General features: G+C 44.6%; 4 protein-coding genes across 8 annotated transcripts in view; 3 read left to right on the top strand and 1 right to left on the bottom strand.

Annotated features, from left to right (window-relative positions):
• Positions 1–13,729: 13,729 nt before the first annotated feature.
• LOC310787667 (cyclin-dependent kinase 5 activator 1-like) lies at positions 13,730–18,006 on the bottom strand (the record flags this gene model as incomplete). 5 transcript variants are annotated; one of them, XM_083649150.1, is made up of 3 exons in its annotated part: positions 13,730–14,221; positions 16,005–16,193; positions 17,719–18,006. In XM_083649150.1, the coding sequence occupies 3 exons, from the start codon at positions 18,004–18,006 to the stop codon at positions 13,730–13,732; spliced, it is 969 nt and encodes a 322-aa protein (XP_083505276.1). The 5 variants fall into 5 exon arrangements, with proteins under 5 accessions (XP_083505276.1, XP_083505273.1, XP_083505274.1 ...); XM_083649147.1 differs by having other exon boundaries at positions 16,005–16,229; positions 17,725–18,006; XM_083649148.1 differs by having other exon boundaries at positions 16,005–16,223; positions 17,725–18,006.
• Positions 18,007–23,002: 4,996 nt separating this feature from the next.
• rpain (RPA interacting protein) lies at positions 23,003–31,832 on the top strand. The gene is made up of 7 exons (XM_083648539.1): positions 23,003–23,137; positions 24,263–24,448; positions 24,702–24,774; positions 26,410–26,527; positions 27,596–27,659; positions 29,529–29,669; positions 31,407–31,832. The coding sequence occupies exons 1-7, from the start codon at positions 23,075–23,077 to the stop codon at positions 31,434–31,436; spliced, it is 675 nt and encodes a 224-aa protein (XP_083504665.1). The 5' UTR covers positions 23,003–23,074; the 3' UTR covers positions 31,437–31,832.
• Positions 31,833–34,522: 2,690 nt separating this feature from the next.
• On the top strand, positions 34,523–58,976 carry LOC310787523 (26S proteasome non-ATPase regulatory subunit 11A). Its single transcript, XM_083648965.1, has 13 exons — positions 34,523–34,631; positions 35,383–35,484; positions 41,731–41,927; positions 43,074–43,131; positions 44,684–44,878; positions 45,591–45,735; positions 49,210–49,270; positions 50,935–50,997; positions 51,201–51,326; positions 52,127–52,162; positions 52,566–52,617; positions 56,843–56,985; positions 58,292–58,976. Exons 1-12 carry the CDS (start codon positions 34,541–34,543, stop codon positions 56,983–56,985), a joined length of 1,269 nt encoding a protein of 422 aa, XP_083505091.1. The 5' UTR covers positions 34,523–34,540; the 3' UTR covers positions 58,292–58,976.
• An 8,527-nt stretch (positions 58,977–67,503) lies between these two features.
• LOC310787306 (homeobox protein Dlx3b-like) overlaps positions 67,504–71,850 on the top strand; it is a 14,768-nt gene continuing 10,421 nt past the window's right edge. The window contains exon 1 of the mRNA XM_083648691.1: positions 67,504–67,972. Coding sequence (XP_083504817.1) covers positions 67,630–67,972 — 343 coding nt within the window. The 5' untranslated portion in view covers positions 67,504–67,629. The remainder of the gene's footprint in view (positions 67,973–71,850) is intronic.

The following is a 71,850-nucleotide window of genomic DNA, read 5'->3' as shown; positions in this document are numbered from 1 at the left end:
AAGCAGGGTAGGCTAAGCCTAAACCTAGAGGAGATAAAAGGCAACTGCATCCTTCTGGTTAGCATCAGCCGATGTTAACTATCCTGTAGGTCCCTCCACCGTCCCCACACTGTCTCACTACTACGGGGTATATGGTGTGGATGCTAGCAGACAGGTTGAGACTGGACCTGCAGCTGACATCATCCCTGCTGGGCATTGACAGGTTGGACACAGCCTGGCAGCAGCCATGCACCACTCTGCTGCTCTCCTCTCACCGCAGCATCATCACAGCCTGGCAGCAGCCATGCACCACTCTGCTGCTCTCCTCTCACCGCAGCATCATCACAGCCTGGCAGCAGCCATGCACCACTCTGCTGCTCTCCTCTCACCGCAGCACCACTCTGCTGCTCTCCTCTCACCGCAGCACCACTCTGCTGCTCTCCTCTCACCGCAGCACCACTCTGCTGCTCTCCTCTCACCGCAGCATCATCAGCGTGTTGCACCCAAAACGTGTGACCAACCTCACATTTCTGACAAACGCCTACTGTAGTGTAGGCCTACTGTAGGCAGGAACAAGCACCCTCTCTGCGTCTGCGCTCACACATTTTGGTGCTGACAGATTTGGTGTGTTGACCCGTCAGATTCTGTGACCCGCCCTTACTCTAAAAACAGGCTCACCAAATAGGCTAGGGCAAAAAAAACAAAAAACACACTGCAGATAGGCTCGATCTAAAAGCAGCAACATTGAGCCACAGTGTTTTCACCAATACAGCCAAACGGTAGTCTAGTCTGTCGTCATCATCATCATCATACTTGTTGTGATGTCTTTCACACGGGTGTCCACCACCCCAGCTTCATTAAATGCACCATAGCTCATGAAAAGCTTCCAAAAGCCTCGTTTTACGCAGCCACGTACGATCGGCTCAAGGACAAGCAGAGTGCCCGGGATTAACTCCGTTCTGCCGGCTTAATGCGGTGCTTCGCACTCTTTGGGGAGCTGAATGGTGGAGCTAATATGATGTCATGCTGGTGGTACATTATTTCTGGCACATGCCGCGGTTGTAGCGGCTGTAAACACCGTGTGGAAATGAACAGTCGCAGTGACATTCAGGCGCGGACGGTTACCGGATCACTGCTAGCGGAGTGAATGCAGATATACGGGACATCAGTGTTGTCAGATAACGCGAGAAAGCAGGTCTGAAGAAGAGCTGGCTGCTTGTTTCTCTCGCGGGATATCTGGCAATGGTCGTCCCACTCCCACGTAATTCGCCTCGGTACTCCTCCCCCCTCCTCCCACTCTTTGCTATACGGGGAATTAACGCGGACAAACGGGGATATTTGTGGAAATGTTCGGATAAATAAAACATAATATGTCTCTTACCCGGGCCGCCATCTTGGCTGTTGCGGTAGTGATGCAGCTCGGTGATGGGGACAGTGAGGAGGACGGAGAGCCGAGCAGAAGATGATGGCTTATAAGCCGCGGTGCTTCTCTCTGTGATTGGCCGATTCAAGCGCGTGCTTTGCTCACGCACGTGCTGGAGGAAGATCACTCTTCTTCTTCCTCATCCATCCTCTGTGCCGTGCGGCACGTGGCAGAGGCATCGATGAATATCTATGAGATAAAAGCAGGTGAAATACCGCTTTGAATGCAGGCAGTGTTTCTATGTCAGTGCTCCATATGTCTATGCTCCCTGAACATACGCGCCTTCAAATAACCGAACACATCAAATATAATAGGCAGAAAGAACAGTAAAACAAGATAAATCAATTAAAATGGCAAACCGGTAAGCAAAAGAGAATACAGGGGTCAGCCATAGATAGCCAAGCAGCATTTTGGTAAACAAACCGCGTCATTGGGTGGCAACGGCAATGGAACCCTATGGAGCACATGCAAGTGGCGCAAGGCTTCAATGTTGGACTCTAGCCAGTTCTGTTTACATTTTAAAAACTGCGACAGTTCACACAACTTCAACACGACATGCATATATTATACATCAAACTCTTGAGCTACTTCTGCTCTCACTCAGAATGTCAAAATATAAGCGATGTGATGTATAGTTTTTGAGATATTAACGTTTGTTTGGCACAACTCATACTATTAACTGCCACGGGGTTCCGCATTTCTGGGTGTCAAGTGACGTCACGCTGATTCGTCCTATAGCCTATAAGCACCCACATAACATAGCCTATAATAAAATAGGCAGTAAAGAACATACAAACAACAGTTAAAATCCCCCCACAAATAAAGTAAACCTAATTTCATCTCAAAAGCTTCACTTCTCTGATTCAGAATAACCTGTGTGTGTGTGTGTGTGTGTGTGTGTGTGTGTGTGTGTGTGTGTGTGTGTGTGTGTGTGTGTGTGTGTGTGTGTGTGTGTGCGTGCGTGTGTGTGTGTGTGTGTGTGTGCGCGCGCGCGCGTGTGTGTCTGTGTGTCCAAATACTGTGAGTCTGTGACGGTGCTGCCGCTGAAGCACTTTCAGCACCCTGGACAGCGACACAGAGACTAACCTCAGAGGAGGAAAACAGCATAGATCCCTTGGCCTTTTCATAGTCAAATGATGCTATTATGGTGATGCTATGATGCCTCCCCCCCCCCCCCATACACACACACACACACACACACACACACACACACACACACACACACACACACACACACACACACACACACACACACACTTTGGTACCTCTCTCCTTATTTGGTAAATACTCAGCCTACATTTGATTTTTTTTAACTGTTAACTTCTTGTAGTAAATGAAATAGGTGAGTCTTAGCAATTCATCAATTTGCAGGGACCCCCCCCCCCCCCTCCCCAGGTCCCCACGTTTTTTTTGTTTTTTGTTTTACCATGCACCTGAACGCAACATGCAAGATACCCACTGAATAAGTTTCCAAATGTTCATGTCATTCTGGCCAATACACTTCTGTTATCGTCTGTCCAGAAAAAAAGTCACTTAAGCAACATCATCAGCCTTTCAGCCAACACAGTGGCAGAGCGGATTACTGAGCTGTCAAGTGACATTTATGATCAGTTCTAATTCTAGCTGGAGTTCCAAGGGACAGTTGAAAATTAACACTGCCTAATTTAGTAATGTGCATTGTCCCTAAAAAAAAATAAAAAAAAATCCCTCAAATAAACACATAAATTGTTAATGTAAAAAATAGATTGTCCCTCAAATAAATGAATACATTGTTAATGTTGAGAATTCGAACGGTTGCATTTTTCTTTACATGAAGTGGCCCCCTTGTGACAAGACTGGACACTCAGCGGCCCCCAGGTAATTTGAGTTTGAGACCCCTGGTGTAGATACACTGTAAAATGTTGCTCAGGAGGTAGAGCAGATCGTCCACGAACCAGATGGTCTGTGGTTCGATCCCCGGCTCCTCCAGTCCGCAGGTACTGTGCTGTGGCTCCCTACTGCCTAGTACGTCTCCAGTGATGGCTTCAATGCAGAGAGGATACATTCCATTGTAGGCTACTTGTAGAATGACAATGAAGGACGCTTGTTTTCTTCTAAAAAAGAAAGCATTGATATCGTCGTCTCCACAAGACAGCTTGAAGAAAGCAGGACTTGAACAGGTACCAGCTGGTGCTACAAACCTGCAGTAAGAGAGCAATCAAACTCTGCAGGGGCTTTGACATCTGGTTCTGTGTATTTACATCTGGTTCTGTGTATTTACATCTGGTTCTGTGTATTTGAAATGGCAGTTCTGAGACGCCAGAGAGTCACCGGTTTGGATGGGGTCCCAGTTTGAGCTGCCAACTGGGTGGATGCTGGTTAACAGCATGAAAAACTATCATGCAGATGAATAGAAAACATCAGGCAGCATCATAAATCTACACCATACATTCATAAATAAATACATACAGTAATAAATCAAACTGAAATATAAATAATTCATATCATCATCATCATCATCATCATCATATAAAATTGAATAAGTGGGCTCTGTCTGTCTGCGATTTTGGTCCCACATTGTGAGATTTGTGATGATTTTGGTCAGTAATGATGTAATTACATCATCGGTGATGTCACTCGAGAACTCGATGATGTCATCAGTGATGGTCACTCGAGAAATTGTGATGTCACTGATGATGTCACACCATGACCGAATGTAAATCTACAAATAAACTGGAAGTGTGAGGATGACATCATTCTGAGGGAAGGGGGTGGAGAAGGTTTTATGCAATGTGCGGACTCTACTTTTCTCTCACTACTGCGTCATTCACTGACATCATCAGTGATGCCAAGTTGAGCAATTGTGCGCTGAGTGATGTCACTGGAGCACTCCATGATGTGATCAGTGATGGTCACTCGAGCAATTGTGATGTCATCAGTGAGTGATGTCATCAGTGATGCGAAGTTGGCAAATTGTGCGCTGCGCATGCCAATAGAGCAGGCGAGCGTATGCTGTGCGGGCTCGCGTATGCGAGCCCGCACAGCGGGCAAGCTGCAGGGTGGACGAGACCGCATAGCGTGCTGGATTTCTGGTATTTTGCTTTGAAAAGTAGCCTATAGTTGACTCAAAGTCTTCGGTTCATTACAATGTGAATATTATCTAGCTGGGTTGATGCTGATATTGATATGAAAACATCTAAACAGTTTATTTAACACAAAACAAAAACAAACAAAAACAAAAACAAATTTCAGGGAGACAGGAGTTTTTCCATTAATTTCCACTTTAAACCATGCACAACATAAATTAAAATATCTTAATCTGTGAATCAAATAAGACCTAGTTACTTTTTATGATGTTATTTTAATCGATAAGTGGAGACATTACATTTCAAGTAGACATTGAAGGCTTCGTAGTGCAGAGAGATTGGCTGGAATGAAAGTGTGTAGACTTGCCCGATAGCCTGACATGCTTTAAACCTCTAGAGACAGTACTTACTCTGCCCACAGGAGGGCAGCAAAGAGTTGCTCGGTTCTACAACAGTCTTGCAGGCATAATGCTGGATTTGGAGCAGACATAGAGACACTGTGGTGCTTTGGGGTTGGGGAGCTTCGTCAGATTAAACGAAACGGCTCCCGACAAGGAGGGAATCCAATCATGGCTTCCCGACTCTTCGGCAGCAGGGAGGGTGTTGACGGATGCTGTGCAGTCATCTCATGGCAGAGTGGTGCTGAAAGTGTGATGCTGTTTGCGCGAGAGAGGCGGAGGCACACGAGAGCTTCAGAGAGTAACAAAACCAGAAGCACACCAGTCATTGATATTCAGTGTTGGGCGAGTTACTTTCAAAATGTCATAATACTACATATTAGTTACTTCCATTTGAAAGTAATACGTTTACAATATTACTGTCTGTGTAGAGTCTGTGTAGTCTGAGTAGAGTAACTTGTTACCTACTACATTACTTTTGCATTACTTTCACCAAAATAACTGCAGTAGCAGAATGACATCGGCACCCTGGAACCATCCCGAAAAATAATTTAAACCATCTTGAAGTCAGTGTAAACCGCCCAAAATGTATCCTTTTCCTTCGTTATTGGCATCTATAGTGGTTATTTGCATACATTTAATTGGGAAATGGTTGTATCTTTATTTAAATGTGTGCTTTGATTTAAAAAATAATAATAAAAAGAGTGACTTACGTTACTTGACAAATTAACTGGTATAACTACTGAAATCCTATTGGTAACAAGTTATATTACTGAGTTACTGCTAAAAGTAATATATTACATGTATTATATTACTTTTGTAATGAGTTACTCCCAACACTGTAGATATTAGATCATGAGAATAGTGACTCTCAATCTTTGTTTCTCTAATTCGAATCGAGAGAATATTTTTATTGTTAGTTATAGCCTATAGGTTTGTCCTGGATTGCACAATCTGGGAACCCATGGGTTAAGTCGAAAGTCTGTGTCGAGAGATTATGGATTCCACGACTATATATTGTGTAGAGAGAAAAGCGTGTAGTGTATCAGTGGGCCAGATTTGATGTCTCTGCGCCAACGTGGACACCTCAGTTAAGGTTCCCAGTAAGTGTTCTGGACTGAATGACTGACTGACTCACCCAAAATGCCTCCGCTTGCTGCTGCCGTGGTAAAAACAACAAAGAAAACATGCTTGCAAAGATTTTTTTATATAAAGTGAGTGTAACAGTTGGTCAAATTCTTCTTCATTACATCATTACTCTAGTTAGTAACACTAGGAGCCTTGACTTTTGTTCAACAAGGTTTCTTGTTTACACAATTTGATTCACACATGAAAAGGAAGGAAAACTGTAATAATGTCATCATCATCATCATCATAATCATAGGTTTCATAATTATGTTACACGAGAGTTTTTGTCTTGTGTTGCAAGATCAAATATGGCACATAGTTATGAGTCGATCCAAGACGAGAGCAATAGTTCTCCCTCTATAATTCCAGAAAGCGGTTCAGTTTCATTCCGAAGATGAGTGTCCTTGCCTCGCTCCCTCTCTTCGCTTCCTTCCTTCTCGTTATTGTTCAGTCCACAGCTGAAAGGACTGGAGTGGACGGAAAGGCAACTTTGATCCTCAGTTCTTTTGCTTCACGCAGAGAAATACATTGTTAAGACTTCTTCCTTTGTATGTATCTGTCAAAAAGCAGTTATGGACTGCTTTAGTAAGTGACATGATGGCATCCACATCGTATTAAACATTGAATAATCAAAATATCAAAAGTTTGAGTGAGTGAGTGTGTGTGTGTGTGTGTGTGTGTGTGTGTGTGTGTGTGTGTGTGTGTGCGTGCGTGCCTGCGTGCGTGTGTGTGTGTGCGCACGTGTACTCATGGAAATCCCAAGAGACTGTGTCAAATCTGAATAGCAGAATTACATAATGTTGAGTAGAAGAATACACGGCCTGCAATTTCATACTGTAACTGTTTTTGAATGAGCAACAGCTCATTCAAAAATATATACTATAATTCCGGGAGCGTCTGTGTGTGTGCGTGTGCGTGCATGTGTGTGTGTGTGTGTGTGTGCGTGCGTGTGTGTGTGAGTGTGTGTGTGTGCGTGTGCGTGCATGTGTGTGTGTGTGCGTGTGCGTGTGCGTGCATGTGTGTGTGTGAGTGTGTGCGTGTGCGTGCATGTGTGTGTGTGAGTGTGTGGGTGTCTTGTCTGTTTCTCAGAACCATTTGATGGACTTTGAACTTGGTGGGTGCGCTGCTGGGGACCCGATGGAGTAAGCTTGCGAGGCAACCGGATTTGCGCGAGATCACGATCCCATGACAAATGCATCTAGCCACGCTGCAATCTGTTGGTTTGAATCCAAACCACCAGTGGTTTGCACCAATCAGCATCCAGAGGCAGCTGTGGGAGGGCTTTAGTGAAGAGCGAGCCCGTGATGTGATAGACAGGTGGTTCATCCAATCACCTGCCAGATGTTTTTTGAAAGTGTCTGCCCTTTGAAACGGTTTCCTGAGCGAGTTGTGATGTGTGTGTGTTTTATGTGAAACAAACCATCTGGCAGCGTCAGCTTACGGAGTGCACACTGCCAAATTCCGAATTCGCGATTCGACCAATCAGAACATGGTTTTTCCATCGAAAGGAAAAAACCGGCACAACTGAACATGCTCAGAAGAACACAGTTTTCGCGCCGAAGTCACGTGTGCACGCCTGAACACAAGTGAGATCACGCATGAACACGGTGCTGACACACCTCACACACGGTCATATTTCACAATAAAAGTAGGCTAGGTGTGGTAGCGGTAAGCATTAAGCAGCAGCAGCGCACTAGCAATACAAATGCTACCTTGCTTGTTTCAGCTACTAAATTCGGTGCGGATCACTATTGTATATTAGATTAAAAAAGAGAATTCCTTGTTCATTTCACTTCACTTAACATGTCTGAAAGAGTTTGGGTGATGTTGCCATGAAACGAGTGCTGATTTATGTGTAGACATTGAATTAGACAAAATAAAACGTTGCTATGTTCAGAACAACTTCCACTGTAACCTTAAAGCAGGTCCATCCATTAATGATAAAGAGCAGCAAACCCCAGACCACTACTGTACCAACGATTTGGAGCGAAATAAAACAAGGACATATTTTAATTATTCAATAGTCATCTTGTGAATGCCATTCACGTCAATGCTACTTGTCTGTTGAGCCCCTCAGCAACAGCTCGGAGGAAGGATGTGTAAACAAGCACGTTTGCCACGGGATCCTGTCTTCGGGTGCATATTTATGTCATGAGGTCTGACTCTGGTTCAAGGCTACATGTTTGTTGTATGGTTTACAGCACAGTACCTACTGCAGCGCGGTCAGTCACCATCTAAACACAACCACAGTTCATACATCACCCGCATGTTAGAGACACACAGTCGTCACTGCATGGTCACTATTCAAGAGTAACTCCTGCAGACCCAAAATCCACATCTCTGGTGCAGTATCATGCCCCCCCCCCCCACCCCCCCTCCATGTCACAACATTTTTACTGTTGCTGACAGAATGCAGATGACGCCTCCAGCGATGACCTGACTCCAATTTTGGTTTACATTTTGCAAAGTGCCGCATGCACTTTCGCCTTGTAATCAATTCACAAGCTGTCCATCTTTGCTCCGGCACGTCCTTTGTCGCTTCCTCGTCTCTGACACGCAGTGCGGCGACGTGAAAGAGGTTATGCGTGATCGCCTGACAGTCTTTCTTGTTCAGCAGTCAGAGACTTCTGTTCTGTTGTCTCTGGGTTGGTTAAAAGTCTTTAGAACGATATGGCACAAGGTCTCTGGCCTTCTTTGTGAAGGCCAGGGTACGTACCTTCAGTACGTCGGTTGGGGTCATCCCTATGTTCCCCGGGTCCTATGTTCCCCGGGTCCTATGTTCCCCGTTTTTGTGGGACCGGGGAACATAGAACCCTTTCTATGAAAAAGGTTCCTATGTTCCCCGCTTTTCACAGGGAGGTTAGGTTTAGGCATGGGGGGTGGGAGAGGTTAGGGTTAGGGTTAGGGTCTGGGGGAGGTTAGCATAGAACCCTCTTAGTGAAAAACGGGGAATATAGAACCCGGGGAACATAGAACCCGGGGAACATAGACATGATCCCCGTCGGTTGCGTGGTCGACTCAGTGGTGTGACATCACGAAGGCAAAGAACCTCTCCAGAGGGAACACGAAGAACACTGCTGCTGACGGACGGGTGGAAGAACTTTCACTTCGCTTTACATTGACCAGCGCACATGTTTGGACCTAATACCATGGGGTTCTGAGAGGTTTTTGTAAGCCCCAAACATCACAAAGCATTCCCTCAACCCAGAGAATCGCCAGAATAAAAATGTCTATTTGGTCACAATTTGTCCCTGTCAATACAGATGGTATTTTGAGTTGTAGTTCCTTCGTGAAGGTCCACCTTCAGGCCCCTAAGCACCCAGGGCACCAAGAGCAGAGGAAATCCCGGCATACACACAGTGCACGATAGATGGTTGGACTTTTGCGTGCATGGGTCCCCCTGAATCCCGACCCCTCCCTCGCCCACGTTTTTCATTTCTCTCTCAGCTACTGATGCAGTGGCAATGAAAGTGCATGAGCTTCAAGTCAAGTGGCAAAATCAAGTAGATTTCTTTGAAATGGATTCAGCCCTGCATGCAGGCCCGGTTTTACAGGGGTGCAAAAGCACGCATTGCACCCTTACTTTAATTGTCTGCATGCTCAGTTGAGCTGCACACTTACTGTTTAAACTTGAATTATAATTGTTGTTTTTCTTTGTTCTTTGATGTGAATTTATGGCTTTTTGGCACCTATATGTAACCTTTTAAGGTTGAGATAATTGTATTATCATTATATGGTCCAAATATTTCAGTAAAGCACTTGAAATATTCTTGCTTGGCTGGTATCATTCTACCTGAAATGATGGTAAAATGCATTATTTTTAGTAAAATAACATGTCAAATTTTTCGGGCGGCCCGGGCATCTGCACCCCTTCCTATCTAGGATGCATCCCTAGTCACCTTGTTCTGGAACCGGCCCTGCCTGCATGTTCCCGTCATTAGAGATGTCTTTATGCAGAAAGGCCTCTGAGTCTCAGAGTAGCGCATCGATGACGTATCTTCGTAGGCTTACCCCACAAGTCCCTGTGCTGCTGCTGGTTCGCGTAGGGGAAAGGAAATAGGATTTTTGTATGTGAGCTTTGGTTAAAAGCATGAAATAAGGTCTGTGGTTAACAAAAGTTGATGAAACAGTGACGTTTGTGTTTAGCAAGATGATCTCTCCACAAACGCATTTACACTTCAAAAGTCATCAAAGTGCTCCTCGTTTGGGAAGATGATCCTGCTGAACACAAACGTCACCGTTTCATAAACTTAACCACAGATCTTATTTCATGCTTTTAACTGAAATCCCCATACAAAAGTCCCACTGCCGTTGACACGTACGGAGCAGCAAGTGCTACTTCCGGACTCATTCGTGCAGTACTCTATGCAGACTGAGTCTAATCACTGAGTCTAGTGTTTTCAGCAGTTTGGAGTCTCTTCTGTAACGCATGGCACAATGTGCCCAACACAAAGCAGCATGCTACAAAAAAAAAACCTATCGAAGCACACATGCATGTCAACACAACTCAGTGAATAAGTAAGCCGTCAGATCAGCGGAGCAGAGAGTCTCTGATACAGGATGAGTGACTGGAGCGCAGCACACACAAACTGTTTGGACTGGATTGGATGGAGAGAATCTGTTTCTATTTTTTTGTTCAGTTTGCTGTAAAGTAACGAGGTGGTGGGTGGGGCCTTCAAACAGCAGCAGGCAGTCCCTCGAGTCACGTTTTCTTTTCATTGGTCAGGAGGGATCACGTGATCGAGCCGTCCTCCACGTCTCAGCACCGCTCGGTTCATTCACCCGGTGTGAAGAACACGACATGAGCACCGTGTGTTGGAGTGCAAAGCGTGGGCGAGAGAGAGGCTGTTTTCTCCGTAATCCGGCCAACCGCAAAAGGAATCTGGGTGTCAAGTCTTTCTTTCTTTCTTTCTTTCTTGTCTCTCTAACGTTATCTCCACATATTGTATATAGTGTTCTTCTGCCGTCAGTTATGGGCAGCACCAATATGGACTGCTGGAGGTCAGCGGGAACAGTAAGGCAATGATTCCCCACTAAATATCTGGTCAGTATTGCATTTCCCCCCATGTTTTCTTTTAACGGAAACAGCTGCTTAGGATGCTTAGGATGATCCTAACCATAACCAAGTCGTTTTTATTGCCTAAACATAACCAAAAGTTGCATTACTTGCCTAAACTTAAGCAAAGTTGTTTTATTTGCGTTTAACGTTGGAAAGGCGGCAAGGTTTTCAAATTAACTGCCTTTTTGTTTCACATTTACATTGAGATTGGAGGTTTTGTTTCACATTTACGTTGATATTCTACATATCCCTGGTTTGCAGACACGTACAAGACCAACGTTTTATTCTGCCGTGCCATTGTTACTGTTCCTTTAGCGTCCAATGGATTATAATCTGATACTCCATCAAATAAATCGCAGCTGTCCCAATTCAAGATGGATTCTCTTGCTGTGGCTCTACCTTGCTTGATTGATACCCCCCATTCCCCCCTAAAGTGTTTAAAGAGTCAACATAGCCAGTGTTGTGTGAGTGCAACAAGCTTGGGCAGGACAAGGTCAAAGGTCAATATGCAGGTGATCATATGTGCAGACTTCACATATGTAGTGGTGTCATGCCATGTGGATATTTAATTTCTCTCTTGGCAAAATATGCCCGGATCCACACTGTGACTGCTTCTTTCTCTGCCTCTTCTGCTGTCTTTAATATACCCCCCCCCCCCCCCACTAGTGAGCGCTAGTTAGCTTAGCACAATGAATGATCGTCAATGGTACGGCTAGCCTACCCCCATTAACATGAGCAAAAACGTAGAAAAGAAAAAGAAAAATGCTTTCATACTCCTCACCTGGCGTAATCCAAGTCTCCACAAGCCCCTTTTCAAAGTTGATTTGGAAAGAAATAACTTACACCCTGTTTTCAGCTGAAATCTGCACTGTAGCCAGGCATTGGGGCAAGAACTCCCAAGTGAGGTTTCAGCTGCACATGGCTATATTTCAGCTAAATACAGGGTGTAAATGATGTCTTTCCAAGTCAACTTGGCATCTCAGGGCTTGTGGACACTTGGATTATGCCAAGTGAGCAGTATGGAAGTATTTCCTTTTATGTTTTTGCTTATATTAACGGGGGTAGGCTAGCCGTACCATTGACTACCATTCATTGTGCTAAGCTAACTAGCGCCCACTATTTTTCTACTACGAATCTTCCAAAATGTTGCCGTGTTCCTTAATTCTGTACACGAGCAGTTCACAGCCATGTTGTCTGGCATTTACCGACTTCTTTCCTTTATATTCGAAGACGGAAAGATATGAGCTACTTCAACAGGACGATCAGATTTGGACAGAGGCGTGTGTGTCACTTGTCCTGAGGCAGAGAATGAAAACATCATAAAGATCATATCTCTTTCCCACTAGCCTGTTATTGTCGCACAGGCTGGGCTTTTGATATCAATAAGTAGCCTCTCGGTCTTGAGAATCTAATAGGATCAAATGGTGTTAGATAATGTGGTTGATGGCGTCTCCAGCACCGCATCAACCCTGATTCTGATCTTCCTCGTGTTTTAAAAATACCCCCCTGCTGGAGATCAGTTCCTGCCTCCGTCTGATAGCCTGTTGGTGCTTAAGTGCTTCATTAGTCCACAGCAGTGATTTAAATGCCGCGTTCAAGACCAGATGCTCTTCGTCTGGTTTTTACACAAGAGACGCCGGACAACAGTGCTGCCCTGCTGTGGTGCTACACTGCATCTGCAACCGTCTACCCCTACCCTACCCATCCATCCTCCACCTATTAGACCATGGCCTCACTGATCCATCGGGAAAACGGACAGAATTATTGACGGATAGATTTCTGTCCATTTGGCTGTTTTAGAACATCAACGTTCACCGATAAAAAATCAACACAAAACAAACAAAAAACAGTAGGAACATCTCGTATAAACGGACGGTGATAAAACCCTCCAGAAAAAAGTTCAATTGGGTTGAAACATTCTGTCCGTCAAAACGGATGGAGATCTGCCGGAGACGGACAACGTCAACAGCGCTTACCCGGACAACAGACAGCTCTCGTTGAAAATGAACTGAAATGAACGGAGAAATGACGTAGGCTACAGACATGATGTAGGCTACAGACATGATGTAGGCTACAGACATGATGTAGGCTACAGACATGACGTAGGCTACAGACATGACGTAGGCTACAGACATGATGTAGGCTACAGACATGATGTAGGCTACAGACATGACGTAGGCTACAGACATGACGTAGGCTACAGACATGATGTAGGCTACAGACATGATGTAGGCTACAGACATGACGTAGGCTACAGACATGACGTAGGCTACAGACATGATGTAGGCTACAGACATGATGTAGGCTACAGACATGACGTAGGCTACAGACATGACGTAGGCTACAGACATGATGTAGCCTACAGACATGACGTAGGCTACAGACATGACGTAGGCTACAGACATGATGTAGGCTACAGACATGATGTAGGCTACAGACATGACGTAGGCTACAGACATGACGTAGGCTACAGACATGACGTAGGCTACAGACATGATGTAGGCTACAGACATGACGTAGGCTACAGACATGATGTAGGCTACAGACATGATGTAGGCTACAGACATGACGTAGGCTACAGACATGATGTAGGCTACAGACATGACGGACGGGTGTGGCCACGGGCCTTGACCCCAGCAATCCACCCCGCCCAGCGCGCTCGCCTCCCGGCTCCCTCTTATCGGTCGAGGCCTATGAGCAGACGCGTCTTCTCCTCCTCCTTCTTGCTCTCGTTCTTCAGCTCGGCGAACACCTGGGTGAAGTAGTGCGGGTCGGTGTTGATCTGGAGCATCTTGCCGCTCATGCGCTCGATGATCTCCAGGCAGCGGTCCCAGAAGGCCTCCTTCTCCGCCTCCACCAGGAAAGGCTTGAGCGGGTAGGAGATCTCGTTGCCCATGTAGGAGTAGGACAGGTAGAGGCAGGTGAGCAGCGAGGCCTGCAGCTCGCGCTCCGAGGCCACCTCGCAGGAGACCACGTCGCGGCACAGCATGTAGAGGAAGACCACGTTGGCGGGCGTGATGAAGCCCTGGTCCTGCCAGCCCTGCAGCAGCAGAGAGCGGTCCACGCTGCGCAGCCACAGCACCGGGTCGCTCGGGGACAGCCGCTTCAGGCGGTAGCAGCGGCGGCACAGGAACTCGCCCAGGCTGCGCATCAGCTCACTGGTGGAGGCCTGGGCGGTAGAGAGGATAATAACGTAAGAGCGGACAATGTAAGAGGGATGACGAGGAAAACAATTCGAGATAGAAAACAGTTGTGGATGATGATGGGCTGTGACATGACACATTGTGAAACTAGAGATGCTATCACTATCACATTCAATCTCCACAGTTTCCAAAGTCTACATTTCAACCATGTGTCAGACTTAATGTTTGTTCGTGGACTACAGCTCAGCATTCAACACCATAGTACCCTCCAGGCTGGTACACAAGCTCAAGGATCTGGGACTAAACACAGCAATGTGCGACTGGATCCTGGATTTCCTGACAGACCGCCGCCAGGTGGTGAGGGTGGGCAACCTCACCTCCTCCCCACTGACCATCAGCATAGGAGCGCCCCAGGGGTGCGTCTCCAGCCCCTTCTGGTACGACCTCTACACCCATGACTGCGTGGCGACTCAAACTTCGAACACCATCGTGAAGTTTGCAGACGACACAGCAGTCGTGGGGCTGATCTCGGGGGGCGACGAGACGGCCTACAGAGAGGAGGTGGGGGCCCTGGAACAATGGTGCCAGGACAACCACCTCTCTCTGAACGTCTCCAAGACCAAGGAGATCATTGTGGACTACAGGAGGGGGGGGGGGGGGGGGGGGCGCACACCCCCCAATCACCATCAACGGCACAGTGGTGGAAAGGGTGGACAGCTTCAAGTACCTGGGAGTCAACATCCACCAGGACCTGACTTGGGCCGGCCACACCGCCACTGTTGTCAAAAAGGCCCAACAGCGAATACACGGACTCAGGCGCCTGAAGAAATTTGGGCTAAGGCCAGAAATCCTTACGGACTTCTACAGAGGCACCATTGAAAGCCTGCTGACTGGCTGCTTCACCACCTGGTACGGGAACTGTACCACCATGGACCGCAGGGCGCTACGGAGAGTGAGACGCGCGGCCCAGCACGTAACAGGATGTGAGTTGCCAGATCTGCATGAACTGTATAAACAGCGGTGCCTCAGGAGGTCCCTGAAGATCATCAAAGACACAAACCATCCCCACAACAGCCTGTTCTCCCTGTTACCCTCAGGGAGAAGATACAGGGTTCCAAAAGCACGCACAAATCGCTTGAGGAACAGTTTCTTCCCGCAGGCCACGAGACTCCTTAACATACACAAATAGTGTAGTACTGTAGTGTAGTGTAGTGTACTGTACCGTACTGTAGCTGCTACCATTACGTATGTCTAATGTTTAATTGTATGTTTAATAAGGAATATGCTATTTGCACCTGTATGTCAAATACGTCGAATTTAAAATGTTTAAGCACGTCTAAAGTATGCACATGACATGTGCACCTATGTGCAGTGAATATGCCACTGTCTCTGACTTGTCTTATCACTATACTGCCTTATTGCTTGTTGTGTCTCTTGTTGTTTTTGCACTCATATGCCCTGTTATATTTGTACTATGTTGTAAACGGAGTCCACAGCACAAGAATTTCACACCTGATACTTGTACCATGGAGTGACAATAAAAATCTTGAATCTTGAATGTTTCTGTTATTGAACCATCATCCTAACCTTAACCAAGTTGTTTTACCTGCCTAAACACAACCAAGGTTGTTTTATTTACATTTAACGTTGGAAAGGCAAGATTTTCAAATTAACTTTTAGTTTCAAATTTCCATTGAGATTGTAGGTTTGCAGAAATGTAAATGCCACATTTTAGAAACGTCCAAGGCCGACATTTTATTCTGGCAACTGGGTTGATTTCCTCTCTGAAGACCAAACGTGGGGCAGTACCTGGACGATGACGCGTTTGGGCGTTCCGGCGGCATTTGAGCCTGTGAGGGAGTTCTTCTTGGCGGCGGCGGCTACGTTGGCCAGAGTCTTGGAGGTGGGCAGGTGGGAGGAGGTCGTGGTGGTTAAGGCCGAGGGGTCCTTGCCAGACGAGTACGCCGACAGGTTTGCGCAGGACTGAGACTTCTTCAGCTTCAGGCTGCGGGAGGCCGAGTTGGCGGTAGCCACGTTCTGGGGGTGGGGAATCACAAGTTTCATCACAATACGTCATCATATCGATTCTTTGGACAATGATACGATATTTGCTGATACAGTATCACAAAGTATGCCATGATACGATTTCAATTCGATTCAACTCAATTAAATTCAGGGTCCCGCGATCGATATGAAACGATATCATATGGCTATTTAACACAATCAGTTACATGTACATTTAAATCAACTCACAAACTGCAACTAAAATATGATTTGACAATTTTATTTGTGAGCTCTTCCAGACCTTTAAATGAAAAACAATCTATTATTTTTTAATTAAAAAAATATGAAAATATACCTCTGTTCACTGTAAAGTGCCACATTTCTCATGTTTAACACATTCACTGCCAGCCTTTTTTTTTTTTACTGTAGGTAGGTTCTGCCAGAGGGTTTTTTTGAGGATTCTGGCTCATTTTACAAGAGCCGAGGATTATTTTCTGCTTGGACTTTGTGAACACAAAGTTCACAAAAGTACTAATAGAATGTGTGCTTTCTCTGTCTAAAAGCGTTAGTTTGTAGAGTTAGTAGTTACCGGTATGTAGATATTAGCCGTTGAGTACAGCATGGTTTCAGCGTCTGAGACTGAAAGCTGAGATAATCGCAGTTTTGTGAAATTCAATCAAACAGGCAGAACAGTCACTTTAACCATTTATTTTTGGCATCAGTGAGAGATCAGACATCTAAACAATATAGTTCTGAACGCCCTCTCCTTCAAACTCCTCCCTCCGTGGGCGTGTCTGGTGGCTTTCAGCAGCATTTGTCACAAGCGAGTGTTCTGCTGCTGCTGCTGCTGCTGCGAGTTTGAGCAGCCTCCCTCCCTGGCAGCGAGTGTGGATAGGGCTCACTCGTTTCTTGGGTTTGAGAGCTTTGATGAAGCTTTGTGCGATTCTAGGCTTTATGCTGCGTGTTTCAAAGTGTGTTTTCCACCCAGTCTATTTTTGGAATCCCCCACCGCCAGCTCCCAGCGCGATAATGCGCGAAAGTGAAAGCGTTTTCGCCAATCCATTTTACAGTAGAGAATGGTTTCCTCGCGCGTTCCCCTACAGTTTTGGGCTCTGCTTTTTCTAGTGTGGAGAGCACTGTCGCCACTTAGTGGGTCCGTGGAATGGGTTGTACACGTTCGCTGATAGGAGACGTGGGGAGCGTTGATCCACGTCCCACCGTCAAATGTTTTTTTTTTTTTTTTAAAGCCGAGATATCTCGTCATTGGCAGTGAACCGTTGGATTCTGTAAGCCGAGATATCTCGTCAATGGCAGTGAACGTGTTAAGTGCAAATTTTGATCAGTTAACTTAAAGAGCTGTTGACCTTTCAATTATGAACATCGCCATGCACATCTATGCTTGATCACCTTGGATTTACAAGGCATACGACGATATGACGCTATATATCCATGTTTTCATTTCGCATCGATACACGATACGATATTGATGATGTATTGATCTATCGATGTATCGTCCGACTCCTACCGCGTTCGCGTGTCCGTCCGGCGAGCAGCCCTTCCCCCCATCGCCGCCGTCCGACGGCAGCTTCTTGGAGCCCTTCCTCTTGGCCGACACGGCCACGAGGCGTTTCCATGGCAACACGCTGATGATGGAGGGGCGCTTGAGGCCCTTTGCTGCGCTCGTGGCGTTGGCCTCCTTGGCGTTCTTGCTGTTCTGGACGGCCGTGTAGTGGCCCACCGTGGCCGGCCCGTCCTCAAACAGCGCCGCCTTGCGGTAGCTGGGGGAGAGCGACAGCACCGTGCCCATGATGCCTGGAGGGAGGCGGGAGGATAGCGGAAGGAAGGGAAGAGGAGGGGTGTGGGGGTGGGGGGGGGGGAAGCGAGCTCTCTGATTGGTCCAAACAAAGAGCGTTGGAGGAACAGAGGTGTCTCACTTCGGGAGGAAGCCTAAGCTGCGAGGAAAGATGAGAAATAGCATAAGGAGAGAGACAATGATTACAATTATGACATAAAGGTTGTGAAGATGAGAATGCAACATTAAGCCAATCAACAAAAGCCCCATGGATGCCTTATTGCACAGGTTCTCAGCATGGGGTCCAGGGACCACCAGAGGTCCTTGAGGGGGTACCAGTTGTCCCGCAGCAAACTTAAACATTATTTAATTTCCAAGAAGTTGCCACAATTAGAGAATCCAATCCAATCCAATCCACTTTATTTATATAGCACATTAAAAAAAATCACAGAATGTAGAATGAATGATTGTTCTGATCATATACTGTATATAGCTTCTCTGTTATCTCTCTATCTGTAATACAGTCCATGGGAATCTGGACAAAATCATTAACCTGACGCTGACAAAGGGTTTTGTTTTCACAAACAATCTGATCTCGTGATCTCACTGATCTCACTGATCTCATGATCTCACTGACTTAAAGGTTACAAAATATCTAACAAATAGAACATATTCTCAGATTTGGGTCAGAGAGACCACATCTCATCAGATGGGGTCTGTGGCTCTACTGTGGACTAAATCAGGGGTGCTTGATATGAGAAAGGTTGATGATCATTGTCATATTTCACTGAATGATTCATGAATGAAAACTGTATAGAAAACGTGTGTAACTCTGCCATTCACAAACCCATCAAAACCTCAAATGTGCAGACATTAAACAGCCAGAAATAGCCCATAGGCCTAACTTAAAAGTAGCTATATGATGCAATGTGATTATAAAATGAACATCGCCTACTTTATATTCATCAACCGTTTTATTATAGGCCCTATATGAGAGATCTCAACATGACTGTAGCTGCCGATAGCCTACATTCCTTCACACAGCTGGTGTAACCAAATCAAGGCTGTCTGAACAAGCAACCTGTAGGCTAATGCATGATGCTGAAGAAAATGAAGATCTCCACCACGGTGTCAGCTAATTAGCCTACAACCGTCTGATTAATAGACGCAATGAATCAAATGCCGATAGTTGTCAGATCGCTCCTATCGCTCGCCCAGTCGCTCTGCATAATGCATAGGCATGTGCATTCGGTAGTCACGTCACTGTGAAGCGGGCCTGTGTTCACCAGTAGGCTATTATATAAGGACCGAGATATAAGGCCATATAGAGATGAGACAGAAATGTGTGCAAGCCTCCATCTTAGCTTCAAAATGGAAGCCTTGAAAACACCACCCCCCAGCCACACCAGCCAGCTTCACTATATCAGCTGCAAAGGCCATGCTTTCACATCATATATCGTTTGCTATAGGCTGTATAGCCTACACTGACATCTTGTTTGGTCAATTGTTGAGCAACATAATCAAAACATGTTACAAGAGGAACCTGATAAGATTGGGAAATGAGAGGTCTGCTACTCTCGAGTGATTGTATGCCTGTATATTCGTGGATGTATAGGCTAGATGTTTGGGTGAGTGTTGTGGGTTATTTCTTTTTGACCATCTGTAAAGCCAATTAATGAGGGTTGTTTGCCTGTAGCAAAACAATCCATCGTGCACGCTTTGAGACGAATTACCTTGAAATCAGTGGAGCCTGCTTGTCAAATCCATGAGTCGCACCTTGACCCCTCGCTGCCGGGCAAATGTGGCCGAATACGTGATGTGCTTGATTGAAGCGTGGTGGAGCTCGGAGCTGTCCACGGTCCTGCCGGCCGGGGCGTGAAAACGGCTCGGTCGAACGGAGGGGAGGGGAGGGGATGGCGGGGGAAGGGACTCGACGTTAAAGCCCTATAATTAATACCTGACGACGTGTTGAAATCGAACAGCGCAAGTGTCTCGCTCGTCGATGGAAGTACAGATGCGCAGCAGATGTGAAACGTGCTTCACTCGCAGTGAGTTGAAAGATGTCTTCCATTGAGAAAGCAGAACAGACACACGGTCTATACGGCCGCTATACTGCTCCCTCCATCATGATGAATAGAGCAGACACTTCAAATCAGCTCAAAGCACGAGAACACCGAGGGGGCGGGGCTGGAAAAAATGGCTACTACAGATTCCAAAAATAGACAGCACAGCAGCTTACACCTTTAGCGAAAGCAAACCCCTGTGTGTGTGTGTGTGTGTGTGTGTGTGTGTGTGTGTGTGTGTGTGTGTGTGTGTGTGTGTGTGTGTGTGTGTGTGTGTGTGTGTGTGTGTGTGTGTGTGTGTGTGTGTGAGAGAGAGAGAGCGAGAGAGAGGGGGCATCTGCAGTTATTCGGGTTGGTTGCGGGAGAGATCGCGGATGCTCTCTCTGGGAGCAGCCATTGGCCGCTGCGGGGCTCGGGGCGGGCCTATAGGAGCAGCCATTGGCCGCTGCGGGGCTCGGGGCGGGCCTATAGGAGCAGCCATTGGCCGCTGCGGGGCTCGGGGCGGGCCTATAGGAGGAGCCACTTGGCGCTGTCCGCGGTGCTGATGCTGAAGCTGCCATGCTGGCTGCTGCAGCCATCGCTGCAGCCAGTCAATTTGCAGTCAATTTGAATAGATGATTAGCTCACTGTGGCAGTAGGTGACACCTATACTGGAGATTTATGGGAAAACAGGGGGATATTCCCTCCTGAGTCTTATGGGGGTGAATTTGTCCCCATACTGACACACACACACACACACACACACACACACACACACACACACACACACACACACACACACACACACACACACACACACACACACACACACACACACACACACACAGCCTAGGAATCGAGTGCGCATAGCGCGCGAGATGACTAGTTTAAATAAAGATATATAATTTTCTAATAAAATTGTGTGTTTTTATGCAAATAACCACTATAGATGACAATCACATAGGAAAAGGATAACATTTAGAATTTTGGACGGTTTACACCGACTTTAGTTCAGGCCGGTTGAAATTCCTTTTCAGGGTCGTTCCGCGATGGCGGTGTCATTCTGCGGTTATTTTGGTGAAAGTAATTCAGAAGTAGTGTAATGAGTAAGTAACGAGTACACACACACAGTAATATTGTAAAGTAACTTGTTACTTTCAAATGAAAATGCTATTACATTTTGAAAGTAACTTGCCCAACACTGCAAATGAATAAATATTATGTGCATAATAAACAAAATTGTATTTTGAATCAATTTGGAAGTGAAATTATGATATAGTTTTTAAGTTAATAAACATGACTTTCCAATGCTATGTCTATGAATTTGTGAAGACAGTGAATAACATATAGGCCTGGGCTATATAGCCTACTGTAGGCTATATTACTAAGGCTGCTTTAGGCTATTATTACATAATTGATATGCACAAAATCAGTGTTGGGAGTAAGTAGTTACTAAGTAACTAGTTACTGTAACTTAACTACTTCTTGCAGTCACTAGTAATCTAATTACTTTTCAAATTTAGTAACTCAGTTACAGTTACTAAAATAGTAACTGGGCTAGTTACTAGTTACTTTAGGACATGAAAATAACTGAACTGAACTTCAGAGGATTATGCGGTTTCTGACCTAGTCCGTGGAGAGAGCTGCAGCTGCAGCCAGAGCCCCAAAGGCTAATGACCTTGAGTAGGCTATAAGCCTCCCCAATAAGTGAATGTTCAAAGCCAGACTGTGGCACAGTGACACTAACATAATGTGTGCATTAATAACAATCAAAGCAGACTTTTAAAAGTACCGCAAAAGTTACTGTCCCTAGTAACTAATTACTTTGAAGTAACTAGTAACTTTAAAGTAATTAAATTACTTTTTTAGAGAAGTAACTAGGTTTCTGGAGAGCCAAAGACAATGGAGTACTCGCCATAGGTTGAGGCCACGTCTCGTCATAGACGCTGGTTTAGCTGGCTCCGCCTGGCTGGGGGCGTGGTCAGGGTGGGGTAAATTCCCCCGTTCTATCCATTCAGCAAAGTTAGAATTTAGTTGATAGCCCAGCCCAGGCAGACACGATCGGGGATTTAACCACCGCAGTAAACGCACATCTGAGCAGACGTCTTGTGTTCTGCTCTAGAACCCCCAAAACATGTAGTTTAGAGCCGCAGCACCGTCTTTTGGTGAGTCAGCTCATGAGATATATGGGCGGTTTTACCCCACTCGCGCGCCAGCCGTTTAACATTTTGTGGGCGTTCCCAGACATGCGGACTGTCTCTATGTGAAATCTTATGATCAATGTCCATGTCTTTCCCAGCACAGGCAGCAGAGATGCTTCAACTGTTGTACTCGATCCTCCATTATCGACAACAGCGGACAGACAACTAGCGTTATAACTATTATTCCATCAACTGGCCATTTGTTTGAAATGTAAAGCTTCTATATTGGCTTAAAATATGCGAGATTGTGAATCCGCAATGTTTCTACAAGAACTTCTTCAAAAACTTCGTTTGGTACGTCCATCTTTTGTTTTGTTGTTTGCCGTTTTATTTTCTGATTCGTTGTGTCTAATTGTCAACGTTGTTAACGAGCTATTTCCGCTGTTACTTCCTGTCTAGGGCCGGAACCAGGCAGGGTGACAAAATCACTTGTGAACGGAGGCCAGGCATGGATGTATTAAAAGAACGGAGGCCAGGCTCTGGCCTGGTGTTGCGAGGTTAGGTTAGGGTAAAATATCAGGGTAAGCCAATCAGAGGCAGAGTATGGCGAACGCGTTTATCTAGTGACAAATTCAATTCATTTCAGACTTATTTTCTAAGGCTATGTATGTACTTTCCATAGACTGTAGGTACTTTCTGTCAACTTCAGGGCGATGCGGTAGCGCTAAAACTACACTACCCAGCATGCAATCGGGCGACGCACGCATAAACTTCCGGGGCGCGGGGTTAAAAGCAAAAGCTGAAATGTTTTATTTTGGCAGTCTACTTCTCAAACCGGTATCCACATTGATTGATTGAACAAGCGTTTTGTATGTATATTTCTGCTGACAGCACTTTATAATGGACAGGCACCGTTCTCTTTATAAGGGGACGACTCCGCCATGGAAAGAAACCTACCGAAGGGTGAGAATGTAGGCGAAATAAACTCAGTGTGCTAGCGAGTTAGCTAACGCTAGCTAGCTTGTCATGTTGACCTATCAGAATCAGAATCAGAATCAGAATCAGAAAGACTAATGATCCCCGGGGGGAATCATACGTAACGTACGCAGGTCTGGAAAGTCTGGAAAAGTATTCGAAAATGAATCTGGCCATTTCCAGGTCTTGAATAGTTTGGGAATTTGAAATGTCTGGAAAAGTGTGGACAATGTTGTAGCTTTTGTGTTGTTTTAGAGCCACTGTTCTGTCGATTTCTACTACCCGTCGAGAACTGCTACTTTGTGATTCTGCGCGTGCGCAAAGTGACGGGAGCATTATTTGATAGGATGTTACTGGACTATCAAATTATGCTACCCCTGAAATATTGATTTAAAATTGATAAAATGGGATGTTGAGTATTTGATCCATCAAAATACACTACCCATGACATAAAAAGTAGCATTTTTTGATAGGGTAGCGCGAATCGATAGACAGACCCTATCGGTTTATGCGGCGGTAGCATTTTTCGACAAAGCAGCAAAAATCGACGTTTTGTTCAATTGAATTGAATTGTTCAGATAGCGTTAGGACGATGCTCTTGGACGAATCAGCGTGACGTCACAACAACAACAAACCCCCCAGAAATGCGGAAGCCCGCAGCAGTGTGGACTAAACTAAAGTTAACTAGTTGAGTTGTGCCAACATCACTTATATTTTGACATTCTGAGTGAGAGCAGAAGTAGCTCAAGAGTTTGATGTATAATATATGCATGTCAGCATGCATTATATCAAATACCCAGCAAAATCAAATCCAGTCAAGAACATAGTCTTCCTGGAAACATATGAAGTTAAATGGAAAGCATGTAGGAACCATGCCAATCATCTCACATTTTCTGATATCTTGTCACTGTGAAGAACGATGATGATGATATGATGTAGTTAGCAGGGACAAGATGTCTTCTGCGTAAATCGTATTGAATCTTCAAAACAAATCAAGGTCTGGGAAAAGTATGGAATTTTTAATAAAAAAAATGCATAGGGGAACCCTGTGTTCATGTTTTGAGAAACGCACGTCTGTCATCATACTGTTGTGTTCTCTTATGTGTTTACTAGCGCTGTGTGGACAGGCTGAAAAGCAGTCGTTCGCGGCTGTTGGAGAAGTATCGTCAGATGGGGGAGAGCCAGCAGCGGTGTGGCTCCAGCAGCATCGTCCAGGAGGTGATGGAGGAGGAGTGGACTGTCCTGCAGGCAGAGGACTGGGGGCTGCCCTCCCTGTGGGGGGCCCAAGGCTTGGGAGAGGTCAGCTGATATTTATCTTGTCCCCCATGTGGATGAACTACCAGCCTCAATATCGTACATGTTGCTCTTTGCATAGGACAGAAAACTCCAGGCTGAATAGTGCCCTCTACTTGTCACCTTTTAAGTCATTTTTTCAATGCCTTGCCAAGTGACACCATCCTGACGCTAATACCGCCCCCATCTGGTAGCGTCAGGTTAAAGTGACAGACACAGTAGGTAGACACGTCAAACGGCATCTTCCTTTTCGGTGCAGATGCTCAGTGTCATGAAGGAGTTTGATGAACTGGCGGTGCTGGAGGAAATCCAACAGGAGCTCCTGTCTCAAGGTAAGAACCAAACCAGGTGCACTGCAAACCATTGTTGTAGTCAAGTCACTATATCTCCAGTCAAAAGTTGAGTCTCCGGTCCCAAGTGTTCGAGTCCAAGTCACCAATAAGAGTCAGTCGAGTCTGAGTCAAGTCCCCGTTACCTGAGTTCAGGTCCGGAGTTAGCCTACTGAACATGAGTGTGAATTAGAGATGTAACGGTATGAAAATTTCACATCACGATTATCGTGACCAAAATTATCACGGTTATCGTATTAACGGTTTGTTAAAATGTGCTGAAAATGTTCAAAAAGTACAGAGACTCACTGAAATCATTTCACCAAGTTTTATCTTGAAAACTCAGACCCAAATTTTTTTGAAACGGTACACTTATCGTAAGGAATTTTACCACGCATGGAGGTGGAACACACGTGCCCGCCCTTGCATGAAATTGAATAATGTCATATAGCTAGCTTATCACCATCTTATGGTAAATTATTAGGGACTATTACAAAAAAACGTTATAAATTAAGTCTCAGTCCTCATCTCCAACTTCCGAGTTCGAATGGTGATGTCCGAGACTGAGTCATCAGTCGAGTCACAAGTCCTGAAAATGTGTCCAGGACGAGTCCGGATCAACTGCAACACTGCTGCAAACATGTGGGAGCTGATCCCTGACTAAACACACATGCTTTTTTCTTCTGTCCATCATTAACACACACATGCTTTTTATGCCTCCGCCGGCGACAGCCAGGCCGGAGGCATGGATTCGGGTTGTCCGTCCGTCCATCTGATGTTTGTTAAAGCAATATCTGAGGAACACCTTGACGGAATTTCATCAAATTTGCCTCAAACATCGACTTGGACGCAAGGATGAACTGATTAGATTTTGGTGATCAAAGGTCAAGGTCACTGTGACCTCTCGAACGCCATTTTCAAGCTTGTTAACGCGATATCTCAGGAATGCCTTGATGGAATTTCTTCAAATTGCCCTCAAATGTCCACTTGGACGCAAGGATGAACCGATTAGATTTTGGTGGTCAAAGTTCAAGGTCACTGTGACCTCACGACCGCTCATTTAATGCTCGTTAACGCGATATCTCAGGAACGCCTTGACGGAATTTCATCCAATTTTCCTCAAACGTCGACTTGGACTCAAGGATGAACTAATTCGATTTTGGTGGTCAAAGGACAAAGGTTGAGGTCACTGTGACCTCACTAACGCCATTTCCAAGCTTGTTAACGCAATATCTCAACAACGCCTTGACGGAATCTCTTCCAATTTGCCTCAAACGTCCACTTGGATTCAAGGATGAACTGATTAGATTGGTGGTCAAAGTTCAAGGTTACTGTGACATCACAACCGCTCGTTTCATGCTCATTGACGTGATATTTACATTGATGATTACATTTTGGTGGTCAAAGGTCAAGGCCACTGTCACCTCAGGAATGCCATTTTCAAGCTTGGTAACGCCATATCTCAGTAACACCTTGACGAAATTTCTTCACATTTGGCTCAAACATCAGTCTGGACGAACATGCATGTCGACTTGCTCACTTGTTGGCGGAGGCATATATCCGCGGTGCGGTCGTTCTAGTTTCTTCTGTAGAGCTGTCCATCATGACTAAACACACACATGCTTTTTTCTTCTGTAGAGCTGTCCATCATTGAAGAGTATGAGAGAAACCTGCAGTTTGAGGAGCGCTACATATCATCCATTGTTGAAGAGATGGAAGGAGAAGAGATGCAAATTATTTGCCCCATATGTCACATGTGAGTCTGAATCTAAAGACTTGATCACTACAGCATAGAATCTTGACAAAGGCGGCTGTCTTTCTTTGTATAGGTCTACACAGGTGACAGTCTCAGGGATATGACAGGACTGTCTCAGAGACAGGACTGTCTCAGAGACAGGACTGTCTCAGAGACAGTCCTGTCATATCGGCAGGAATGTTCGTTACGGGCTGATGCTGATATTTCATTTAAAGCCTTCATTGGGTGATACTGATGACGTGTCGATATCATGGTGCATCCCTAAATCTAATGCTAAATTAAGATATTCCAAAGCAGTGGTCTAAATCTAATGCTAAACTAAGATATTTAAAAGCAGTGGTCTAAATCTAATGCTAAACTAACATATTCCAAAGCAGTGGTCTAAATCTAATGCTAAATTAAGATATTCCAAAGCAGTGGTCTAAATCTAATGCTAAACTAAGATATTTAAAAGCAGTGGTCTAAATCTAATGCTAAACTAACATATTCCAAAGCAGTGGTCTAAATCTAATGCTAAATTAAGATATTCCAAAGCAGTGGTCTAAATCTAATGCTAAACTAAGATATTCCAAAGCAGTGGTCTAAATCTAATGCTAAACTAACATATTCCAAAGCAGTGGTCTAAATCTAATGCTAAATTAAGATATTCCAAAGCAGTGGTCTAAATCTAATGCTAAACTAACATATTCCAAAGCAGTGGTCTAAATCTAATGCTAAATTAAGATATTCCAAAGCAGTGGTCTAAATCTAATGCTAAACTAAGATATTTAAAAGCAGTGGTCTAAATCTAATGCTAAACTAAGATATTCCAAAGCAGTGGTCTAAATCTAATGTAAACTAAGATATTCCAAAGCAGTGGTCTAAATCTAATGCTAAACTAAGATATTCCAAAGCAGTGGTCTAAATCTAATGTAAACTAAGATATTCCAAAGCAGTGGTCTAAATCTAACGTAAACTAAGATATTCCAAAGCAGTGGTCAGTGCGGTTAACATTTGTTATTGATGGAGTTTGAAAGCGATCGTGTTTTGTGCAAGTTCACTTACTACTTACCCGCTTGTGTCCTGCAGGAACAACTTGACAATCAACAGCCATTTCACCTCCTGCCCCTGTGGACTGTACATCAACACCAGGGTTTGTTTGAACCTCTGCTCCTCTAGAATGACACACAAATAGGAGAAGATGGTTTGATTGAAATAAGTTATGGGTTTACTTTTGTCTGTTTATGAAAAGGAATTCGTGGGATACTCAAATCAACTCTCAATAACTGTCAAACTATTCATCATTCATCTAGTTTGACAGTTATTGAGAGTTGATTTGAGTTAACGAGTTATTCATTTGAGTTAGTGTGGACCAGTGATGTCACTGGTCCACACTTTAACACTCAATAACTGTCAAATTAAATGACAGACTTCAAAACAGTTTACAGTTTTCTGATATACTACTGATGTTCTAATGATACAAAGCTGGTTGAAAATGGGCAGAGTGTTCCTTTAAAAGAATAGTCATCTATCCGTGCCGTGCTTTCCCCTGGTGCGTTTTTTTTTTTATTCTTTTTTTTTTTACATAGAAATCTTGTCTAGTTCAGCTTTAAGACCTTTACACACCAAGAGCGATGCGAGTAAACATTATGAAAATTCTAAATAATTCGCAGGCAAATAATTAAAAAACTCCATTGCTTTTGATGAGAGGAGAGAGCATGGGGACTTCCACTGCTTGGCCCAGGAGCGATACCACTTTCTGGCCTACTTCAGGATGTCTGTGGGACAGTTTGAAGCTAGCAGAGGGCGGCTAGCTGTTTGTCTCAGGTCAAATATCATAACTGAAATAAGTCCAGTTTGAACACAGTACCAGCAGTGCATATTTGGCGAGCTTAGCGGATTTGTCATGCTCATTCAAAATGTGTGGATCACTTGGTGGTTTCATAATACAGACATTGATTTCTGTCTGAGCAAGTTTGTAGGTGCGACTGGCGTTCTAGGTCCTATGGTTCCCAATACCCACAGACGCATAACCAGCCTAGCTGCATATCTAGTTCGTCATTCCATCACAGTATCATTGTTTACGGCGTGTGTCCATATAGCTTATTTTTCTGACAGTGAAACGCTGGAAGTACGCTGGGAAGCGCAGATCCCAGCGCACAAAATATTAAAGGGCCCATATTTTGCTAATATAACGTATTATTATTTTATTGTTGGGAGCAGATTGGGAGCCAGCGCACAAAACAGTCAGAGCGCTCTGAAAATAGACGCTGGGCACAGCACACTTTCTCTAGACGTCCGTATGCGCCTGCATATGCTCTCCCCTCATTGGAAACAACTGAAAAAATACGCTGGGCCTAGGGATGGATCCGATCCAATATCGTATCGGGTGCTGATATTGGTACTAATTCATAAATCTGATCGGATCGAAATTGATTTTTTTTTTTTTTTTACAATTCCAGCGTGGGCTGTAATTTGCCCATGTATAATAGTATCCTTCTTTGCCTTGTATATTTTCTTAATTTTGTCTGCTTTTTGCAAGCTATATTTAAAAAAAAAAATCTTTAATTGGCCAAATCTTTGTCTATACTGTATATTCAAGAGAAATATTGGTATCGGCATAATATCGGTATCGGCAGATATCCAAATTCAGGTATCGGGATCGGAAGTGAAAAAATGTGGATCGGTGCATCCCTAGCTGGGGCTGAGGAAATATTATGATCATACACTAATTATTATACACATTATTTTGTCTGTTTATCTATGTAAATCTGTTCATGTCGCAGGTGAAAACCCGCAAAAATCGACCTTGATCCGGAAAAATATGTGCCGCAATAATCTGGCTCAGTGACATTTGGCCGTTGATATGCACGGTTGCATTGACTGGATATATAGGTGTCAATAAATGGCTCTTGGTGTGTGAGGGTCTTTAGAACAAGGCTTCTTAAACCTTTCCAGGCCAGGGACCCAAATTCGTCTTAGTCTCATACTTGGGCTCATTAACGCGTACTACTGTGTTCAGCAACAGAACGTGACTGCAGAGGTGGTGCGCTGTCTTCTGGAGTCCAGGGTGTCGGAGCACATGGAGAAGTGCCTCCACAACCCCGTCTTCTCCACAGCCACCAGCACAGAAGGCTCCTCCAACCTGCTCATAAGCTGCAAGGTACGACTGCAACACCACCATGTCGTTTGTCATGTCATGTGATTTAAAATAGTCTCTTATGTGTTCAGTGGGTGGTGATGCTGTTGTCTCTTGTTATGTGTTCAGTGGGTGGTGATGCTGTTTAGGGATGCATCGATTATAAATTTTGATGTACGATTATAGTCTGAGAAAAAACCACGATTATCACGGTTTCACGATTATTGTTATGGACGTATAAAAATCACATGAGCATTCTCTAAATAGAGGTTTTATTGTATTTCCCCCACAATCTTAACAGTTGCTGCCTTCCGGAATACTAATGCACGATATGGATTTTTACAGCCGATAGTATAGGCCTACGCTAACCGATAAATATTCTCCTGGCCAATAACCGATACGATAAACATACTATGTTACTTTTTTCACATTTTTGTATTTAAAAAAATAAGTTCTTAACCTGTATTTTATGCACACCTGGGATTAAAAAAAGAAGAAAGGGCAGATGTAGTGAGCAAAGATGGATGATTTAATATTCCATGGCTCTGACCTAATCAAATCTAACTGACATCACTATTGTGAACATAAAACAAACAACATTTCTGATATAATATGATTGTATTAGTAAAGTGTATCACCAATAGTCAATACAAAAAATATTTTATTATTATTTTATAGAAGCGAAAGCCTATAGCTGCTTAGTCTGCAGAAAAAAACACAAAAGGCATAGTAACTTAGACTCTTATTGGCATGTTACTGGCAACTAAATGTGCCGTCTGAAATGAATTTTGCATTGGGGTCAGTTCTATTGAAGTGATGATGGGGCAGGCATGGAAAGCCTCACTATAAGCCATCATGTGTCGTTTCACTTTTTACTGGAAAATGCTCCCTCTGGATTAAAGGACACTCTGTGGTGTTGACTGGTGTTTTGTTATGTAAATGTGCGCATTTGTTTTCCTTGTCTCAGTCAGATCATGACTGCCAAGCAGCTAGCTACGTTAGCTTCACGTTATTAGGCCTACATGTAACGTTAGCCGGTTGCTTTTGGAGTTGACACAAACCCTTGATGTTTCTTTTCGTGTAAAGCATGCGGTTCTCTATGGTTTAGGCCAGCGCTGGGAGCATGAAGTGCTTTAAATGCGGGGATGTTTGGTCACAACGAGCTTGAGGAACTATGTACGCTAGGCCATGGCCAGCTAGCTAACATTAGCCACAACAGCTAACGTTAACGTCAATGACTGTATGTTAACGCTAAACAAATCCGCTGCCTCCTCTCCACGTTTGGTTTAACGTAACACCAGCTCAGACTTTCCCCTCATCTCAGAAACCTTGCGGGACATGTATTGCAACATTTATGTTGGGCTGGCATCCATGGCTAGGCTACAGACTGGCTACTACTGGGAGACATGGCAGCTGCCTGTGTTTGGTGCCTCCGCTAAATAGTCCGTGCGGAAACGAAGCGAGAGAGACAGGTTCCTCTCCTTCCAGCGCCGTCTGCGCCGCATGGGAGTTTAAACTGACGGACTGTTGTGAAACAAAACACTCGGTGTAGCGCAGCCTCTGCGGTTATATAACCGTGATGTTTTAAATCGCGGTTAATAGTCAAACCGGTTAACCCCTGCATCCCTAATGCTGTTGTCTCTTGTTATGTGTTCAGTGGGTGATGATGATGTCTCTTGTTATGTGTTCAGTGGGTGATGTGATGCTGTTGTCTCTTGTTATGTGTTCAGTGGGTGATGATGCTGTTGTCTCTTGTTTCAGGCTTGTGACTACCTGTCCATCGTTCTGTGAGAAGCAGCAGCTGCCATCATGGCTGATTTGAGTTGTCTTGTCATTTCCATGGATTCTGTATATTTTGTGAAATAAAGGCTATTTTTTATATTTCTTGTACCGTAAATTCCGGACTATAAGCCGCGGCTTTTTTCCCGTTTTTTTGCCTTTTTTGCCCCCTGCGGCTTATATAACGGTGCGTCTTATCTATGGATTTTTTCCAAAAAAAAAAAAAAATCTCTCTTTTTTTAGCACTCTTTCTAACTATAAATCCACTTCTGTTTTAATTTCCTCTCTTGCCCTCTTTTAACAACATAACATAACATAACATAACACAACACAGGTAAGCAGAAAGAAAAAGACGAAGCAATCACGCCATGAATGAGGAAATGACTCACCTGCTGGAGGCTGGAGATACACGCTTGGGCTAAACTTTTACTCCGTGAAACACTATCGATTAAGTCCGACATCGCTCAGAGGTTTTGAGCAGCTTGAAAACAAGTTTGAAAACGTGCAGAAGTCCATCCACTCACTCACTAAAGAAACTAAGGCAACCGTGAACAGAGTTTATAATGCGGTAAAGCGCATCCGCGCACTGGAGGACAAAAACAACACAGTGAGTCCGAAAATGGATAAAATGCAAAATCGAAACCCTGCACACGCAGGTTGATGACTTAATCAGCAGGAGTAAAAGAAATAACATTCGCCTGATCAATGTAAAAGAGGAGCTGAGATCGGTGACATGGACGCTTTCGTGGCAAAATCCTGTGTTACATCCTGGACCTGAAGGAAGGCGAGAAACCACCAGAGGTGGACAGGGCACACCGGGCGCCTCGGCCACGTCCAGACCCCGGCCTGCCACCGAGGGCCATCTTCATCTGCCTACTCCGCTGGCCCGACCGTCAACTCATCCTCCAGGCTGCGGGGAAGAAGCCCCTCACCTGGGAGGGTACGCGCTTTTTCGTCCGGGCAGGACCTCTCCGCGTTGGTGCAACAGAAACGCGCAACATACAACAGCATCATCGAGTCAATGGATATCGCTTTGGCGTACTGTACCCAGCGAGACTCGTCATAACCAGACCGGACTATCTGTAGCACTCTTTCTAACTATAAATCCACTTCTGTTTTAATTTCCTCTCTTGCCCTCTTTTCACCACACCGCGGACACTGTGTGCCCAGCGGCGGAACAAGAGCTCAAAGTGAAACTGCCGAATATCTTTTGAGTTGGACTGGTCAATAGTACTGTGAGTAACTAAAATAAAAAAATAAAAAACGGAATTCTCTCTTCTTTAGCACTCTTTCTAACTATAAATCCACTTCTGTTTTAATTTCCTCTCTTGCCCTCTTTTCACCACACCGCGGACACTGTGTGCACTGTAAAAAAAACAAAAAATACCACAATGTGTGATTTTGTCTGGGGATTAGTGACCTGACTTTTGTTTTGTTGAAATGTTAATAAATGGGAGCTTCCCCAAACAGCGATCTCTTTCCCGACATTCCTCTCTGTGCACGAACCCTTTCATATGGTAATTAAACATCAAAACACCCGCGGCTTATAGACCGGTGCGGCTTATAGAAGAAAAAAATAGTCACCTTTGAAGGTGCGGCTTATAGACCGGTGCGTCTTATAGTCCGGAATTTACGGTACATCTATTTTTTTTCTTTTCCTTTTTTCTTAATTTCTTACTGGTGGGCATAGTGTAGCTATGGTAATTTCAGCATTGCTTTGTTTGTATATATAATGTAATAAACTATTCCAGTATATTTACATTGAAAATAAGTAAACAAAATGGAAACTGATTACATTTACAGTAGAGCAATTATGGGCAAATGAGTACATGATTGTATCGTGAACCCTATCAAATATTTTTGTTGACATGTTTGCGGTTATATATATGTATATATATATATATATATATATATACTGAATACCAACAGAAGAATATTGCAGGGGATTTTGTCACATTTTTTGGGGGCGCTACCCACACGGTTAGCTGTGTTGCTCATTCCACGAATGCACGATCCTTACAAGTTGTACCTTGTTGTAAAGGTGACTAATCAGGCTTTCCAACGATATAAAATACAATACCAAATTGTATTATTAAAGGGGAGAAATAATCGACCGAAATAACGTTTCTGAACTTTTCTTGAGGAGTTTATATATTTATATCTATGTATGGAAGGCTAATGCAGGCTAGTTAATTTGAAGCATGATTAAACCAGCACGATTAAATGAACATATTCAGAAGATTGTCATGTCAGCTAGTTTTAACATTTCAACTAAAGAGGGGGCAAATGATTTGAAATCAGCTGGTGGAGTATGGTTGGAATAGAAAGCTCTTTGGTAACGAGGGCTCGCGAGTTGGCGCTGTAGACCAGTGGTTCTCAATGTGGGGTCTGGGGACCACTGTGGGGGGTCCTTGAAAGGCTTCCAGGGGGTCCCTGGCAAATTGACAGATTGTTGAACTTTGATAAAAAGAATAAACCGCACACTCTGGCTCTAGATGCAAACAGTTTCAAATTTAATGGACAATGTTTCTGCCTGGTCAAGTCACAAAGGCCACCAGGCCGAAACATTGTCCATTACATTTTAAACCTTTTTTGCATCTAGAGCCAGAGTGTGGTTTCTTCTTTTTTATCAATGGATTCCAACCCCCCTTCCCCCACGCCCCACCCTGTCACCAGCACCTCACTGAGACTCCCAGGTGTTTGTTTTCTCCACTTTGAAAATTGTTGAACCTTAGCATTCTTTCATTTACCAGAAGCTAACACAATTAGAGAATATAAATGATCATAGTGTCTCTCCACCTATAGGCACCCACTATTACAGATAGCCATGGAATTATTCACAAAAAAACACATCTTTTTTATTTAACCTTTATTTAACCAGGTAAGTCATTAAGAACAAATTCTTATTTACAATGGCGACCTGGCAATCTATCTAGCAGAGTAGCAATACAAAAATATTCCCAGCTTTGGGTCCAAGTAACCAGGGTCCAAGAGACGTCCGTGGGAGGTGCAGTGACACCGACCTGTCGACAGGTGGCAGCGTTGCTCCAGCAATGTGAAGGACCTGAGCGGAAACCCGTCCCGACAGACAGCGGAGTGGAGAGAACAGAGGAAAGATGGCAGCCGCAGCAGTGGCTGAGTTTCAGAGAGCACAGTCTCTTCTCGGAACAGACCGGAATGCCTCTATTGATATTTTACACTCAATAGGTAAATATGGTCGCCACTGTACCGTACTAGAGACATGCGTTTGACGCGCAGGCACTAAAAGCTCTCTATCAGATGCTGAGCAGTTGAAGTAGCTAGCGTTAGTTTTGCTATTAGCTAGCTAGTTAGCAGCGCAGTGAGCTAGCCTGGTGCTGGCCGTGTCTTTACTCCTTGCCTGCACAGTGAGTCAGCAGCAGTGAGTGGGCTAGCCTAGCCGGCTAGCAGCATACCGGTTAGCCAGGCAAGCTAATGTGGCTCATTCATTGACAGGAACTTGGGTGACAGTTCGCTAGTTAACGTTAGCATGCAGGCAGTGCCGTTAGCAGTTTGCTCCTCTTGCCAGGCCGACCGGCTATATGACATGAATGTGAACATGAACTAGTGGGCTGTGTAAAAACATGAGCGAAAAACTGAAAATAACGTTAACCTTGCCGCCACGTCTACTACGCGCCATACTATGATCGTTCATATTGATGTTCACGTTTAGCTAGCTAGCTAACGTTATTTGTCACCGCTTATTTTATTTGATAATTCCAATATTACACTTCTATAGCCACCTGGCTGATTGCCATCTACCCCAGCATAGCTTTGACACAACTTGATTTTAAGCTTGACTCTAACCCAGAGAGAAAGTGATAGACAGTGTATGTGAGCGAACACATCAGCATTTTCACTGTTTATATGCGTCTGTGATTTCTGCCACTACGGATCTAATTACAGTGTATTTGTGTGTGTGTGTGTGTGTGTTTTGTAGTGAAGCGGGACATCCAGGAGAGTGATGAGGAGGCGGTGCGTGTTAAAGAGCAGAGCATCCTGGAGCTGGGTGGGCTGCTGGCCAAGACGGGACAGGCGGCAGGTACCTGTCATCGTATATTTACCCCTTTGACTCTTTGGAGGGGCCATCCAACATTCACATTTTCAGGCCCATGGGTCAAACTTCTCTCACTGGCTTTAGGCTGGAGGTTGAATGAGGTTATGGCAATTTATTTAAACTCTCCGTCCACAATTTTATTATTATTATTATTATTATTATTATTATTGTTGTTGTCATTATTTATTTATTTATTATTGGAGCACCTTGTTTTCAATGGAGGAATCCTGACTTATGTTGACATGGATTCTGCTGCTCGCCCTGCGTGGTCTCCTTTTCGTTTCTTCGAAGCGTGATGGTTATATGACAGTTTCCCATTTCTTTACACAGTTCTTTGCATTTTTATTGAACTCTGCGAGGTATTTTGAGCTGCAAGGGTTGGGTAGAGGGCAGACAAGGCAGTGCCCCATAGTGTGGTCTGCTTCTCCACATTCACAGGTGGTTGGGCCGGTCTTGTAGCCCCATCTGATCTGAGCAGCTTATTAGATCATCGCGTTCTTGTTCTCAGGCAGTTGAGTGTCTTCCACTGAACCCGAGGTGCTTCAGAGCCAGGAGGAGGAAGGTCTTCAGCAGGAGGGATTCACATGTCAGTTGGATGGGGGTCATCCTGCAGCTTTTTCATGCAGAGCTGGAGTCTGGTTTCTTGAGAGATGTTGTTAGTGGCTGGACATGGCTGAGAAAGCTTCTTCTTGACTTCAGTCATTGAGCCGGGGGTTGACCTCCATAGAGAAGGTGGCGTTCATCACTAGGGGTTTTTGTCATCTCAACTCTGCTGGTAACTTCCCGTCTGGTGTCAGTGGGGGCAATGCCAGCGAGGAGGTGCAGGTGGTTTGTATTGGTTGAGGAGGTGCAGGCAGGTGGTTTGTATTGGTCGAGGAGGTGCAGGCAGGTGGTTTGTATTGGTTGAGGAGGTGCAGGTGGTTTGTATTGGTCGAGGAGGTGCAGGTGGTTTGTATTGGTCGAGGAGGTGCAGGCAGGTGGTTTGTATTGGTTGAGGAGGTGCAGGTGGTTTGTATTGGTCGAGGAGGTGCAGGTGGTTTGTATTGGTCGAGGAGGTGCAGGTGGTTTGTATTGGTTGAGGAGGTGCAGGTGGTTTGTATTGGTTGAGGAGGTGCAGGCAGGTGGTTTGTATTGGTTGAGGAGGTGCAGGTGGTTTGTATTGGTCGAGGAGGTGCAGGTGGTTTGTATTGGTCGAGGAGGTGCAGGTGGTTTGTATTGGTTGAGGAGGTGCAGGTGGTTTGTATTGGTTGAGGAGGTGCAGGCAGGTGGTTTGTATTGGTTGAGGAGGTGCAGGTGGTTTGTATTGGTCGAGGAGGTGCAGGTGGTTTGTATTGGTTGAGGAGGTGCAGGTGGTTTGTATTGGTTGAGGAGGTGCAGGCAGGTGGTTTGTATTGTTGAGGAGGTGCAGGCAGGTGGTTTGTATTGTTGAGGAGGTGCAGGTGGTTTGTATTGGTTGAGGAGGTGCAGGTGGTTTGTATTGTTGAGGAGGTGCAGGTGGTTTGTATTGGTTGAGGAGGTGCAGGTGGTTTGTATTGGTTGAGGAGGTGCAGGCAGGTGGTTTGTATTGGTTGAGGAGGTGCAGGTGGTTTGTATTGTTGAGGAGGTGCAGGCAGGTGGTTTGTATTGGTTGAGGAGGTGCAGGTGGTTTGTATTGGTTGAGGAGGTGCAGGTGGTTTGTATTGGTTGAGGAGGTGCAGGTGGTTTGTATTGGTTGAGGAGGTGCAGGCAGGTGGTTTGTATTGGTTGAGGAGGTGCAGGTGGTTTGTATTGGTTGAGGAGGTGCAGGTGGTTTGTATTGTTGAGGAGGTGCAGGTGGTTTGTATTGGTTGAGGAGGTGCAGGTGGTTTGTATTGTTGAGGAGGTGCAGGCAGGTGGTTTGTATTGGTTGAGGAGGTGCAGGCAGGTGGTTTGTATTGTTGAGGAGGTGCAGGCAGGTGGTTTGTATTGTTGAGGAGGTGCAGGTGGTTTGTATTGGTTGAGGAGGTGCAGGTGGTTTGTATTGGTTGAGGAGGTGCAGGCAGGTGGTTTGTATTGGTTGAGGAGGTGCAGGTGGTTTGTATTGGTGGGTTTCAAGCAACCAGTGATCAAGCGCTCCCCCTGCTGAATGAACTAAACTAGCCCTCGGGTGCAGTTCTCTCAGCTCGCCTGACTGCTTGCTGGAAAAGCGCCTTTGGAATCCCGTGACGTGCATTAAACTCACCTTATTTCTGCAATCTGAAGGTTTCGCTAGGATCAGATGAGACACAGTTAACACCGGAAACCCTAGTTGCTTCAACTCAAAAAGTTTGGAGTTATTGTTTTAAAGGGCCTATATTTTGCTAATATAATGTATTCTTAATTTATTGTTGGCCCACACTAGAGTACCATTCATAGTTCAAAAAACTCATTGTTTATCTTGTACTGGCTCTCACGACCCCCTTCAGTTCACCCTCTGTCTGAAACGCTCTGTTTTAGTCTTCTTCTGCGTTTTGCTGCGGCAGGGAATTTTAGTCTTCTTCTGCGTTTTGCTGCAACAGGGAATAAACCCGTTCGTCGTTTCCAGTCTTCCTCCTTCCTACACGTTATAGCCAGACGCAAAGCTACAATGTCTGTCTGTCTGATCGATCTATCTATATCTATCTATCTATCTATCTATCTATCAGGGCTGCACGATTAATCTTATTTTCATCGTCATGGCGATATGAACATGCGCGATGCACGTGTCATCGCAATGAAAAAAACGTTACGTTACAGGAAGAGCTAATGCTCTTTCATGTGTCTTTCATGTCTAGTGTCAAACTCTGCACATTATGGTTGCTAACCTCCATCGACCACTGAACCTTCTACATTCGACCATCGTTTTATTTTTTATTTTAATGACCTGATTGAATTAAACATTTGCAGATTGAATAATAAAAAAGGCAAACTGCTCAACATGATGTGCGGGCGGTGTTAAACAAGCGCATCCCTAGTATGTTAGAGAAGCAGTATAGCGGAGGGGAGGCGGACCTCTGAGCCTTCTACATCGGGCCATCGTGATTAATTACGTTTGAATTAGAAATTTGCAGATTTGGCCATTAATATTTTTGTTTATAGCTTTTTTTACTTATCGCAGGTCATATCGTCATCGCAATATTGAACAGTGTTATCGCACATCGCAGCTTTTCCTCATATCGTGCAGCCCTAACGTGTAGTACCGACCCCGCTACGCGAACCCGCACATATGATCAATCAGTACCGCAACCCACCCCGCCCCGCAGACATGAGACCCGCGGCCCGATCCGGAACCGCATATATATAATAACCGTTAATCTGCAGTGCAAACATTTTGTAGTGACCCTAACGAAACTGCCACCGTTTCACACGGGAGGCGAACAGCAGTCTTTCTGGCTGAGACTCGTCAGCTGATGTACGTTAATTAGCTTTTAGCAGCTGCTAGCTCACTAACCAGCTGGATAGCTCTGCTATAATCAGACACAGACAGTTACAGCAAGCAAAGTGACTTACCAGCTATTTCCAATATGTCCGGTATAATCCATACTGCCTTTATGATTGCTGTTGCAGGAACGTAAATCCACGTTGGGATGAGACCGCTCCACTTTCACGCTATCCATCCATGACATGTTGTTGCCTGTTGCTATGAAAACAGTATGTTTGACTGTAGTGGAGGCTAACGTTAGCCTACTATATTATCTGTCCGACTTGTATTGTCTCCAATCAATCACCTTGACCCCCCCGTCCATATAGCGTCACACAATGAATGCACGGTATGCGCATACATGCCGGTTATGTAAACAAAGCGGAAAACGTGCGTCAGAAACTTTTCTCCTCTTCCAGTCAGACCAGCTGCCAGACACACCCCCTGCCAGACATCTCCTAGCCTAAGCAGATGCCCTCCTCTTGCCTCAAGAGCAGCGCCACTGGCTAATGGAGTCATGCGCCAAAGCATTTGCCATGCATGCCGATTGCTAAATAAAGTTTGTTAAATCCTACGAACTGGCCTCTCATGATTGAAGTGAGGTCTCTAGACCATAGTTCAAGCAGAAGGCCATTCGTGCATAATCTAATCCGATCACCCCTGACGTGAATCAAGTTCTAGTATGACGTGGTCAGTCAAAGTCTTAGTATGACGTCCGTAATGACGTCAGATATGACGTCAGTTAATTCTCATATATATAGCAAGGGTTCTACGTCACCTCTCTCTCTCTGGCCGATCATAACAGCAGCAGACCCCCCCTGCCAGACACACCCCCTGCCAGACACACCCCCTGCCAGATACACCCCCTGCCTCAGTCTGAGTGCAACAGAAAAACATACATGGCTCATACGTTGTCGTTGTTCCACCCGCCCCCCGTCCGCATTTAGTTCATTTTTACCCGCGGCCCGACCCACCAATTTACACCGACCCGGTGCAGGACTCTGGTATAGGGTCTGACCTGCACAAACCTGTACTGCTTATAGGGCTGTGAATCTTCACTGGCCTCACGATTTGATTCGATTACGATTCAGAGGGCTAAGATTCGATTCGATTACGATTATCGATGCATCTCGATGCATCTTAAATCGATGCATCACTTTTTTCCGCAATACATGATTTATTTTTTCTCACTTTCTTTTTTCTCACTGTGTGGCTACTTTTAAAATAAAAGTGCATTTGGAATTGCATTGTATTATGATCCATAATTAAAATAAACAACTGCATGTACTTCCATTATATTTTATTTTATTATTATTATTTTTTTTTTATAATCGATTTTTGACATTTGTGAATCGATGCAGAATCGTGCACGTCCGCATCGCGATGCATCTTATAATCGATTATTTTTGACACCCCTAACTGCTTACTTCAACACCTGGGTGTCTTTTTTATGCCTCCGCCGGCGATAGCCAGGCCGGAGGCATTATGGATCCGGGTTGTCCGTCCGTACGTACGTCCGTACGTACGTCCGTCCGTACGTCCGTCCGTCCGTCCGTCCGATGTTTGTTAAAGCGATATCTGAGGAACGCCTGGACGGAATTTCATCAAATTTGCCTCAAACATAGACTTAGACTCAAGGATGATCTGATTAGATTTTGGTGGTCAAAGGTCAAGGTCACTGTGACCTCTCGAACGCCATTTTCAAGCTTGTTAACGCGATATCTCAGGAATGCCTTGACGGAATTTAATCAAACTTGTCTCAAACATCAACTTGGACTCAAGGATGAACTGATTACATTTTGGTGGTCAAAGGTCAAGGTCACTGTGACCTCTCAAACGCCATTTTCCAGCTTGTTAACGTGATATCTCATGAATACCTTGACGGAATTTCATCAAATTTGCCTCAAACATCTACTTAGACTCAAGGATGAGCTGATTAGATTTTGGTGGTCAAAAGTCAAAGGTCAAGGTCACTGTGACCTCTCAAACGCCATTTTCCAGCTTGTTAACGCGATATCTCACGAATGCCTTGACGGAATTTCATCAAACTTGTCTCAAACATCGACTTGGACTCAAGGATGAACTGATTACATTTTGCTGGTCAAAGGCCAAGGTCACTGACCTCTCAAACGCCATTTTCCAGCTTGTTAACGCGATATCTCACGAATGCCTTGACAGAATTTAATAAAACTTGTCTCAAACATCGACTTGGACTCAAGGATGAACTGATTAGATTTTGGTGGTCAAAGTTCAAGGTCACTGTGACCTCTCACACACCCAATTTCCAAGCTCTGTAACGCAACATCACAGGAGCGCCTTGACGGAATCTCTTCCAATTTGCCTCAAATGGCGATTTGGACTCCAGAATGAACTAATGGCGGAGGCATAAGTCCGCGTTGCGGTCGTTCTAGTTTCTATAGACATCTTTTATGCTAGTGAGATTTTCGGATTCACTCGCCTCTGTGGCGGATAGACCAAAAAGTCATTTTCTCAGTGCTCAACCCTTTTCTATACAGCACTCACTTCCCCCTTATCTCTCTCTCCCCTCCCACCCTCCTCCAGAGCTCGGGGGTCTGCTGAAGCACTCACTCCCCCCTTATATCTCTCTCTCCCCTCCCACCCTCCTCCAGAGCTCGGGGGTCTGCTGAAGCACTCACTCCCCCCTTATATCTCTCTCTCCCCTCCCACCCTCCTCCAGAGCTCGGGGGTCTGCTGAAGCACTCACTCCCCCCTTATATCTCTCTCTCCCCTCCCACCCTCCTCCAGAGCTCGGGGGTCTGCTGAAGCACTCACTCCCCCCTTATATCTCTCTCTCCCCTCCCACCCTCCTCCAGAGCTCGGGGGTCTGCTGAAGTATGTGCGCCCGTTCCTGAACTCCATCTCCAAAGCCAAGGCGGCCCGGCTGGTCCGCTCCCTGCTGGACCTCTTCCTGGACATGGAGGCGGCCACTGGCCAGGAGGTGAACCTCTGTCTGGAGTGCATCGAGTGGGCCAAGGCTGAGAAGAGGACCTTCCTCAGACAGGCCTTAGAGGTGAGTCCAGGCTTGGGAAAGTAACTGATTACATGTAATCGGGAGGATACAAGAAAGTAACTGTAATCTCCATACAATTACAGAACAAAATATGTAATCAAGATTACATTTACATTTAGTGAAAATTGGGATTACTAGCAGGATTACAATTTAAAATACATTTATTCTATTTATTGTATATTGTGTATTTATCCAAGTTTCTGTGCACTGTAAATATTTACTCTTCTTATTGTCTACTTTGTTTGGTATCATATGGTGCAAAAAAATTAATTGATTGATTGAATTGATTGAAAATCTTTATTTCGAACATGTAAAAAAAACAAGTTTAAAAACAAAATAAAACAAGAACAAGATGAAAGAAAAAACATAACATAAATTAAGAATAATACAAAAAACTCAATGGGCAAATTCTCATAAGAAACACAACTTAAAGGATGGCTTTACCGGTTTTCAATCAGATTTGTATCCTTACTGTTGTAGAATGGAATTTCACCACTCCTCATCCTCATTATAATGATTCAAACAGCTTATATAAACCAAATGAATGGAAACCAAGAGTCCAGGAAGTGTCTTCTAAAAGTATATTTAAAGCCATACAGTCCTTTGGCAAACTGCATTGCCAAAGGACTGAATTCTCAATGTACCATCATAATTAATGTACAGAGTCCAAATATTCAGTGGCGATGTCACAATTTGACATAGGCTTTATACTCAGGGAAAGAGGAAAGGCAGAGAGGAGGGGGGAGAGCAATGTATGTGAGCTGCTGCAGTCTGACTGGGAGACTGTTATCAATTGTTATGGAACATGATCTCAAACTGATCTCATAGTGGGAATGTTCCTGGTTACTTTTGGCGAGACAAAAAATATTACAACTTAAAGTGCCATATTGACAGAGCTAGACTGTATATAAATACACAACGCACTGTGCGCAAATCTAGAAACAGCAGCTCTACATAAGAAAGTTCAGAGGGGCGGCGACCTCACAGAGGTTCTAACTCAACGGAGCTACTGCGCAGAATCTGGTTCACTGATCTGGCAGGATTTTGGCTTCACTCGACCCTGCTGGGCGGAGATAGCCACCATCCCTCCATATTTAATATAGCTCAATGCTCTCTCTGTGTCTGTCTCTCTCTCCCTCTCCCCAGGGTCGTCTCATCTCACTCTATTATGACACAAAGTGCTACCAGGAGGCACTACAACTTGGTGAGATACATGGGATTTATTTGATGTAATTGTCTCGTTTTACACCAATTAATTTGTTTTACCTTTCCTGTCGACTAGGGTTGGGAGATATCCAAAATGTTATATCGCGATATCGTGCCACCCAAATATTGCGATTAAAATATTATCGTCAGTGTGTGTGTGTGTGTTTTTACATGTGCATTACATTAGGATGAGCAGTATGAATACATAAAGGACTGAGAGGTTGATATGCTGTTCCCTTCCTTTCTTGACCTCTCCCTGCTTAGGGCAGACTGCAAAACTGTCAACAAATAAAGAAACCAAATATCACAACACAAGACAAAACGAGAACAATATTGCTAAGGAATGTGGCACAACAATTGCGTCATCTCGATTTTCTTGTTTTCATGATCTTGGAAAGTGAAAATCATATTTGAAAACAAAATGTGATTACCGTAAATTCCGGACTATAAGCCGCACCGGTGTATAAGCCGCACCTGCAAAGTTGACTATTTTTTTCTTATATAAGCCGCACCGGACTATAAGCCGCGGGTGTTTTAATGGTGTTTTTTTTTTTTTTTTTTTTTTTTTGTGTTTTAATGTTTAATTACCATATGTAAGGGTTCATGCACAGAGGGGATTGTCGGGAAAGAGATGGCTGTTTGAGGAAGCTCCCATTTATTAACATTTCAACAAAACAACATAACACAACACCACCTGTGTTGTTATTTACAGTGCACACAGTGTCATACAGTGTCATACAGTGTGGTGAAAAGAGGGAAAGAGAGGAAATTAAAACAGAAGTGGATTTATAGTTAGAAAGAGTGCTAAAAAAGAGAGATTTTTTTTTTTTTTTTTTTTTTTTTGAAAAAATCCATAGATAAGCCGCACCGTTATATAAGCCGCAGGGGCCAAAAAAGGCCAAAAAACGGGAAAAAAGGTGCGGCTTATAGTCCGGAATTTACGGTAAGTGCCCGGCCCTCTAGTTAGTTAGAGAATTTTAGCAAAATGCTTGGACCATCTGTGAAAAAATGTACTACCAATAGCTTTCTTCACCAATGTGTTCTTATAGGTGTCTAGAATCACCTCTCAATTAGTGCAAACCCAAATCCCCTGGAAAATCCTGGAGAGCCAATCAAAGTTAAGGTGCCCCGAGGGCTTGGGTGAAAAATATGATAAAAATTAAAAGTCTAAAATGAACTTGTGGGGTGTCTAACTAGGGGTTTTCAGGGGTGCTGAATCCATTCCAAACATTATTTTTGAGTAAAAATGTCTCCCTGACCATATGATATTGGTATATTGGTTATTGTTATGTAAAGCACAGTGTATAATCAATCAGGATTTTCCACGAGGATTTGGGTTTGCACTAATTGAGAGGTGATTCTAGACACCTATAAGAACACATTGGTGAAGAAAGCTATTGGTAGTAAATTTTTTCACAGATGGTCCAAGCATTTTGCTAAAATTCTCTAACTAAGTGGCGGGGGGCAACTTTCCTCCATTGGGAGCCAGTGTGAAACAAAGGTAGGGTAAACGTCATGTGGCTCTCTCACTCCCCCCCTCTCCTCCCCAGGGACCCAGCTGCTGCAGGAGCTGAAGAAGATGGACGACAAGGCCCTGCTGGTGGAGGTGCAGCTCCTGGAGAGCAAGACGTACCACGGCCTCAGCAACCTGCCCAAGGCCCGCGCCGCACTCACCTCCGCCAGGACCACCGCCAACGCCATCTACTGCCCGCCAAAACTACAGGCAGCACTGGACATGCAGTCAGGTGGGACTAGAAGGACACGCACTCGCCCAAACCACCGTTAACATATCTGCTGCACAACTGCAGGTACTAGATATGCAGCCATGAGAGTTTGGGAAATAGCCTAAGCTTACACACAAGACCAAACTGGTAGCTAACGTTAGCTGTGCAACACGATTCTCTTTGACCAATCAGTAGTCTGCAGTGTTTTTCACGTCACCTTTTGGTACCAGCTCGGCTCCCTGGAACCACGACGGTGCCCAGTGGAAAACCAAAAAATGCGAGGCGAGTAGACCCGATACCGGCGGTGGGAAGAATTAAAGTTTTCCGGCAATTGAAGTCCTCAAAATTCAAACCTTTACCTATTGCTTCCCATTTGAAGCAGCCAGCTTGTGAACGTGCCTCGTGCGTGTGCTTGTGCGTGTGCGCGCGTGTGTGTGCGTGTGTGTGTGTGTGCGCGCGTGCTTGTGCGTGCGTGCGTATGCGTGTGCGTGCACAGTGCCCCAAGTGGAACACAAGCAGAACAGCCTGTTGGCTGAAGAAAGTGGACATTTCTGTCTTCTGGTTTTGCCATTAACATGAGTGTGTGTGTGTGCGTGCGTGCGTGTGCGTGCGTGTTTGTGTGCGTTTGTGTGTGTGTTTGCGTGCGTGTTTGTGTGTGTGTTTGTGTGTGTGTGTGTGTGTGCGTGCGTGCGTGTTTGTGTGTGTGCGCGCGTGCGTGCGGGTGTGTTTCCAGGGATCATTCACGCGGCGGAGGAGAAGGACTGGAAGACGGCCTCCTCCTACTTCTACGAGGCGTTCGAGGGCTACGACTCCATCGACAGCCCCAGAGCCATCATAGCCCTCAAGTACATGCTGCTGTGTAAAATCATGCTGGGCTTGTAAGTAGTGCTCCACTCAAACACACATCATACAAGTATCCATACGCCATCCATTTGACACATTGATTGTTTCAGCTAGGGGTGCACCGATCACGTTTTTTGCCACCGATCACCGATTGCCGATCGCCTATGGGAAATATCTGCCCAACCGATCATCGACCGATCACCGATTACCGATCACCAATATATAAACTCCTCAAAAAAAGTTTTGAAACTTTATTTCGGTCGATTATTTCTCCCCTTTAATAATAGCAATTGGTATTTTATTTTATATCGTTGGAAAGCCTAGTGGTAGGTTTTTTTTTATAAAAAAAATAAATATATATATATACCGTAAATTCCGGACTATAAGACGCACCGGTCTATAAGCCGCGGGACCAAAATTGACTATTTTTTTCTTCTATAAGCCGCACCGGTCTATAAGCCGCGGGTGTTTTGATGTTTAATTACCATATGAAAGGGTTCGTGCACAGAGAGGAATGTCGGGAAAGCGATGGCTGTTTGGGGAAGCTCCCATTTATTAACATTTCAACAAAACAAAACAAAAGTCAGGTCACTAATCCCCAGACAAAATCACACAACAATAGGCTATATGTGCAGCAAACCTGTAACCAGAGAAGTCAAGTCACTAATCCTCGTCTTCCTCTTCTTCCTGCGTACTGAAACCACCAAAGTCCTCATCTTCAGTGTCGGAAACGAACAGGTTCAGGGTGGCTTCGTCAACCACTCTCCTCTCTCCTTCATTGTCACTCAAAACCAACGAACTCCTCTTCATCACTGTCGGCATCGAACAGCCTCTGAAGCCTCTGACGGCCCTCAGCGCCAGCTGTGGCGGCGTCATCCTCTTCATCCCGCAGCAGTCCAGCGTTTTGGAACCCGTTGGTGATTGTGGATGTTTTCACACTCCTATAATATTCCGTGCTGAGACAGTTCCTCCTGCTGCACCGTCCAACGCCTCACCATTGACTCATCGATGCCCAGGTTACGCGCGGCTGCTCTGTTTCCCTCTTTTAATGCGAGATTGACTGCTTTCAACTTGAAAGCTGCGTCGTGTGAATTTCTGCGTACCTTCCCCATGGTAAGTGAGAGTGTTGCTTCTACTGCTCGTTCTCATGCTGTCGAGAACGAGCAAAGCTTTTTTTTGGTGAAAGAATCCTCCAGGGCGCTTCTTGTTAACAGTCCGAGTGAGTGGCAGGTCGAACGTCAAAGGCACTTCATCCATATTTATGATCTGCTCCGGTTCGATGGAATATTCCTTGATCTTCCTTTGTGTGAATTCGCCGAAGTTTGTGATTTTCTCCTGGTAGTCGGGGGAGGGAGTTGATGGCCGAGTGGCCGTTTGCTTACCGTAATTACCATATGTAAGTGGTCACGCACAGAGGGGATTGTCGGGAAAGAGATGGCTGTTTGAGGAAGCTCCCATTTACCGTATTACCGTAACATTTCAACAAAACAACATAACACAACACCACCGTTGTTTATTTTTACAGTGCACACAGTGTCCGCGGTGTGGTGAAAAGAGGGCAAGAGAGGAAATTAAAACAGAAGTGGATTTATAGTTAGAAAGAGTGCTAAAAAAGAGAGATTTTATTTGTATTTTTTTTTTTTTTTTCTGAAAAAATCCATAGATAAGACGCACCGTTATATAAGCCGCAGGGGCCAAAAAACGGGAAAAAAGCCGCGGCTTATAGTCCGGAATTTACGATATATATATATATATATATATATATATATATATAAATAAAGAAATATCGGCAATCAGGCGAAATATCGGCAACAGCCGATCGCATATTTGAGGTCAAAATCGGCCGATACAGATTGCGTGCCGATCGATCTGTGCACCCCTAGTTTCAGCTCTGATCCTGCAGCCCTGCTTTGACAAATGCGTATTTAGCCGAATTAACATTGACTATGTTTCCACGGACTGCAATAATCTGACTATTGGCCATCATGTAAATAAGACCGCATTTAGATGAAGGTGTTTACATGAGCTGCTTATAGGATTCCATTCATATTCCTGTTTACATGCTACAGAGCACAGTCCCCTTAATGACTGAGGACACGGCCACATCATGTCCCTACGTGCTGCGTCTGACTTTCCCTCCTGGATTTCACCTGAAACTGTTTCTACCGTGTTAGGGACATCGTGTTAGGGACATGTTGTACCGTGTTAGGGACATCGTGTTAGGGACATCGTGTTAGGGACATGTTGTACCGTGTTAGGGACATCGTGTTAGGGACATGTTGTACCGTGTTAGGGACATCGTGTTAGGGACATGTTGTACCGTGTTAGGGACATGTTGTACCGTGTTAGGGACATGTTGTACCGTGTTAGGGACATGTTGTACCGTGTTAGGGACATGTTGTACCGTGTTAGGGACATCGTGTTAGGGACATGTTGTACCGTGTTAGGGACATCGTGTTAGGGACATCGTGTTAGGGACATGTTGTACCGTGTTAGGGACATGTTGTACCGTGTTAGGGACATCGTGTTAGGGACATGTTGTACCGTGTTAGGGACATCGTGTTAGGGACATCGTGTTAGGGACATGTTGTACCGTGTTAGGGACATGTTGTACCGTGTTAGGGACATGTACCGTGTTAGGGACATGTTGTACCGTGTTAGGGACATCGTGTTAGGGACATGTTGTACCGTGTTAGGGACATGTTGTACCGTGTTAGGGACATCGTGTTAGGGACATGTTGTACCGTGTTAGGGACATGTTGTACCGTGTTAGGGACATCGTGTTAGGGACATGTTGTACCGTGTTAGGGACATGTTGTACCGTGTTAGGGACATGTTGGGACGTCTTTTTACCGCTGGTGATAACCGGTTTTAAATGATGAACCGTGTTAAATTCCGTCACGGTAAAAGTTTTCATTATCATTCAAACGTATTACCGTGATTACAGCGCTTTGAAAAACCACAGTAAAATACTGTCCATGATCAACCAAATTTAGCAACAATCTCCCAGATGCAGACCTTGTTACCGCTGTCAGTCATCTTTTCTTCTGGAAACAAGTTGCGCAACACTCGCTGGAAGCTAGCGCATGCATCGTCAACCAATTGGACTGCCATATGTTGTAAAATGCTGTCTCATAGTGTGATGAAGGTGTTTACATGTCTACAACACACTTCCATAATGCTACTAAGATCCAAAATACTCCACGTCTTCATTCGACCATGACCTTATTCGGGTTAAAAGGTCATCAGAAAATGCTGTTTACATGGCAGTGTCTTATTTAGAGTATAGTCTTAATCGGGTTAATATCAGAATATTGCAGTCCATGGAAACGTACTAGTCATTGTCCTTCAGAAATCTTGTATCTGGAAAAAAAGGTTTTCAGAACTTGAGAAAATTGGTTCAGTCTAGACGGAAGCTTCTTCTTTTCAACTGCTGGGTCAGGACCCAAAATATGGGTCATGGGCTATTTGTCCTGCTGGGTCTGATGTATGTTTTTTCTCTATTTCAGGCTAGACGAGGTCCAGAATCTAATCAGTGGCAAGCTAGCGCTGCGGTACGCCGGCAGACAGGTATCTCTCCTTATTCCCTGATCACACTCAAAAACAAACCTGTGGCATGGAGGCCCTACCTGACAAGTCATCAGATCGCTGTTCTTTTCAGATGACACAACTGTCTGTCTTGTAATCAGGAGTCTTTGTGTCGTTGTGGTTTTCAAACTGTATGACTGAGCTGTGACAGAATCCCTGATGAAGCGCAGTCTCACAGCAGCTTTACTCTTTCTAAACACACCTGCACAACATATACATGCATAGTGATGGAGGGAGGGATGGATAGATAGATAAAAAATACAAGCCCGACCCGAGCCCGTTCTGTCTGAGCCCGTCCCGTTGGATGCATTTATGAACCTGACACTTTCTTAGTAAGTTGGCTGTTTATCTGCGGAAGGGAACTGGTGAGAATAGCGTGATCCTCCCATGTGCTACATCTTGCCGGTGAAGCTCCCCACGCTGTCAGTTGAAAAGAAGCGGCTGGCAACTGCGCATGTCTCGGAGGAAGCATGGTGCTAGTCTTCGGCTCTCCCCAGATCGGCAGAGGGTGAAGCATCGATCGGGGTTTTTGGCCAAGTACAATTGGGGAGAAAATGGGGGGAATCAGAAAAAAAAGTTGTCTGTTTACTATAACCCTGTTGTCTGTTCAGTCTTATCAATGCATAAGGCTTTGCTGAGTAGTATTGTCGTGTAATCTAAATTTAAGTTCCTGCCTTATCGCTCTTATATTTAAAGGATCATTATTCTGTTTTTTTTACACCCTGGACCTTATTTCCAGCTTTACACATGTTTAAGTCACCCTGACAAATTTGGTTTGATTAGCATCAGCAGAAACGATAAACAGTTTTGAACTGCGACCTGAAAACAGGGCATGTGAAATGCTTGTATTTATTTCTTGTAAATGGCTTGTTTTCCAACACACAGCGGCTCATATGCTTATTATATCATAGAGAGAACAAGAATAAGAGTGATCCAACGTACCTCCGTGCTGCTGGCAGCCTGCTCTGTTTGCTGTCCGTCACATAGACAGCAGCTCCCCACGGGACGGCACGGTGGCTCAGTGGTTAACACTGTTGCCTCACAGCAAGAAGGTCCCGGGTTCGAACCCCGGTCCATCCCTGGTCCTTTCTGTGTGGAGTTTACATGTTCTCCCCGTGTCCGTGTGGGTTTTCTCCGGGTGCTCCGGTTTCCTCCCACAATCAAAGACATGTATGTTAGGGTTAATACTCCTGTCAGTGCCCCTGACCAAGGCACTGGCAAAAGAACTGGAGTTGGTCCCCGGGCGCTGTACAGTGGCTGCCCACGGCTCCTAGTTCTAGGAAGGTTCCTAGTAGAGGATGGGTCAAATGCAGAGGATGAATTTCCCCACGGGGATAAATAAAGGATAACTTAACTTAACTTTAACTTAACGTATCCCCCACTGCTGCTTCTAATCCATATATGACGTTATTCCATACGGGCGGCAATTGAATTCAAATGAATCATCCATAATCTTGAAATCAGATAAATATCTGCTAGGCTAGGCTAGGCTTAGCTACACAACAAACTAGATGCAAGTCGACTATGACCTATCGTTCCTCTTATTAAACAATGACACAGCATTCCTCTGTTGTTTTTTTTACAGACAGGCTCACTGAAATGATCTGTTGTTTCTACTGTATCATTCCTTTTTTCTTTTGTTACAGACAGACTCACTGAAATGCGTGGCACAAGCCAGCAAGAACAGGTCACTTGCAGACTTTGAAAAGGTACGTGTCCAGAGTAATGACGTTGCTGTATATTGACCTGGTTTAGACTCGGGACAAGCTGTGGCTGAACATTATTTTTCAGCGGTGTCAAAAACAAATAAACTTCATGTTTCATAATGTGGATAAAGTGTTACAGTAGCTGGCCCTTTACCATCAGTCGCTCTTTTGAATGAAAGCGTGGTGTCTCCGCCCCCTCTCTCAAGGCACTAACAGAGTACAAGGCAGAGCTGAGGGACGACCCCATCATCAGCACCCACCTGACCACGCTGTATGACAACCTGCTGGAGCAGAACCTCATTAGGGTCATCGAACCTTTCTCCAGGGTCCAGGTCAATCCACCAGCATCCCTCCACAAACATTGTCATTTCTGGGGTCTCAGTTAGGGATGCACGATATATCAAACCGATCAATTATTTTGCGATAATGGGAAATGTATCTTTATCAGCTATTATCGGTATCCGCTATATATAGCCGATATACGTAGCTATAATAATATATATACAAAACGAGGAAAGGAAAACTCCTTTGGATACCTTTTAAGCATAAAATGCTATAGGAACCAGTCTACTATATGCCTTTTGTGTTTTATCTGCAGACTAAGCAGCCATGCTGTAGGCTTTCAGTTATATAAAAGTAACTAAAAACTAATAATAATTAATTTTTATATTGACTGATAGACGTCATTGTGTTTTATCTGCAGACTAAGCAGCCATACTGTAGGCTGTCAGTTACAGTATATAAAAGTAACTAAAAACTAATAATTTATTTTTATATTGACTGATAGACTTTACTACTAATAAACGATTTAATGCATGTGACTTTACTACTAATAAACTATTTAATACATGTGTGATTTGACAGATTATGTCAAAGCATTACGTTTGTATTCTGAGGCAAAATGCTCTATAAAAGCCATTTTGTTAAGTATAAGTTATTATGAACTTCTCTATAAAATACAACAATTGAACGGTTATCATATCGGCCATGAGAAGCCGGTAATTATCGGTCATCGGTATCGGCTGAAAAAGATGCGTATGGTGCATTCCTAGTCTCAGTGTATGGAAGCATACCAGACTTTGTCACTTGAGTGTTTCTAATCACGCTACATTCCTCCCTTCTCTCCTGACAGATAGCACACATTTCCACGCTCATCAAACTCTCCAAGGTCAGATTCTGCCCTTGTTTTCACTTTGCTTTTCACTTTGTAAGCTATAGATCACAGTGAAGGAAGTAGTCTGAACCTGTGATCTCAATATGTCTGAACCTGTGATCTCAATATGTCTGAACCTATGATCTCAATATGTCTGAACCTGTGATCTCAATATGTCTGAACCTATGATCTCAATATGTCTGAACCTATGATCTCAATATGTCTGAACCTGTGATCTCAATATGTCTGAACCTATGATCTCAATATGTCTGAACCTGTGATCTCAATATGTCTGAACCTATGATCTCAATATGTCTGAACCTGTGATCTCAATATGTCTGAACCTATGATCTCAATATGTCTGAACCTGTGATCTCAATATGTCTGAACCTATGATCTCAATATGTCTGCCTTGCAGGGAGATGTGGAGAGGAAACTATCGCAGATGATTCTGGACGAAAAGTTTCATGGTAGGTACCTCAAATACTTGTCAAACAAAACCTTGTGATTTGAGTTAAGCGTGGTGTACTCTCTTGAACATAATGAACCCTCTCTGGTAGGGTTGTGCGATGTCATTCAAATAGCCATGTCCCCCGTGCGTCAGGTCCATCAACGATGGTCAATGCCATCGTCCATCCTGCCAACCTTACTCTCTGGTGTTTAAATCAGTTAAGAACACATGAAGAAATAGCTGAATATTAGGGGTGGGGGAAAAAATCGATTCACCTAAGTATCGTGATTTTTAATGTCACGATATTTTGGATTGATCTTTTATTCCAGAATCGATAATCGCAAAATTTTTTTTTTTTTTTTTTTTTTGGGTGCTTGCAGTCAGGCCACTCACTGAACAGCAGGCCAGGCGCCGCCTACTGGTTTACTAGTGGTTTTATTACTTTATTAGTTAGTCTGAAGTAATAATTACACTTCAGGGTTAAAGTGGTGCATCTCATTGTAAAATTGGACTTCAAACGACCCAAATCTGGCTTCAAACGGCCAAAATTGGGCTTCAAACGGCCCAAATTTCACGCGCGTCGGCCCATATCGGCCTGGCCTGCTTGGTATCTAATGCCGGCCTGAATTATGATCCCAGTCCGCCCCTGTTTTTAACTATATCGCCCAGCCCTACTCATGATATATAATATACAGTCTCTAGTGTATGATTCAACTTTTCCCATGTTCTAATCTAGTGTAAAAAAGCAAACAAACTGAAAAAATAAAAGAAAAAAATAAACAAAAATCGCAATAAATCGTAATATCGAATCGCAATAATCGTAGAATCGCAATACTTAAGAATCGCAGATTCGCAATATAAATCGAATCGGCACCCAAGAATCGTGATAGTATCGAATCGGGAGATAAGTGAATCGCCACAGCCCTACTGAATATAAGCACTCCTTGTAGCCATACAAGTGTGTTTTGGAGTTGTCTCAGATAATGTTGGCATTTCAAATGAATCTCACACTAGGGCATTCACCGACTAGTCGACTAGTAAAACCAACCACTAGTCGACACTGTGCTTAGTAGTCGACTAGTGGTCATTCTTGGTTACCCCTCTTTCCACAGTGCAGTGTTAATAATGCAGTACAGCAGATATGCCACTTGCCACTGGGGGGGGGGGGGGGGGGGGCGCTGTGGGTACCTTGCGACCATTTGCGACCCTTCCAATCGACGAAGAAGAACGAGTGCAACAATAACAAACCTCACATCACTTTTCGTTTTTATTTTAGTAATACTCAATAGCATAAACCATTAGCCTACTTCATTTTAGTGCAGCCAGTTGTTTGTACGGTGTCAGGAAAGTCACTTTTGATGGATACTAGGAAGCATCCTACCGGACTGTATGTGGACAGCGGCCCAGGCTAGGTTGCTAACTAACGTTAATTTAGGAAAGCCTCTCCTCGCGCCCCAAAGCAGGACTACACAGCCAGCAGGATAGCAGCATGGCAGACCTTCAAGTGTAAGTGGAGTTTGTTTTAACCATGCTTTATTAAATGACTAGCTGTCATTACTTAAGTAACGTTACCCATTTCTTTGTGAATAATGCAACGTTTTTGTTAGCTGAGTTTCACACTTTTAATTTGAAGGCCGAAAAGGGAAATGGTGTGATAGTACATTGAATTGACACTGGTCTGTCAATTCTATCATTTCACACGTACCATTTCCTTTTTTCGTCTTCAAATTAAAAGTGGAAAAACAACGAAACATTAGCGTGTGAAGCCTCGCCCTATCTGGATTATAAAAGTATATAACGTTAGAGAAAACAGCCATCAGCCATGCCGTTTTATACTAATTTATTGCCAAATGCTTTGGAAATCAAGCTAGTTATGCCTGCATCTCAATAGCCCTGCTGCCTGGTTGTATTTGAGACCTTTTGACGTGAGTTGAGCATTTTTATTGCGGTGAGAAAAAAACTCAGACTAGTCGACTACCTTTAGGGACGACTAGTCGACTAGTAAAATGCACTAGTCGTGAATGCCCTACCTCACACTGCAGTTTGCTTGGAAGAAGACTGAGACTTTCATTTTCAGGCACTTCGATTATTTGGCGACACCTGAGTTTGGATGTTCTCATCTGCCCTAACAAAAGAGTAAAAGGTCCAGAATTAGAATAGATCATTGTAAATGCTTGGTGTGACTGCTCATACATGGCAGGCAACGCTTTTTCCTCCCAATATTTGATTTTTTGATTTTTCAGAACATGAAATAAAAAAAAAGCTCAGACACAGGAAAAGAAAAAGCATACATCTATTATAAACATTCCAACAGCACAACATGGTGCTACCAGCCGCATGGACCATGCTGGTCCATGCTGGTCGAGTCACTTTTAACCTCGTCAAAGTAAGCTAGGAACGGGTCCCAGATAGTTGAAAATCTCTTAAGTGAGTTGGTCCTCAGGAACCGGAGTCTCTCCATACGTATGGCTGAGACCATGTCCGTCAACCAGAACTGAAAAGAAGGTGGAGAGGGGGACTTGAATTCCTTCAGAATGAGTCTCTTGGCGACAGTCATCCCCTGTGTAAGAGATTGTTGCACAGCCGTTGGGAGGAGCAGAGAGGATTCCGAGCAGCTGAAGATGGCGAGTTCCGCCTCCGGCTGAAGGGTTATTTTATCTGCCTTATGGCCCATTTCCACCGCTGGTATCAGCGCGGCCCCGCCCAGCTCGTCTCGCTTTTTTGTCTCATTCCACCGATCAAAAACGTGGACAGCCCGGGTTGAGTCGGGGTTGAGTCGTGCTAGTTTTGGTCCCTGCTTTGTTGAGGTTCCAGCGCTCCGTGACGTGAAAACACTGCAGACGACTGATTGGTCAGGCAAGCAGAATCGTGTTTACTGTATTACTGTAAATGCTGGATACCAGTTTAGTGGGGCCTTCGGCTCTGGTGAAATAAAATCGATCTCCTTGCTCAGCTTTAACATGGCGGTGGTTTTCAATTGTTTTGAGAGAGAAAAAGTCCGCTCCTCGGGAAGCTCTTTGTAGTTGTGTGCTGCGTCGGCTCCGCTAGGCCGGAGGCGGGGGTTTAGTGAAGCCGCGGTCTTGCCTGGTGAGAGGTCGCCGGGGTAGAGGCTTCACTTCTCCCTGTAGCGCAACTCCCGTCCCCCGCGCAGCGCATGCATGTGAGTTTGAGTAACTACAAAGTGATATCCATTCTCCTGGCCGATTGTCACATTTGCCCATGTACACTGTAGGCCATTTAGAGGCACCAGTATTTCATAAACAGTTTAAAAGTTCTGTGTATGGATTTAATTTTAACGTTATACGTTATAGCCTACTTGGGCTATGGGCGGAGGACCGCTATGCGGTCGCTATGACGACCAGGTGTGGGCGGAGGCGAGTAAACTTGCTATGGAAACAGAATCTATATCAAGTAGAGACGAGTAAGACCAGGTCGAGTAGAGCTGTACTGTTATATGTGGTGGCAATGAGCCATTAGAGTACCAGTCAAATATCTTTTTGCCCAGAATCCAGATAGTGACGGGCAAAACCAAAAAGCATGGGACAGTGTGCCGTCTGACCCCCGACACCTATCACATAGTGGTGAGACACCTATCACATAGTGGTGAGACACCTATCACATAGTGGTGAGACACCTATCACATAGTGGTGAGACACCTATCACATAGTGGTGAGACACCTATCACATAGTGGTGAGACACCTATCACATAGTGGTGAGACACCTATCACATAGTGGTGAGACACCTATCACATAGTGGTGAGACACCTATCACATAGTGGTGAGACACCTATCACATAGTGGTGAGACACCTATCACATAGTGCTGAGACACCTATCACATAGTGGTGAGACACCTATCACATAGTGGTGAGACACCTATCACATAGTGGTGAGACACCTATCACATAGTGGTGAGACACCTATCACATAGTGCTGAGACACCTATCACATAGTGCTGAGACACCTATCACATAGTGCTGAGACACCTATCACATAGTGGTGAGACACCTATCACATAGTGGTGAGACACCTATCACATAGTGCTGAGACACCTATCACATAGTGGTGAGACACCTCTCACATAGTGGTGAGACAGAGGTATCACATAGTGGTGAGACAGAGGTATCACATAGTGGTGAGACAGAGGTATCACATAGTGGTGAGACAGAGGTATCACATAGTGGTGAGACAGAGGGGTCCTGCAATCACTTGACACTCATTCTACCTCTGACCCTCCTCCACAGGTATTTTGGACCAAGGCGAAGGTGTGCTGATCATCTTCGACGAGCCGCTGGTGGACAAGACGTACGAGGCAGCCCTGGAGACCATTCAGAACATGAGCAAAGTGGTTGACTCTCTCTACAACAAAGCCAAGAAGCTAACATAGGTCAGTCCAGACAGAAAGGATCTTGCTATGTTGTACACAATAACAATTGACAGTCATCGGCTATTTTTCAACTGATGGTGAGCCAATTTAATCAGGTTTTCCATGCCATGCCACTGGTTGGGAATGGCTGTCTTCGAGTTTATGTGGTGAAAACTCAGTGTTTCTTTAACTCATTGAGTGCCAATGACGACTATAGTCGTCAATTCAAATAGTAACGTTCAGTGCCAATGACGACTAAAGTCGTCAATTGCGTTTTTTGATGGTGGGACGTGGATCAAAGCCTGATCCATCTCCTGTGAAAGTATGGTGGATGTTGAATGTGTAAAAGCTATTTTACGGACCCATTAAGTGGCGACAGTGCTCTCCAGATTACAGAAAGGCGAGGAAAAAACAGAAGTCATGGGGAAACGGAAATCGCATCCGTATGCATCGATATGCATGAAGCATAACGTTAGCTGTGCCTGCAGCAGCCAATCTGCTGCCACAATTGAGCCCCATCGTGTCCGCTGCGATAGCCCATCCGCATGATTAGTTGTGGAGTTGTTATTATTCTCAACTGGAAGCATGGGAGCCGGTGACAAATACACGTGGAACGCTGTAAAAAAGCTGGATGTAGCGCACTTTTCAGTACAGAGCAAATGCAGCAGAGAGCCACCAGAGAGACACCCACTGAGGAGGGGTTTGCAGTTGAAGGGGGGGGGGGGGGCACGCAGGGCAGCATACAACACTGACCCAGACAGCAGGACAGGATTGGCAAACGCAAGCTAGAATATCTGATGCCCACCAGCAGTAAATCAAGACCAGCAAGAAGCTGCAACCAGCAGCGCACGCAGGGGCCAGCGCTGCTGGTTGCAGCTAAAAAATATTATTTTGCCAAACAAAATTCCTTTGTTTTCACTGTTTTATTGAAGGAAATTATTTTTGAGGTGTGACTACATCAGAAAATATTAGCTTCAGTCAGTCATGTGCTTGAAATGCTTCATTTCACAAAAGGCTGATTATCTCAGCTTCTAATTTGAAACGTCTCTTTTTGGTGAAATCAACCTATCTTCTCCGGCTCATAACTAAAGAACGGAAAATGATATCAATAAACTTTTTTTTGCTGATGATAGAAGAGAGTCTCATTGTTCTTTGGGCGTGTTCGGTGTTTACATAGTAATATCACACAATATTCTGTGGGCCTCGAGAAATCACTGAAAACGCTCTGAAACTCTGGCACTGGGAGCATCCGTTTTCCAAAAGTGTCTGGCACTCAATGAGTTAATATCGGAGCCCTTCTCAATGTATCTCTGTCTCCTCCCTGCAGAGAGAGCTGACCATCAGTCCCCCTGTCTGTCCAGAGTCACCTGGGCCTGGCAGAGAAGAGGGAAGGTGGTCCGTGCCGGGGAGAGAAGAGGGGAGGTGGTTCATACCAGGGAGAGAAGAGGGGAGGTGGTCCGTGCCGGCCGGGGATGACAGACTCTTTACAGCCCAGCCAGCAACCAGCCCAGCTCATCCGCTGAGAACGGCCCCACGCAGGAGCCTCAAACTGGGCTCCTCCTCCTCCTCCTCTCTGCTCTCCCTCCCTCCCTTTCATCCGCCCCCTTTCTTCATATCTGACTGGGGTTGATCTGACACAAAGTGCTCCTCCCTGTGGACAAATCCAGGCACTGCGCTCCCCTTCTCCCATCCCTGGTTTCTATGTAAAACTGGGCAGCCTGCCCTTTCCCCGACTTTTATTTTCTCGGTTTCTCTTTCCACTGGCCATCAGGGAATCTTGTAAAATAACAATAAAGAATACATATACAGTACTTATACATGTATGAGGAAAAAAAGCAACATGTTGTGTGTCTTCTCAGATTGTAACCGGGGGTGTAAAGGTGGACCGCCGGTTCCGTTCTTGTTCAATTTGCCAAACCTCTCTTCAGCCTTTCTCTGTGTCACTTTTTTTTCTTTGGTTTGCGGTTGTGGAGAACGGACTGGCCCCGCCCCCAGGCTCCCGCTGCTCCACCACAGCCCAGCACCTGTCCCCATCGTCTGCCCCCCCCCCCCCCCCCCCCCCCCCCCCCCAGCGGTCTCACTCACAAGGCATTCTGGGACGTGTGGAGCGGACAGGGACGCGCCTGATCTGTCCCCTCGGGGAGACCACGTGGGCATCGAGAAGAGGAGGACGTCCGTCACGGTGTGCGGTTAGTTACACTGCCACCACCTCCCCCCCCCCCCCTCCTGGTCTCCCACTTCCTGTTTGTATATAATGTTGCCAAGCGCCTCCGTTCATCCACGGCCCCGATGTATTCACACTACTGCCCCCCATTTTGTTTTATAAAGCTAAAGAACACAGTCGATCTCCCCGCCGAGAGAACCTGGTCGGTCACGCGGAGAGCTTTCGATGCTCTCCGTTTGTACGGGACGTGACCGGAGAGAACTCTTCACATTATGAGATACTTTTGTTGTATAAGAACGGTGGCGGGTGTAGGTTTCCGGGGATTTAATTTTTGCAAGGACTCCAGGGTTTATTTACCATATGACATAGAGAAAGACAAATGCTAATAAAAATAAATAAACCTGCAGGTGTGTGATTTTAAGGGTGATCTTAATGTTTCCCCCCCCCCCTTATTGCTTGCACCTATCTTTCTGTCTGCACCTTTTCTGTGTTGATTAAGTACTATAACGAGCCAATTTGCAACGTTGCTTCCTCCTTCAGCATGCGCACCAAGAGATTAGAACAAAACAAACATTGAAAAAATATATATTTATGTTTTTCTCAAGAGTGAAATGTTCTATGGTGTCTCCTGTTTCTAAGTATAGTTGAATCGTTTGGTTTGACCAAGTAAAACTTTATGAGCATTTTATGAAATGTCGGGGAAAAATAAAATGCGGATGAAATCTCTTGTGCATGCTGCTGAAGCAGGAAGTGACGTTGACTTTGGCTTTCTATAAAGGCTGGGCTGGATAGTAATGGAATAGGATTGGTACCAATTAGTGCAGGGGTGGGCAATTATTTTTCATGGGGGGCCACATGAGAAACCCAGATTGTTGCCGGCGGCCGAACAAATATTGTCATGCCGTAACCCATGGATAGGTAACTTTGATGATAGAGAGGGCCACAAAAAATGTCCTCGCTACCAGGTTTTGCTGAGGGCCGAACGGCGCCAGCGTGAAAAATTTGGTGCATTTGAAGCCACGTTTAGAGGAATAACTAATTTTAAATTAACAGTTGTGATGTCATTATTCAGTCTTAAAGGTCCCAATTCGTGCAGCTGTAACCTCTTAAAAACGTGTGTCTCTGGTCCATAAAACATGATTCTGGATTAATCTGTCGAAAATATAGCAACCCCGTTTGTTGTGACGGAGTTCTCACTTCCTCATCTCGTCGCTTCCCAAGAATGGCCTGTTTCTATAATATATTCAGAACTAACAGTTCCCATTGGCCGCTGAGGGAGAGCCCGCCCCAGGCTCCCAGCGGCCAATCAGATTAGCGTCTGTGGACCAGCACGCTAGGTTGCGAGTTATCGTTAACTTAACGGTACTACACTAAAGAGGACATCTCAAAATGCCTAGACTTACCGAATGCACCTCTGCAGTTGCTGGATCACGTACAGTTGGCGTCGCTCCAGCTAGAAGTGTTAATTTTGTGGCTATAGACTAAATGGTGCAGGTAGCTTGTGTGAGAGAGACCCGCGCAGTATGCAGGAGGAAGCTAGTGACGTCCCAATTCCCCCAGATTCCCCTCTGGGCAAACGAAGCGTTTGGGGGTGTGGCTTGGAGGAGACTGCAGGGGGACGCTGGATAGGGACAAATCCAACTGTGGCAGTTCTGAGCGTGTGACCACTCATTACAGGGAGGGCTGACAGCAGTATATATGCATTTACAAGTAAAAACAGCTTTTGCACGGAAAGGGACCTTTAACCACCAATATTTCATCCTTTTCTCACTCACTCCTATGTCACCACCTGCTCTCAGGGCTTGAAATTAACCTTTTTGACCACCTGCCAATATGGCTGCTAGATTTTAAAGTTACCAGCCAATTAGAATTTCCACTAGCCAAAATGTTTTTCTTGAAATAAATCAGAATATGAGTGGGTTAATTTAAGCATAAGTATCAGTAAGTGGCCCGGGATGATCAAAGCCTGTGTTGAGGGTCACACGAACAAAAATGCAGTCTTGAAGCTAAATAAATTCAAAACCAATGAGTTAATAATTTAAATTTCTAATTCAATGTAGCCTTTTAGTCATAAAGATTATTGAAAGATATTCCATATTCCAGACTGAAATGCTATAACAGAAGTGGAGTATTGGCCAGAATTACATGAACATTTGGACATTTATTCAGCGGGTATCTTGCATGTTGCGTTCAGGTGCACTGTGATTTTTTTTTTTTTTTTTTTTTTTTTTGCAATTCCATCGCGGGCCACACAGGTGGCGCCCGCGGGCCGTAGTTTGCCCATGTATGAATTAGTGGGTAGTAATGGCAGAATATGTGCTCACTAGCTGAGGTTTGATTATGTCAGTGAAATGTTGAGGCTTAAATGCCATCTGTTGGCTATTTGAAATACATTTAGTGAGTTTATAATTTGTCCGATATAGCCTACCTACTAGTTCTGATACTCATTGGAGCATGCAGTCGCTGTGTGATTGTGTGTGTCACCTGCTGGCTGCTGTGGGTAGTGCTATGACTAATTGGCCGTTTTTGGCCATACTGACCTAATTCAAAAATCCGGTCACCGTTTGCTTGGGACCTCTGCCTGTATCCCAGCCAAATATGGTTTGCACTTTTATGTGTTAGATTATGTGTTAGATGTGGACCCACACACAACAAGAGTTAGTGGGCACTTGAAACAGTTCATCCCAACTAACACGTTAAAAAGTCACACAAAATAAACTAACCGATTGAGGCAGTGGTAGACCAGCAACTGCCATGTTCCGTTAGTTAAAATTAGTTTTTCTCAATAGAATCTGGTGGCTTTGAACGGAGTGATATAACGGTTGTTTCTGTTGAAACAAAAGTGGTACAATACTGTACAAGCAGAATATACAATGTATCAAATTAAAATGATCATCATTCAAGGTCAGTCATTGTTCTGTAAAATAATCATAGGCTGTCTGGTCAATCAGTGCAGGCAGCAGAGGGAGACAGTGAGACCGTGACTGGGAGCTAACTGGTGGTTTAGCTGCAAGCTATTCACATAACATGCTGCGGTGCATTGGATGTAATCCACTGTGTCATTAAGGCGTGATTTCTAACCCCACATAGGATAAGCAATAACCACGCCCTGTGGCGCCGGGATTGGCCAGGAGCATTGATGCTTGGGACTAAAGCACCTGGGGTTTTTCATCTTTTAAAATAAAGATGTTTAAAAAACTATTGCTTGTTACATTTTCAGTGCTGTACCTTTTCTCTGGGTAAGAATTGGGCTTGAAATTAACGATACATTATATTATATCATATGAGCTATGAACGTGAACACAACACCGTTTATATTATTGCATGTTTTTGTAGATTGTGTACATTGTGTAGATTACAATTATTATGCTTATTATTATTATTACTATGCTAAGGAAGGTAGGTGACCATAATTCATTTCAATGTCCGCTCTCAATATCGCTGTCTGTTCTCAAGTAGTTCTCAAGAGCTATTCAGTTGGTTCATGAAATCGCTGGGCTGCGTGCCTCCAGTGTTGCTCCTGGCCAATCCCGGCGCCACAGGGCGTGGTTATTGCTTATCCTATGTGGGGTTAGAAATCACGCGTCATTAAGAGGTGTTTTCCCCTCCTCCTCGAGTGAATACTGACATCTGGTGGGTCAAATTGTAAACTGCATTTGGAATGAATGCAACTTTTGAACCTTTCAAGCTGAAGCAATCAATCACGCCTGCTTCCACCCACACATTGCCTGTGGCAAGTGTACTTTTCAGTCCATCTTGATATTCAGGTCAATTGCTCTAAGCTCATTTCGTCATGCCTGTTTCAGATTAGAGCCGACTGTCCAAATCCCTATAATATTCCAAGACTGGCATTATTCAAGATTCAGTACTTTATTGCCATAGCAACAGAGTTGATTGGAATTTGTCTCAATGAGCTCACTTTAACACAAACACTCTCACTTATAGAACATAATGCAAAAAGAGAAAGTATATATAGTACCGTAAATTCCGGACTATAAGACGCACCGGTCTATAAGCCGCGGGACCAAAATTGACTATTTTTTTCTTCTATAAGCCGCACCGGTCTATAAGCCGCGGGTGTTTTGATGTTTAATTACCATATGAAAGGGTTCGTGCACAGAGAGGAATGTCGGGAAAGAGATGGCTGTTTGGGGAAGCTCCCATTTATTAACATTTCAACAAAACAAAACAAAAGTCAGGTCACTAATCCCCAGACAAAATCACACAACAATAGGCTATATGTGCAGCAAACCTGTAACCAGAGAAGTCAAGTCACTAATCCTCGTCTTCCTCTTCTTCCTGCGTACTGAAACCACCAAAGTCCTCATCTTCAGTGTCGGAAACGAACAGGTTCAGGGTGGCTTCGTCAACCACTCTCCTCTCTCCTTCATTGTCACTCAAAACCAACGAACTCCTCTTCGTCACTGTCGGCATCGAACAGCCTCTGAAGCCTCTGACGGCCCTCAGCGCCAGCTGTGGCGGCGTCATCCTCTTCATCCCGCAGCAGTCCAGCGTTTTGGAACCCGTTGGTGATTGTGGATGTTTTCACACTCCTATAATATTCCAGAGACAGTTCCTCCTGCTGCACCGTCCAACGCCTCACCATTGACTCATCGATGCCCAGGTTACGCGCGGCTGCTCTGTTTCCCTCTTTTAATGCGAGATTGACTGCTTTCAACTTGAAAGCTGCGTCGTGTGAATTTCTGCGTACCTTCCCCATGGTAAGTGAGAGTGTTGCTTCTACTGCTCGTCTTGTTGTGAATATTCCTTGATCTTCCTTTGTGTGAATTCGCCGAAGTTTGTGATTTTCTCCTGGTAGTCGGGGGAGGGAGTTGATGGCCGAGTGGCCGTTTGCTTACCGTAATTACCATATGTAAGTGGTCACGCACAGAGGGGATTGTCGGGAAAGAGATGGCTGTTTGAGGAAGCTCCCATTTACCGTATTACCGTAACATTTCAACAAAACAACATAACACAACACCACCGTTGTTTATTTTTACAGTGCACACAGTGTCCGCGGTGTGGTGAAAAGAGGGCAAGAGAGGAAATTAAAACAGAAGTGGATTTATAGTTAGAAAGAGTGCTAAAAAAGAGAGATTTTATTTGTATTTTTTTTTTTTTTTCTGAAAAAATCCATAGATAAGACGCACCGTTATATAAGCCGCAGGGGCCAAAAAACGGGGAAAAAGCCGCGGCTTATAGTCCGGAATTTACGGAGATAACATCTAAGCCCATGAAATCCTGTCTATATGATATATATAAGAATACCAGTCTGTGTGAATGTGTGAGCAGAAATGTGTTCGGCCACAGCTATGTCATTTTACCTGCGATCGGGCTGAATCTTTCAGGAAGTGTAAAGAGCACCCCTGCGGAGACCTAACGGATGAATTGTCCTAATTACCTTATGATTGCCCTATAATAATTACCTAATGATTATGTCACATGAGCAATGATGGCATCATCATTGAGTGCTCGAGTGACATCACTGGTGACATCACCAATTCTATACATAAGTGGTATCAGTGATTTATGATGAATTTGAGTGTGTCCCCGGAGGCTTTGGAGACCACTTTGTTGCAGACCAGCGGGGTCTAACTCCCACGGGTCCACTAGTAATCATCATAAAAGCGTAAAACAAATGGAATAGAATAAACTCATAAGAACAACTACCGTAGCCTACCTGTAGGGGAATTAGCAGCAGCAACATCAAACGACCCACTATAGATAAAGTCAATCAAAAGAAGAGAAAAGCCTTATTGCAGTTATTGAAACCTGGTGAGCGGCGAGCGGCCTGCACTGCTAAGTTTAGAAAGGAGGCGGACAGCTTCAGGATGTGCTATTCTGGAATCTGGATGTTCTGGTCTTCACACTTCTCAGGCTTTTTGAGGAGGCTGCTAGCTGGTGAGAGGGGTCCTTTAAAAACACTTCTCAGGCTTTTTGAGAAGGCTGTTAGCTGGTGAGAGGGGTCCTTTAAAAACACTTATCAGGCTTTTTGAGGAGGCTGCTAGCTGGTGAGAGGGGTCCTTTAAAAACACTTCTCAGGCTTTTTGAGAAGGCTGCTAGCTGGTGAGAGGGGTCCTTTAAAAACACTTCTCAGGCTTTTTGAGAAGGCTGTTAGCTGGTGAGAGGGGTCCTTTAAAAACACTTCTCAGGCTTTTTGAGAAGGCTGCTAGCTGGTGAGAGGGGTCCTTTAAAAACACTTCTCAGGCTTTTTGAGAAGGCTGTTAGCTGGTGAGAGGGGTCCTTTAAAAACACTTCTCAGGCTTTTTGAGAAGGCTGTTAGCTGGTGAGAGGGGTCCTTTAAAAACACTTCTCAGGCTTTTTGAGAAGGCTGTTAGCTGGTGAGAGGGGTCCTTTAAAAACACTTCTCAGGCTTTTTGAGGAGGCTGTTAGCTGGTGAGAGGGGTCCTTTAAAAACACTTCTCAGGCTTTTTGAGAAGGCTGTTAGCTGGTGAGAGGGGTCCTTTAAAAACACTTCTCAGGCTTTTTGAGGAGGCTGTTAGCTGGTGAGAGGGGTCCTTTAAAAACACTTCTCAGGCTTTTTGAGGAGGCTGTTAGCTGGTGAGAGGGGTCCTTTAAAAACACTTCTCAGGCTTTTTGAGAAGGCTGTTAGCTGGTGAGAGGGGTCCTTTAAAAACACTTCTCAGGCTTTTTGAGGAGGCTGTTAGCTGGTGAGAGGGGTCCTTTAAAAACACTTCTCAGGCTTTTTGAGGAGGCTGTTAGCTGGTGAGAGGGGTCCTTTAAAAACACTTCTCAGGCTTTTTGAGAAGGCTGTTAGCTGGTGAGAGGGGTCCTTTAAAAACACTTCTCAGGCTTTTTGAGGAGGCTGTTAGCTGGTGAGAGGGGTCCTTTAAAAACACTTCTCAGGCTTTTTGAGGAGGCTGTTAGCTGGTGAGAGGGGTCCTTTAAAAACACTTCTCAGGCTTTTTGAGAAGGCTGTTAGCTGGTGAGAGGGGTCCTTTAAAAACACTTCTCAGGCTTTTTGAGGAGGCTGTTAGCTGGTGAGAGGGGTCCTTTAAAAGGGTCATGAAACATTTGATCATGTGACTAGTTCATTTGCATTTCACCTCAGACAAGACAGGAAGACACTGCATTCAAGTCTGAAATTCACCTAGATCTGCTCGAAAGATGAACAAACAGTTCAGCTTTTCACCAACTAGGGCGCTGCTAGATGATGTCACTATAGGTTGACTGTACTGTAGCCTACAGTACATCACAGTTACAGTACAGTAGGCTATGTAGTGGAGTAGCCTACATGCTTAAGTGTTGGTATAGGATTTTCAATTGGAACAGGCTCACAGCATGCTGTTGTGTCTCTGACTTGCATTGGGGTTGTTTTGATGAATCAAAATGGACAAAATGCTTACTACAGTGAGTCACCCTATAGTGAGACCATCAGCACCCTAGTTGGTGAAAAGGTGAAATCTTTTTCATCACTAGAAAATCTAGGTAGCCTACATAATGCTACATTTCAGACTTGAAAGCAGTGCACCATTTCAAAGTGGAGACGATTGTCATTCCCAGGAATTTGTAGCCGTCCACTTGTTGAACTGTTGATGATGATGATGACCAAGGGTAGGTGGTCCCATAGCTCCTGTGAAAGCCCACTGCCAAGTCCTTGGTTTTAGAAAGATTTAAGTCCAGGTTGTTTGCATTTCACATTCCACCAGAGATGAGTCAATTAGGCTGATTATGATATATGATATGACTTCTGTTCTGTGTGTCACTGTGTATCAGGATAGTGACTGGTCATTTGACCCCAGTATATTAGGCCTATATAATATTCCAATTTGCTAGATAGTTTTGTTTCTATCATCAATCGTATTATAGGCTTACTACATGTCTTTTTCCTAAGGCGAAGTCTCTATCACATGTAAAACATCGAAAATACTTTCTAAATAAGTCTTAATTAACTGTAAACAAGTCGCAACGTGGGTCGAGGCTGTGTATCTGCATGTGAATGGGAGGCAGCACCAAAAGCTAATGCGTAAACACTCCTTATCACAACCCCATTATGCACGACTTTCCCCTCTGCGCTTCATCTAAATCTTCAGCTGCGCTGCATCATGTTGACGTGTGGGCCCGCAAAAACGTCGAAATATCTCTGGGTATAAAGTTAGAGACTTTACAGGCTGGCCGACTGTTTACGCGCTTTGGTGCAGGCCAGAGGAGAGGTTTAACTGGAGGTTTCTGTGGGGAGCAGAGGGGAGCCAGACAGGCGACAGTCGGGCCCGTCTTGGCCCCGGGGCAGAGGCAGGGAGCGGGGGAGACGAGCCAATGAGAGAGCGCCATCCACTCCCTCTGCGCTGCCCTGTAATTAGGAGCTGTAGTTGGGTTGGGCGCCGCCTCGGTGGACAGCCTGGCTGCTGCGTCAAGGGACTTTGGCTGCGCCTGCTCATCTGCTACACTTGGAGGATTCCTTCCTGCGCGCTGGGAACAGGCGAGCCACATTCCCCCCATAGCTGACTTTTCCACAAAAACCTCTCAATATAAAGTCGAACATGAACGGGAGCCCGGTGTTCGAGGAGAAGAAGCCCTCCCTGTGCGCGGCTGGGAGCTCCATCGCCGCCGCCAAGGACTCCCCGACTCTCCCGGAGTCCTCGTCCACCGACATGGGCTTCTACAGCGGGCAGACGGCGCACCACGGCCCGCAGGATTTCTACCAGGCGCAGCAGCCGTATGCCACGCAAGCCATGAACCCGTACACCTACCACCACTACAACCTGAACGGGCTGGGGGCAGGAGGCACCTACCCAATCCCCAAGACAGAGTACCCATACCCGCATGCGGCGTACAGGCAGCACGGGGGATTCAGGGAGGTCCAGGCAACGCTGCAGGACGCCGGTAAGCTTTCCAAACTTTTTCATAATCAAGGACCCCTAATTTACTCCCCATTAGGGCCACACATTTGAGGAGATTGTCTCTCTTGGAGCCAAATCTGAGAATATTATCTTTGTTGTTAAACATGAACTTTGTCCACATTTCCTGAATTGAGAGATCAGTGACATGATCAACATAGTCATTAGCACATTCTACATTCTATCATTCTATAATATTATTTTATCATAATGAAGTTTAACAATTCATCTAGGCTATTTGCTGTGGACGTCATGGAATACCCTTAAGGACTCCTGGTGGTCGCCGAGCCACACGTTGAGAACCACTGCACTAAATTCATGCATCTGATATCATTTTTTCAACCAAAAAAATTCTGTAGCAAAATTGAATCGATCTAATGACTGCAGTGCCAATCCTGATGTGTTGTTTTGGTAGGCTACACATATTCCCCGCCTGATCTTTGCTCTTCATATAATGAGAAAATTATAGCCTACGAATCAGAGAGTATAGTTGCCATTGTCCCCGACGAGTTTTACGCACGGGAAAATGTAGCTAGTCGTTTTCCTTTTGTGCCAGTGGTCAAAGTTTTCCACTGTTCGGCCTAAACTGTGCCACGATGCGCTTTAAAGGAGTTTACTCTCTGCAAATCTCACTTTACATTGATTTGATAATGATATGGCATTAGCTGAGGTTTATCTAGATTCTAGAATACCTTATAAGCTTTATCACCATAATCACTGAAGGAGTTCCAGTAAGCTGGTCACCATATAGTTCCCTGACTCTATAAGAGATAACAACTAAAAGGCAAAGCTCTGAGAATGGTTTTTCACTTTAACAAAAAAGACAGAAGATGTTGGTGTGACTGATGAGCTCATTCATACAGATGAGTTCTAAGCCTGGAAAGACAGGACAGTTTGGGAAGAAAGTGCATTAATTCAATGTAGGTAAATTAGACCACATTTAGGGTAAACACGTGACTTATAAGCCTATCTGCCTGTTGCTCATCATAGTCATTTATAAGTCCATTCTCAGTTAATTATTGATAAGGAAACCGAGGGCATGACTATAGGACTGGAGCTATCAGCTGTAGTTAGTGACCTTTCAACTTAACCTCCAAGGGACTGAGTTATTATGTTGCTGGTGTGGTTGAGCACACACACAGGCTAGGCTAGGCTCATGCTACACACACACACACACACACACACACACACACACACACACACACACACACACACACACACACACACACACACACACACACACACACACACAGGCTAGGCTAGGCTCATGCCACACACACACACACACACACACACACACACACACAGGCTAGGCTAGGCTCATGCTGTCTGCATAGTTTGATGTAGCCTAGCTATGATGCATTTCAGAAGGATGCTAAAGGAATATTACAGTGGTACCATGTCATGATAAAACTCACTGCTGAGTAGCCTATATACCACTAACACCCCCCCCCCCCGCCACACACACACACACACACACACACACACACACACACACACACACACACACACACACACACACACACACACACACACACACACCCACACCTTGGCAGATTAAAACATCATAAAGTACCATAACATCACTATAGCAACATAAACACGAATAGACTCTAGGACTAGCGTATAGGAACATTATATTGACACCGTAGATCATAGGAGATTTAAAAACAAATGAATAGGCTATTATAGGAATATTTTTTAGACAATTTATTTATTTATTTATTTATTTATTTGTACCTTCAGAGTTATGAAGGGAAGGTGTCTGTGAACAACAGGTAGACAAACAGACTTGACAGACTGGTGCACCGCTTTCTGACATTCCAGTTGGGAGTTGACTCGTGGAAACGGCCCCGGGGGACTTTGGCCCCCGGCCACGCGCCCGCGCCCGCGTCAGGTGTCACGGCATGTCAGGCACTCTCGCGCACGCGCCCGCGTACAGTCTCCCGACGACAGCTGCTTATCACGCGATGCTGCTGCTGACACGCCCCGCATGCCTGCAACCGACAAATAAACAAAATATGCAATATCAAGGCTAAAAAAGTAAATAATAATACTGAAATAAAAGAACATAGGCTATAGGCTATAGACTATACAAATAAACACATGGTTATCAGCCTAAATAAATAAGGCTTTAGCTGAATAAATAAAAAGTCAGACAGATATGCTACATAGGCTACGTTGATGAATTGATATCATAAATCAATGTATAGGCTATAGGCTAAGCAAATAAAAATGCAATAAATCAATCAATCAATCAATCAACCAATCAATCAATCAATCAATCAATATATGGCCATAGTCCAGATAGATCCTGAGATGTCTTTCATAATCTAATCTAATCTAATCTAATCTAATCTAATCTAATCTAATTAATATAGGTTAATACAATACAATATAATATAACATAATATAAGCAAGCTATTTGAAAACAGTAAAAACAACAGCAATTTGAGCAGCACAGATATTTTAAAATACAAGTAGACCTATTCCTTAAACAATACATACGAGTGTATTAATAGATTTAAATATAATCACTGTCAAATTGTGGTATTGTACTGGTACCATGGTACTGTACCATGCATGCAAGATGTAGCCTATGAAATGTGCAGTTTTTGTAATATTGACACTATTCACCTTCATACATAGGCCTATATATCATTCAAAGACAAGACTTTAATTATGTGTTCTATACATGTCAATAAATAATAATAGCGGTATGCTAAAATGAATGTGTATAGGCTTTGTGTAGAGAAGAAACCAATGTGCTATAAGAAAAACAGGGGAGATATATACAAGCAGGCCTCCAGGCTACATGAAAAGCAGCTATAAATCTCCCTCTCTCTCTCTACACGTCTGTGGGAGACACCAAAATTATAAGTTCAGAGTGCTGCCCGGAATTTCTTTGAAACTCTGGGGTTGTAGCAGCCACATCTATTTTGGTGCTGCAACATCTCTGCATAAAGTGCATGCATGGACCTACCAAGCTGCTATTCAGCACTTTTACAATAAGAGTTAAGGGTACATTAATTAACGGTTAATACTTAATAATGCATGCATAAAAGGCATTACCCTTAGTGAATGTTTATTACCATAACCATAACCATTAACCCTAACATAACCATAAGCATTACTCTAACCCTATCTCACAGTAGCCAGCCGTAGATAGATATCTACGTCTGGTGAACAACTCTTGAAAAGTGGTTAAGGACCGCCTCCCAAGACGAAAACAAAATTTGTGACAGGCATACGAATTGACCAACCACGGACCTCCTTATTTGCGTGACGCAACTTGTGGGTGGTACATTTTGAATGATGCACCAATGCACGGCACGCAGAGAGCCGGACTTCCGCCATGATACTATTGGAGCCAGGGGATTTCCCCTGACAAAACCCGTAAATGCTGACGTGTGATTCAGGCGTTATTATGGATCCCACTGCACTTGGGGGAAGAACACACCTGACGCAGCATTCAAGCGCCAGGATTGGCCAGGCAGGCGCCCATGCAGACTGTTCTGAGTAGCGCACTAGATATTTTCATCTTGCCTCAAACTGACAGCCTATTTGAGGCAAGGTGGCGGTGGATGTGTGATAATAACAGTTACCTGTTATTTTCATTACGCTAGCCTGTTCCGCGTTATTGTCCAAGAGTCTAAACCATTATGTTTATCCTCAGACAATTTGACTTGAGTGCAAGACAAATCCCTCAAGCCCCGTGAGAACAATGGGAAGAGGTAACCAGCGTTATCAAGGTTTTAACGTTAAATCCACGTTACTGTCCTGTGTTCTGGCCATGTATATTTCCCTTTCCCCATTTCACGTTAGCTTCTGAATAGCAGGCATTATCTCCTCAAGTTTGCCTAT

This window comes from Poromitra crassiceps (genome assembly GCF_964638095.1).
Source record: "Poromitra crassiceps genome assembly, chromosome: 13".
In the NCBI taxonomy this organism is placed as follows: Eukaryota; Metazoa; Chordata; class Actinopteri; order Beryciformes; family Melamphaidae; genus Poromitra; species Poromitra crassiceps.
The sequence above is the reverse complement of the archived record's forward strand: the minus strand, read 5'-3'. Positions and strand labels throughout refer to the sequence as shown.

What these genes read in the sequence shown, in the direction of transcription:
- rpain (XM_083648539.1), top strand. Translation starts at nt 23,075, where the DNA reads ATGGACAGGCACCGTTCTCTTTATAAGGGGACGACTCCGCCATGGAAA. An exon ending in GGGCCCAAGGCTTGGGAGAG is followed by an intron (nt 24,449 to 24,701) that starts GTCAGCTGATAT and finishes TTTTCGGTGCAG; the next exon opens with ATGCTCAGTGTCATGAAGGA. An exon ending in GACTGTACATCAACACCAGG is followed by an intron (nt 27,660 to 29,528) that starts GTTTGTTTGAAC and finishes TACTGTGTTCAG; the next exon opens with CAACAGAACGTGACTGCAGA.
- LOC310787523 (XM_083648965.1), top strand. Translation starts at nt 34,541, where the DNA reads ATGGCAGCCGCAGCAGTGGCTGAGTTTCAGAGAGCACAGTCTCTTCTC. An exon ending in TGATATTTTACACTCAATAG is followed by an intron (nt 34,632 to 35,382) that starts GTAAATATGGTC and finishes TGTGTTTTGTAG; the next exon opens with TGAAGCGGGACATCCAGGAG. An exon ending in AACCTTTCTCCAGGGTCCAG is followed by an intron (nt 51,327 to 52,126) that starts GTCAATCCACCA and finishes CTCTCCTGACAG; the next exon opens with ATAGCACACATTTCCACGCT.